General features: G+C 46.7%; 1 protein-coding gene across 3 annotated transcripts; it reads right to left on the bottom strand.

Annotated features, from left to right (window-relative positions):
• Positions 1-15,181: 15,181 nt before the first annotated feature.
• Positions 15,182-65,974, bottom strand: WT1 (WT1 transcription factor). 3 transcript variants are annotated; one of them, XM_044929310.1, is made up of 10 exons: positions 59,998-60,108; positions 59,679-59,801; positions 59,159-59,261; positions 49,188-49,265; positions 48,099-48,149; positions 28,859-28,955; positions 26,398-26,548; positions 19,931-20,020; positions 19,227-19,319; positions 15,182-16,581 (listed from the first exon to the last, which is right to left on the bottom strand). In XM_044929310.1, exons 2-10 carry the CDS (start codon positions 59,698-59,700, stop codon positions 16,460-16,462), a joined length of 807 nt encoding a protein of 268 aa, XP_044785245.1. In that variant the 5' UTR covers positions 59,701-59,801; positions 59,998-60,108; the 3' UTR covers positions 15,182-16,459. The 3 variants fall into 3 exon arrangements, with proteins under 3 accessions (XP_044785245.1, XP_025122061.1, XP_044785246.1); XM_025266276.2 differs by lacking the exons at positions 48,099-48,149; positions 59,998-60,108 and adding an exon at positions 65,384-65,974; XM_044929311.2 differs by lacking the exons at positions 48,099-48,149; positions 49,188-49,265; positions 59,159-59,261; positions 59,679-59,801; positions 59,998-60,108 and adding an exon at positions 29,163-30,495.
• Positions 65,975-71,401: the final 5,427 nt, after the last annotated feature.

The following is a 71,401-nucleotide window of genomic DNA, read 5'->3' as shown; positions in this document are numbered from 1 at the left end:
AGCCATCTCATGCTCTGTCGTCCCCTTCTCCTCCTGCCCCCAATGCCTCCCAGCATCAGGGTCTTTTCCAATGAGTCAACTCTTCGCATGAAGTAGCCAAAGTATTGGAGTTTCAGCTTCAGCATCAGTCCTTCCAATGAACACCCAGGACTGAGCTCCTTTAGGATGGACTGGTTGGATCTCCTTGCAGTCCAGGGAGTCTCAAGAGTCTTCTCCAACACCACAGTTCAAAAGCATCAATTCTTCGGTGCTCAGCTTTCTTTATAGTCCAACTCTCACATCCATACATGACCACTGGAAAAACCATAGCCTTGACTAGACAGACCTTTGTTGGCAAAGTAATGGCTCTGCTTTTTAATATGCTGTCTAGGTTGGTCATAACTTTCCTTCCAAGGAATAAGCGTCTTTGAATTTCATGGCTGCAATCACCATCTGCAGTGATTTTGGAGCTCCCAAAAATAAAGTCTGACACTCTCCATAGGCAGCAACACTTCTGGTTTGTATCTATGAGTTTATTTTTCCTTATCTTTAACTTCATATGAAAGGAATCATACAGTACATTCACTTTTGTTTCTGGCTTCTTTCACTCAAAATTTTTTGAAATTCATCCATTTTGTTGCAATGATCATTCATTCATTCTTTTATTATTACCACATAGCATTCTATTGTATGAATGTGTCATAAATAATTTATTTGTGCCTTCTCCTACTGATAAATATTTAAGCTGTTTCCAGGTTTTTACTGTTGTGAATAGAGATGATATAAACATTCTTGTACAACTTTTATTATGGATGTATGCTTCCATTTCTTTTGAATAGACACTAAGGAGTGGAATTGTTGTGTCATAGGGTAGATGTATATTTGACTTTATAAAGAATGGACAAAGAGTTTTCCAAATAACTTTACTGTTTTACATTTTTATTAGCAGTATATGAGAATTCCCATGTTCCACATCATCTCCATTAATTGGTGTTATTTTATTCTAGTAAATGTGAAATGGTATTTCATTTGTCTTACTAATTTGCATGTGTATGTATGTGGGTGTGTGTGGATGTATGAAGAAATTCTTCCTATGAAATTTTTAAGAGTTTGACCAAGGAAAATAACAATTTTTCAAGGTGGTTGTATTTACTAGATAAGTATTAGTAAGTAATAAGCTTTTTTTTTCTGTTAAACAAGAAACTATTAATAGTTTCCAGCATCCCAGGCAGCGCTAGTGGTGAAAGTCCATGTAGTCAAAGCTACAGTTTTTCCGGTGGTCATGTACGGATGTGAGAGTGGGCTATGAAGAAGGCTGGGTGCCAAAGAATTGATGCTTTTGAACTGTGGTGCTGCAGAAGACTCTTGAGAGTCCCTTGGATGGCAAGGAGATCAAAGCAGTCAATCCTAAAGGAAATCAACCCTGAATACTCATTGGAAGGACTGATGCTGAAGCTGAAGCTCCAATACTTTGGCCACCTGATTCAAAGAGCCGACTCATTGGAAAAAACCCCGATGCTGGGAAAGACTGAAGGCATGAGGAGGAGGGGACGAGAGAGGACGAGATGGTTGGACGGCATCACTGACTCAATGGACATGAATTTGAGTAAACTCTGGGAGACGGTAATGGACAGGGAAGTCTGCAGTGCTGCAGTCCATGGGGTCACAAAGAGTCAGACACAGCTTAGAGACTGAACAAGACGATTTAGCAACTGAACCACAACAATTAATTTCTACAAATTACATCTTCCATTCCCAGAATAAGACTTATATAACCATGGTGGACAGTTCTTTAAATAGGTGTTGCTTTATTCTAATTGATACATTTGTTACACAGGTTTTGCATCTTTTCCCAAGTGTAATGAGTTTAAATTATTTGGTGTTGAGGGCAGCATGGTAAAGGTGGTGCTGCATCCTTGTCAGATTTAAGGAGAAAACCGAATTCCATTCATACAATAATCTCAGTTACCAGATCATCCCCCCGCCTCCGCCACTGCTGATATTTATGTTATAAAGAGACGATTTATGGTGCATTGAATTGAATAAACATTGACTTGGGAAGAAAACAGAACTGCTCCAAATATCAATCAGCTCCTCACCAGCCTTCCAACCTGGCAAATTACTCCATCTCTCTAAGCTTCAGCATCTCCCACAGGACAGAACAAATAATGCTAGAAGATGGACACCTGGTGGATCTTGATGGTCAGACTGAGGAACTGAGACTAAAATCTCGGTGAAATGAGACAAGCAATGGTGGAATTACATTAGGCACAAGACCTCCTGCCACACAGCATCATTGGACATTCATCTTTGCGCACTGTATTCAGTTTCCCACAACTGGGTGGCTTAAAACAACAGAAATTTATCCTCCCACAGTTCTGGAGGACGGAAGTCTGAAATAAAAGTGTCAGCACGACTGGGCTCTTCTTGAGGGCCCAGAGGGGATATTTGTTCATGTACGCCTCTTAGTTTCTGGAGGTTGCCAGCAACCCTGATGTCCCTTGACTTGTGATCACCCCAGTCTCTGACTCCATCTTCACGTGACATTCTTCCTTGTGTCTCTGTCTCTCTTCTCCTCTTCTTACTTGCTAGTTTTCACCATACAAAGCCTGTAGCTTATGGGAGTGCTTTCATCTAGAGCGTTTATAGGATATTGAGGCTGTCCTTCTGTGCTGGTTTCTCATTAAACAGTGGAGTTTATTACTAAATAAATTAAAGACCCATATACATTTTGGAAAATGTGGATGAATACCCTCTAGCAGCAATCAAAAGAACAGATTCCATTTACTGCCAGTTACCAGGCATTGTGACAAAGACCTTCCATGATCTCTTTCATTTAATCTCTCAAACAACTCTTTGATGTCTTGTTCCAGTTAATCAGTTTATTGCCTCTCAACTCCAAATTCACCCTTCAGTACCTGCTTTGCAATGATAGATGGGATTCTTGAAGTATTTCTTCTTCACACGGAGCACCTTGTTAAGCTTTGTCAACAGAGGGCAACGGAGAGACACTACTGGGGAAAAGTTTTTCTTGTGCTTGTTTTGCTTTTGCTTGCTCCTGCTGCTCTGCTCATGCATGTGTGGAGATGTCCACCAGTGTTCCATCCCACCCAGGGTGCCTAGTCCCTCAGCAGCCTGGAGCCCCACCCGGAGCCCAGTGACCACTTCCCTCTGGTCTTCCTCATACAGACACTCCAGGCCCCTCCCAGGCTCCCTAATCCGCTTACACCTGCCCACAAGCCTCTGCTTGCCTGGACCCTGGACAATCATTTCCCGAGGCCTCCTGATACCAACACTCTGATTCCAGGCCAAGTGTCACCTGCCAGGAAGTGGACTCCCATCACCTTATTCTCTTTGCCCACCCACCTTGGCTCACCTGTACCTGGGCTGTTTCCTACTGCCTGGCCACTGTGGACCAGCTCTGGACCAAACAACCTTGCAGACTTGTTTGCCGCCCAGTGGGCTCCAGCCACACCTCTCCCACCAGGTCTGCACATCAGCCTCAGGAAGGCCTCCCATCCCATGTTTGTCCTTCCTTGAGCAGTTTCCCTCAGCCTTGGATTACCCTTTAGGATTCTCTTCATATCTTTGAATGCACCAATATCTGAGTTGAATACTTTTTGAGAGCAAGCCACCCCCGTCCAAATCATTGTGTGGTTTCTGTCTCCTGATTGGACCTAGATGGATACAAGTACTATTATTATTTCCTTTTGGAAGATAAGAGAGTGAGAGTGAGAAAGGCTGCATGGCTTGCTCAGGATCATATGAGGAGTATGGCAGAGTTGGATACAAACCCAGGACCGTGGGCTCTAAAACCTTTGACTTTCACCATTTGCTCCACTAACTAGGAGTCAACATAAAAACACCACATGAGACACAGAGCAATGGGCTCACCTCCCGTCACCCACTCCTTTCCCATGCTTATGGATCCTGGTGTTTCAGTTTAAAACAAGGGTATAAAAATGTAAAAACGAGGCCAGCTCCTAGAGGAAGATTTTCAATAGTCATCTTGAGCTAATGGCCAAAGTAAACACACAGGAAAAGAAAAAAGAAAAAATTCTACTTAAAAATCACTTTTACACTCTCTACATATGGTCAATATTCTGCTCCAAATACAATTGTTTTGAGGCTGATATTTTACTTTTGCCAATTTCCCCAGCTTTGTCTTATCTGCTAAAATGCCTCATTTTGCTAAAGAGAGCTGAAATCCCAATTTGGGGTCTTGCTTGTATTTGTATTAATATTTGGCTCAAGGCAGCCAGATTTCTGGATGATGTATGTCCCTTTAGCTCGCAGGGATCTGATCCCCACTGGGGCTGTGCTTAAAGGCAGCATGGAACAGCTTCCATATTCCTGGAAACGAAGCTCCAGCCTCCTCTTACAGCTTCTCCCTTGGGGAACACAGCAAATGTGAGTCCTAATTAGCCTCAAAATAACAAAATCCCAATATTAATTATCTTCCTTGAGGGTTGTTCTGGTCTTCCAGCTTTGTAGGAAAAACAAAGTCTTGTGCAAGGATTAACCATTTCCTGCAGACGATTAGATGATTAGATGTAGGGAACTCTGGACTGAGTTAGGCTACCTGGATTTGAGTCCTGTCTTTGCCACTCATTATGTGGCCCTTTGTTTTTCTGGAAACAAGAAGATTGGATTCTAAGTTCTTTCCAGTTCTATGGTCCTTTGACTCAGAATCCTTTCAGCCTTATTTCATCAGAGCAATTTAAATCAGAGCAGCTTCCATTGTCAAGGGCTCTCAATGTACTGGGAAAATTGCTAAGCACCTTAAATGCATTATCTCTTAGGATTCTCACTGCAAACCCGTTGCTATTTAATGTCACAGCACATGGAGCACAGTCATCATAAGCCACAGCTACAGTCTTCTCTCCAGGTGGGTCACTGACTGTTCCCCTAACCTGATGAATGGGATCCAGCAGAAGAATTGTAGGTAGATGCATCATTTTTTTTTTTTAAGTTATCATCACCTTTATCACTATACGAGGCTAAGGCAGCGGGTAGGAGTAGTCAGGGCAACTAGCTGATTACCAGCAAAGCCAGGCACTTTGTATACAAAGTCTAGCTTAATTCTTACTGAAACTCTTAAGTGAGCTTGTTCCTCTATTCCCATTATACAGATGAAGAAAATGAGGTTCAGAGAAGTCCAAAAAACTCATATACACTTACCACCACCAGTCAGCAGCAAAGCTGTGGTCTGAATATGTTCCATTTCACTCCTATCACTGCACTGGGACAACTATTTGTGGTCAGAGGTTTCAGGGCCTGAGCAACTATATACACTGTTATCAAGGCCAAGGCTATGTATGACAGCTGGCAAGGAAATGACTGGTAGACTCAGTGAAAGGTAGAAAAAAATTTTTCTTTAAAAATCACTCCTTTCTTGCCATTGGCTATGCTGGGATCTCCAGGGCCAGAGACCCAGTCCCTGTCCTGCAGCATCTCTTTCTGGGCGAGTGCTGTCCCACCCATGAGACAGGAACCAAGTGCATGGTTCTGATCACCGTGGGGACTGACTCTAGGTTCTAAAGCAAAGAAGGCTTTAGAATAGGCACCTGGGGACTTCCCTGGAGGTCCAGTGGCTAAGACTCTGAGCTCCCAATGCAGAGGGCCTGGGGTTCAATCTCTGGCCAGGGATCTAGATCCCACATGCCACAAACTAAAGAGATCCCACATGCTGCAACTAAAGAGCCCACGTGCAGCAACAAGGACTCAGCACAGCCAGATAAATAAAAATGAATAAAAAAAAAAAAAAAAAAAAAGAACAGGCATGGGGGAGGAAGTACAAGAATATGGGCAGGGACATGGCCCTGGCAAACCAAGCCATCTTCAAAACAGAAAGAATCAGAGATTGTTGTTCTGTTTCTCTTTGACCTCATTCTTAAGGAGCAGCTGTTGAAGAAGCACACAGTGAGGGCTTCTGGGAGAAGGGAGGAGTTGACTCTGGGTACAGACATGGGCTTCCCCCGTGGCTCAGCAGTAAAGAATCTGCCTGCAATGCAGGAAACACAAGAGATGTGTGTTCAGTCCCTGGGTCAGAAAGATCCCCTGGAGGAGGAAACGGCAACCCATTCCAGTATTCTTAGCCTGGGAAATTCCATGGACAGAGGAGCCTGGCAGGCTGCAATCCATGGGTTCACAAAGAGTCAGACACGACGCAACATGTATATCCTATTTATTTATTTCCTTTCGGCATGTAGGATCTTAGTTCCAAGACCAGAGATCAAACCCATGCCCACTGCATTAGAAGCTCAGTCTTAACGACTAGACCACCAGGGAAGTCCTCCTGGTCCTTTTAATTCTTGTAGATCCTTCTGCCTGGAAAGTTCTTCCCCTTCTTGCATCCTTCAAGTCCAGGCTGAAAACTCTTCTGGCAGCTCAGCCTTCCCTAGCCTCTTCAGGCAAAATTCATTCTTGATCTTTCCCCCACACCTGTATTATCTGCTTTAGTTTCTGCTTCTCTTACTAGACTGTGAGGCCCTGGGGAGAAGATCATGCTTGCTTCATCTCTGAACTAGGGGTCAGACACATAAAAGGCTCACAATATGTGACTACTAAATGAATGACGTAATTAATTTATCTCTGACCTTAAGTCAGGCAGTGAATGACATCACTCCTTAACCTAGTTTAAATGTCCCTGTTTCCAGAAGGCCCATAAAAGTGGTTCTAATGGTAATGGCTGGACAACGGTGGCCAGCAGGGTATGTCTTTTCTCTAGCTGTGGACAGGAAGTGCCCACTGTAGGGCAAGAGCATCTCTGGTCAGCCTTGGCTCCAAAGGGATGTTTGGGAGACCCAACCACTACAATTGGTCTTAAACTTTTTGGCAATCACACAAAGGTAGAGGACAGAGTGGATCTGAAGGCCAGAACCTGACTGTTCTCTTAAGCTCCCCTCAAACCTATGAGCCTTCCATAAGGATGGACCGTGTCCTCTAAGATGTCGCCTCAGGACTGACAAGAGAACCATAGCATCAGAGGAAGGGCTAGACTGACTCTCTCAAACTGGGTATTTCCAACCTGCAAGGGAGAGGGAGGGAATGAAAGGCAGTGGGAGGAGTGAGAAAGAAAGGATAAAGAATAAGAATGACTGCAGAGAGCAGTAATACTCTCTACATAAACAGGTGATAAAAGCTGATAACAGCAATGACAAAATTAAGAAAATAAAAACACTGCTCTGAAGATTTATAGGCCAGCTAACACAGAGCTAAATCGGCAATAACTCGGGCTGATAAAAAGCACAGGGCATCAACCACATAAACACTCGGTCACTTCAATGCTTCCGTGTATATTACGATGACACTGGTTTGTTGACACCACCCCATCCCCATGACCTCAGGCGGCAGGAGCGGTGCCTGACTCACAGAGGGGGACGTTCTGCAGGGCTGATGCTGACGAGGAGCTTTTTCAGAAAGACAAGTTATCCTTGACTGGATGCAGATGGCCCAGTGAAAAATGAAATCTGCCAGCGGAGGCTGCCTTTATCAGCTGGAGAGGTTCAGCAGGGACAAGACTTCCCTATCCCCAGCCCGCCCGAATGAGCCTCCGGTTTCAGCACCATATCACTGACTGTCCTAATGAATTCTTCTGACGGGCTGGAGCCCGCACGTATCTGCTTCAAGGAGTGCGTGCTGGCAGGCTGGGGCATGGTACCAAACTCGCCTGGAGTCTGCATTCCACCTTCAGAGTCGGCAAGGAATGCTTGTGGCAGGAAAGGGGCTGTCAGATCCACCAGGACTGAATGCCCTGCCCACACTGACCATCCTCTGGCTCTCCTGGGCTCCCCTCCCTGACCAGCAGGCAATGGGTGCCCAGGAAAGGACAAGAGGTTCTCCAGGGAACACCAAGGCAAACACCCATGGGAGTCCACCGTGTCAAAGACAAAATTACAAGCACAAGCTGCTGTTTATTAACTAACTTCCTATTACATGCCAAGCCCCGCCTGTGCCAGGCACTGCATCAGGTTGACCCCCATACGACTGTCCCCGAGGTTGGTGTTACCTTCCCACCTTAGAGATGAGCAAATTCAGAGTTCAGTCCAGCTGTCCAGTCACGGGGCTTCCCAGGCGGCACTAGCGATCAAGAACCCGCCCCCCAATTCAGGAGATGAAAGAGATGTGGGTTCGATCCCTGGGTGGGGAAGATCTCCTGGAGGAGGGCATGGCAACCCACTCTAGTACTCTTGCCTGGAGAATCCCATGGTCAGAGGAGCCTGCGGGGCTATAGTCCATGGGGTCATGACTGAAGAGACAGCATGCACATCCAGGGTCATGGGGCTGGGAAATGCCAGCGCTGGGGCATGATACTGGTGTGACCTCCGTCCATACAGCCTGTTATCCTAGGAGGACTGGTGTGGAAGAAAACAGGCAAAGTGAAATAAGTATCTGGAGGCTCTACAGTAGATAGATAGACTTTTCCATTTTCATCCCAGTTTAGTAGTACCATGGAGATGACTGTAGTAAAATATTGATAAATTCTGAATCTATCATTGTGGTTTTTTAAAACCCACACACTATAAATTCATCTCAGAACCCAGAACCAGGAATTTTTCATCGCGGCTGCTTTTGACTATTGGAGCCATTGTTCCTCTCGTTCAGTAACCAACCAAGGTGTTTCCAAAGACCCAAACAGACCCCAAAACTGAGCCCCACAGCTCTCCAGACTCCTTGGTCCTGTCCCTCTTGCTGACACGTCCCACATTTTGTGCCTGAGCCAAGGCTTCTGAAAACTTTTTTCCTCTCCTCTTATTTGGGAAGCTGAAGCCAGCAGGAGGCATTCTGATGGGTTCAGGAAGGACCTTTATACGAAAGAGGCCTCAGGACACCAGGGCGTGGACCTGACATCTGATGAAGGTGGGTCCCAGCCAGTCCCACTGATAGCCGCTATCTCTCCAGGGCGACCTGTGTCCCAGCCCCTTCGGTCTCCCGGAGGGTCACACAGACAACTGTGGGATAAGTGAGGTTTGGCAGTGACTGACACCCTGCCCCTCCCGGCTTTGCCCAGTGCTGCCCACATCTCCCCTCTGCAGTGTGATGGGCCATGGCTTGCTGGCAGGATGACCTGGGGCCAGTGCGGGGGAAAACTGGGGACAGGCTCTGCCTCAGTCCTTCTTGAAAGGCCTTGCTCTGATCATTGCACAGCTAGAGACCTGGCTACCCTGCCTGAGCATGCCAGCTGAGCATCCCCTTCAGGCTTCTGGAACACTCTGGAGGAGAACAGTGTTGTTATCTGAGCAGAAGCTGAGATTCATGAGTCTTGGATCTCGCGGTTTGAGCTACACAGCCTGTAATCTCATTGCTGGGAAGCTCCTGGAGGACAAGCCGACCCCAAGGCCTCTTTCAACAATCCTCATCCTCTGCTCTGGACCTTTCTAGACCCCTCCTGTCAGAGAAGAACGGAGGGACTGGCCAGAGGCTGGATCAGCAAACAGAACCATCGTGTCTTGCCACTAGCAGTTAGAATTTACTAGACACAGGTGGAGTACGCATCTTGCATGGTTCATAGCACCTCAGCTGCTTCTCCTGGGGCCCAGGAGTCCCCGTCTAAAAACAGCGGCAGCTTATCTCCACACGACAGCATCTGGAATCTTCCTCACACAAACTTTATGGTGTCCACCCAGAGATTTCAGACATCTTTATCAGGTGGAGCCTACGAAAGGAGGTCAACTGAGCCTCACTCAGCCTGCTGCTGCCAGGAGGGCAGGTGTGGCTCGGTGGACTTCTTCCCCCATGAGACCTCCACAAACCCTTCCAAGCAGAGCGTGCCCCTCCTCCCCTGCCAGGGGCCAGCTCTGCTGCAGTGGCGGCTGGAAGGAAGGCTATGCCGGCATTGAGTGATAAAGCCCGCTGACATGGATCATTGTATTTGGAGACCTCAGAGAAATTAGGACAAGAGACAGCTGTGAGTCTGTCTCCCTGGAACTTGCTCCTTTGGATGCTAAGGGCCCAAAGACGTCTTCGAAACATGAAGGCTGCCTGCTGAGACTAAGGGGCAAACCTGTCCACGGGACCCACGGGACGCTCCCAAGATTTCTCCCCACCCCCACCACCACCAGACACCAGCAGCTTCCTCCCCCGCCCCCTCCCTCTGACGTAGAGCTGCTTGGGAAAGCAGGATGCTGCTTTTTAAAAGTACTCATTGACCTTGAACTCTTAAATGTGTTTCTCAATTTTCCCCTTTTATCACTGTCCGCCTAACATTATGCTATGTCATTTAAGTTCCGGTATTTAATATAAAATATTGAATAAAAACATACTTCACAAACAGGCTCTATCACTGGATATGGGAGGAACAATTTACCAATCACAAGTACCCTTCCTCCGGGCACTGGGCAAACATTCCTAGGATCTGAATAAGCCGGTGGGCAAGAAGATATCACTGCTGTGTTCTCTCAGCATTTCTGTCCTCTGGTTCGTGGGTCCCTCTGGGACAAGGGGGAGAAGTATTGTAAAATGAAGGCGTTAAGATTGCGGGCTCCGAGTCAGAGTTGGCTTTGAATCTCTGCCGTACAAGAGCTGTGAGACCCTGTGTGAGGTGTTTCATAGAGCCTCGGTTTCTTTATCTGGAAACTGGGCACATTCTCAGTAAGAGAATGCATGTACAATGGCACTGGTCTGTACATACAGATCTAGTAAATGGCCCCATTATCATCACCGAGCATCTCCCATTTGGAAAGGCCCTGGGTGCTTGTTAACAGTTGGGATGGGTTCACATGGGTGTCGGGCCCTGTCGGACAGAAGCCCCCTCTTCCTGTCAGATTTCCCTAACATCCACACTCCATCCCTCGTCTTTCTTCCCAGAGTTGTCCCCCTCTTTCCATGCCTCCTTCGTCTTTCTCCTGGACTCCAAATGCCTCCTCAGAGTCCCTACCATGTCAACCAATTGCCCAGTGTCAACATCAATCCTCCCAGGATGCCAAGAGGAAGAGATGCCATTCATTTCAACCAACCCATCCTCTACATTGATCTCAGCCCCACCCTCATGGACCATCTCTCAATCCTTCTGTACTCCATAAAAATGCTTTGTGAGCTCCTAAAATTACATTTGCTCATTTCCCTGCCTTAGCTTTTACATCTGACATCCTTCTGTCTGAGGCTCCCACTCACAGCAGGCTGTTTTTCAATCTGTGCTTAAAGGTGCAGACTTCTCAGAGTCCTCAGGAGTTTGTCCTCGTCTCCTCACCAGTCTCTGAAACAAAACTTTGCTCAGTAGCACCTGACTGAGTATGGCTGTGTGGTCTGCTGGGTTTCTGACCCTCTGAGAGGTGACCCTTCTTGTGCTGCCTGGATCTCTTTTCTTCTTAAGATGAGTCTGAGAATTCACAGAATCAGGATTTTGCTTGAAAAAATGGAGAAGAACCTAGAACCCTCCACTGAGGCAGCTACTTTCTCAGTGTAAAAAATCAGACCATGTGGTCATCATTGTGATCACTTACTAAGTTCTGCACAGATTTCAATCATTTGAAATACAATTAAATAATCACTAGAAGCAAACCCCACTCCAGTACTCCAGTGTTCTTGCCTGGAGAATCCCAGGGACGGGAGAGCCTGGTGGGCTGCCGTCTATGGGGTCGTACAGAGTTGGACACGACTGAAGTGACTTAGCATAGCAGAAGCAAAGACCTGAATAAAAAAGGCCAAGCCTTTCACATTCTCTTGGGGATTCATTTGTTCACTGTGGTTCTTACACATTTACCTGTGAGCAATTCCTGAGCCACTCTGCTGGCTGCAAGGCTCTGAAGAAAAATGTGTCTAGTTGGGAACCACTCTTCTACTCATACTCACACACACACACACACACCTGTTCCTGACATGCCTGACCTGGTTAGTCCAAAGTCAGTGGTATAAACAACCCACAGGGGGCACAGGGCTCTGGAAGACATTGCCTTCTCCCTTTTCCCTTTGGTATGTGAAGAGCTAAACACTGGCCCCTAGTAGGGACGAGACATGGGGGATTCCTGCCTGGCTCGTGGGAAATAAATCCTCTCCAAAAAACTGGAAGGTTTTGGTCTATGGACACTGGCAAGAATGGCATCAGGCCTGCGGTGGAAATGTGAGCCCAGTGGGGAGTGAGGACTGGATATGCGGGTGGACCATGCACCGTGCTTCTCCTTACCTGGACTTAGGTTGGGGGAGAGGGTGTCTCCCCTGCCTGAGGAACGTCACTGACAGAGGATGGGCAGGCTGTGTTTGAAAACAAACCTCTGCAGAGATGGGCTCGCCTGCACGCAGCACTTCTGACCACATTCAACACCAGTGCCCTGCCCTCAGCTCCAGGGCCCATTACAGCAGAGCCCCAGGCCATCTTCATGGTCACTGTCTACAGGCTAAGAAGGTTCAGGGTATTCCTAGGACTGTCAGGTGCAAAACTCAGCAGAAAGTATTTATGGAGCCCAGCCTTTAGGTTTTTGCAAAAAGTGTAGTCCATCTGAGCCACCAGAAATATAAGAATTCCATGGTCAGAGGAGCCTGGCCGGCTGCAGTCCATGGGGTTGTGAAGAGTCAGACATGACTGAGCAGCTAACACGAAGTGTGGTCCACAGCCCAGCAGGGTGGGCATCGCCTGGGAACGTGTCAGGAATGTGGTCTCAGGCCCCGCCCCAGAACTTCCGAATGGGAGACTGTACTTGAACAAATTCCATTCCATAGGGAATGTCGATGGAGAAGGCAATGGCACCCCACTCCAGTACTCTTGTCTGGAAAATCCCATGGATGGAGGAGCCTGGAAGGCTGCAGTCCATGGGGTTGCTGAGGGTCGGACACGACTGAGCGACTTCACTTTCACTTTTCACTTTCATGCATTGGAGAAGGAAATGGCAACCCACTCCAGTGTTCTTGCCTGGAGAATCCCAGGGACAGGGGAGCCTGGTGGGCTGCCGTCTATGGGGTCGCACAGAGTGGGATACGACTGAAGTGACTTAGCAGCAGCATGGTTAGTAAAAGCTGAGAAGTCCTTGAGGAAGTAACACAGGAAGGGAGATGATCCACTCCTCTAGGAGCTCACACATGGTTGCTGCTGCTGCTGCTGCTAAGTCGCTTCAGTCGTGTCCGACTCTGTGCGACCCCATAGACGGCAGCCCACCAGGCTCTCCCGTCCCTGGGATTCTCCAGCCAAGAACACTGGAGTGGGTTGCCATTTCCTTCTCCAATGCAGGAAAGTGAAAAGTGAAAGTGAAGTTGCTCAGTCGTGTCCGACTCTTAGCGATCCCACGGACTGCAGCCCACCAGGCTCCTCCATCCATGGGATTTTCCAGGCCAGAGTACTGGAGTGGGGTGCCATTGCCTTCTCTGCACACATGGTTAGGAAGGTATAACTTGCAGATATAAAACCATGGAGCAGAGTGCATGTCTACATCGTCAAACACGTTTTGGAAGGAAAACTAGATATGGAATACCAAGACCAGCCTCAGCCACTATGGTCACTGAGCCTTAGCTTCCCCATCTGTAAAGTGGGAAAAATACTTACCCTGTCAACCTTACTGACAGACGGTCCTAGATGCGAAAGCACAACACCCATATTAAGATGCTATTGAATGTTATGTACTCCAAGTGCTACAGAGGGTCCAGGATGAGAGAGTCTGGGAAGAACCATTGAAGGACTGGAGGTGGCCTTTTAAAGATACTGGACCAGACACTTTACTAAAGTGAGATGGGAAAATGTACATTTTGACACCTGCACCTATATATAGCCTCTAGCCTGAACTATAGAGAGCTCCCTGTGACCAACATTCTTCCTGACAATCTGCTCATGGTCAACACCACAGGTCTCAGAACACATACTCAATGCCACCGGGTACATTACCAAACACAAAACCAACAGATGTGGTCTCTGTGGGGAGGTTGACAAGAGCGCTGTTGCTGCAAACCTTAACTCTGGTTTGTGGTACATGGAAATGGATTTGTTTGTCGTTTGGTGGACTTGACCTGTGAAGGCATCTGGATACCCCAAAAGGACGCTGGAGGTGGTGGTAGTGTTTGGGGTGGGGAGGTGGGAGAGAGGAGTGGAAAGGAAATTAGCATGAGTTCTTGGGTAATCATTTTCCTAGATGATGTTTATGAAGCCTTTGTTATGAGGTTGAAGTTTTAATGCTTTTCCCCCTATTTAATCCTCACTACGACTATCTGTCAGACACAGATGAGGAAAACAAGGACTGACAATCTGAACCCAGGTTGGTCTGCTTTCCAAAGCCCATGACCTTAACTGCAGGCTAACCTGCTGAAGTGGTGTGAGAATCTCTGGGCTTCCTCGAGCAGCTGAAACAATGTGGCCGCTTTTGTTGTGAAACCTGGCTCGTTCTGACTCGCTGACGTTTGCCATGCTTGTCCTGAGCTTCTCCAGAGAAATGCTGTCTTCTGGCAGGAAAAGATAAAAACTGCTGATACAAATGAGTCACCACATTTGCTATAATTAACAGTGATGCAAGAGCCAGATGCAAACCAAGTGGGGCCTCAGGACCTGACTTTCAGGCGGCCCCAAACTCTGAACTGCACTTCAACAGAGAAAAATCCCTGCGGTGAGCTGCTGTCTGTTCAAGATACATTTTAAATGAAGAAATGAAGCCTGGAATGCTTGCAAGTTCCCAGATAATGGAGTGGAGAGGAGCGGCACCAAATTAATCTCCTTATTTACAACTGAAAAACTATCCACCAGAACCAGGAAGAGAGTTTATAGTTCACAGATAATGTAGATCTTTGCTTTCACACTCGGCTGCCCTGGAAAGCCTGAGCTGTCTCCAACCTGCTGAGCTACTTCATAGCAACTACAATTGCAAGTTCAGTTGTACTAGGTGTTCAGTTTATACCCTCCTAATTGCAGTGTGTACCTGTGAACTTTAAAAAAAAAAAAAAAAAAAGAACAGTTATTTGCATCTCTCTAGGCTTTTTTTGCTGACATGGAATAAGAAGTGATGTAATGATAGCCTGATGAAAATGACTCTGAATACACAAGTCCCCCCATCCAGCCATGAGCCCTTGTGATCACAATTACTTTATGATGAGAGGAGCGGGCAGTGCTCTCTGGCTGCTTCTAGGGTCAATAATTGCCTCCTGAGTTTCAACAGAGAGAAACAAAGAATGGTCAGGACCTTATTAGACTTAAGTGGTCACTGATGTCAGTGTCGGCACCTTACCTGTGGAAAAGAGGCTCAACTCTCCCCAAGATGTGAACACAATACAGCTGATAGAATCTTACCACTTTCCTTTTGAATAGACTTTAATTGAGAGCAAAGTGAAAAATGCAGGTTACATTTTTAGTGTTATCATCAATATGTTGGAAGATCAACACCAAAACAGTGATACATCTAACATTTATACATATCCTAACTTTAGCTGTCAAAGAGCAAATCATTATCAGATATATATATTTACACAATAATTTCAAGCAACAGTAAATAATAAACTCCCTCCCTTAAAAAATAAAAACAAAACACACACACATACACCCAACCACCTTTAAACAATGGATTTCCTCACACCATTAAGTCTCATTTTTTTTTTCACATATACTTGGAGACCCAAAGTTATTTAAGTTACTTAAGAACAGTCTTATCAGTGGAAATTCTGGACCAGCCCTTATGTTCTTTTAGAGTCATTTTAATTTTTACAACTTGAAGCCACATAACCAGCATGGTCTGTATACTCTAAGGACACCCCAAATGATAAAAATGAATTCCACTTCCTTTGTGTGAGGAGATATGTACATCTTTGAAGATGTATATGATTACAACTCAAAAGTCAAACAGAAACACAAAAACAAAATCTCAGATCCTCAAGCACGATTTCTTAAGAGCATTGTGCTAACGTTAACAATGAATCAACTGAATGCTAAGATTCTTTTAGATATCTCTGCAGAGGTACTGGTTAGTTCTGATTCTTTTTTTTTTTTTTTTCAGCTGCTTGAAATGCTTGAGTTTTAAAAGTTGCCTGGTCCAGGTTAGCAGCCTGCCTAACCTCCGGAATGTCGGACAGGACTCACCCCCAGTGCCTTGCTCTCTGATTTATTTCTCGCTGTTGCTGTTAGTAAATGGAAACCATGACAAAGTTTACATTAGCAGACACATCCACATGCCCAGGCCCATAAATATTCTATGATGGAAAATGGTACAATGACTCCATTCCTCGTGAAAATGAGCGTAAAGTGAGAAGGGGCGGGGGAACATCACCAACAGTGGCTCTGCTTATGGTGGAAAATCCAGACCAAATGGTGACGGGCTTTTAACTAACCGGACACTGAGAGCCACTTCTCCAGGGCCTTAGGAGTCAACTCAAAGTTGGCTAAGCAGAGACCAACTCCTTTGGGCAAACCTGGTAGAATCCAGTAGTACAGGCATCTTGTCTCAGACGCTGGATGAAGAAAGATCAACCGCCGTTTCCTTCTCCGACAGGCGAGTGAGGAGGAATCTGAAAGTCAGCTTTGAGAGGAGCGCGCGCTCGGTCCTGCCTGGGACGCGGAACGGCGGCCGGTGGGGACCCCTCAGAGCGCCAGCTGCAGCTTGCTCATGTTTCTCTGGTGCATGTTGTGATGGCGGACCAATTCGTCTGACCGGGCAAACTTTTTCTGACAACTGGGCCACCGACAGCTGAAGGGCTTCTCACCTGTTGACACAATGGCCAGTCAGAGACACTTGCCGTGGAGAGATGGAGCTGCAAGTTCAACTACCAGAGGCCTGAGTTAAATCATCACAAGGCACCCACTCCAGATTCCCTCTAGCTCTTTCCCTAAGCTCACACATCTAGTTCATCTCACGAGGCGGCCTTGACATGGCAGCACCTCTGGGGCCTCAAGGATTAAAATGCTGTGGCAATTACAAAACGTCACTGCGTCAGAAGACTTGGGAAATGGGAGAGACGGAGCGAATCTAGGTAATGGGAATGTCTGGGCACTTCATATTTAATCAAGGGGGGAAAACACTTGGTAAAACACAACCCCTGTCATTAGACGGTTTTGTGAATTGTCCGAACGCTTCCCGTTTGCTGTTTAGGGAGGGCACTGAGCTTAACTGGAAGGCAAGGGCCTTAGGATCATCACGCAGGATACTGTTAATGGACCGCCATCCAGTAGCACAGCTGCATCTATAGCTTTAACATCTCTGTCTGTATACATATTCTGGACGGGCTGGGCACGTTAAATAAATCACTGACCTCAGTACACATGGTATTTGCTTCTTTTACCTTAAAGGGTTATTTAGAGAGTAATACCCATTATATAGAAGATTTGAGGTGAGGCATGATTTCGAGATTTTTTCAAAGCTTGCCAAAAAATCGAGGCTTCTCCATCTAAGGAGGCCTCAGAAGTTTCTTCCAAGTCTCATTTTGGATGGGAAAGATAATTAGCATTTCTGAATGCTTATCTATGTACTAAGCTCTGTGCTGGGTTATCATATATATACAATTATATATATTAATTATATATAATATATATAATTTCATGTACTCTTTCCAACAACCTGTAAGGGAAGCATTATTATCCGCATTCTACAGATGAGGCTGGAACCTCAGGTGAGTGCAGACACAGGCAGGACTTCTTAAACCTGGGTCTGTCTGATTCCAAATCCAGGTCTGTCTGTAGGACACACTTCCTGGGCCTCGGCACAATGGAAATACGCTGTGGCTTTATCCTAAGTAAAAACATCACAGGAGCCAATTCCTCCACCTGGGGAGGTTCTCAGGATATAGCTAGTCCTTCTCTGAGAAATACTGGAAGGGATAAACACTGAGAAATATCCCAGGGGAGGCACTGTCCCCGGGTCAGAACTGGAGGCTAATCAACTATAGCTCCCAGTTAGATATTAAACAGTCTGCTGGTGACATAGGTCATTTTGTACATCGACAGATATGCATGAGGTGGGGTGCAGGGTACCTCTTCCCCACCAAATTGTGAGCTCAGGACTAAGGCAAAGAAGTGACATTAAAGGTACTCAAGTCAGGGAATGAGCTGTCCATCCCACTGACTCTGGGCCACAGGTACTCTGACTGCCTACAAGTACAGCCTGCTGGGGCTGAGAATCCAGGACTGCACGGGGGATCACGGCTCACACTTCCCTCGCCTCCCATTCCCACTGTCCCTCGGCCCTTCCTGATCTGGCTCCTGTCCCCTGCTCCCACGGCCAACCGTGCTGTCAAAGGTCACCTCCTAATGGACAAATCCTAACCTCTTCTTCTGTCGGTCATCATCCTCCTCAAACTCTGGAGGGAACTCAATTCTGCTGACCAGGGGTTCTCCTCCTGATTCTCTCTCCTCCCTGGGCCACAAGGTGAACACAGACTCTTTCCCCAGTAAAGAAGCAGTGGGCAGGTGGGCTGGGAAGAGGCAGATCTGGGGTTGCTACTTACTAGCTTTGGGACTTTAAACAAAGTTATTTCATCATTCTGTGCCTCAGCCTCCTCATCTGTAAAATGGGGATGAAATGTTACCTATCCTACTTTTCTTCTGAGGATGTTGTGAAGATAAAGTGAGATAAACTAAGCATTGGTCCTCCCTCTAAAGCTAGAAAATACACAACAAAGATAGTGCTATTTTCATTCTGAATCACACCAGCCTTGTGGAGAAGCAAAAACTTTCAGCAGCTGTGAATAAATGTCTTTTCTCTCTCTATTCCTTTTGTTTGTTTAATTTTTACTTTTTGGCCATGCAGCATGTGGGATCTTAGTTCCCTGACCAGGGACTGAACCTGTGCTCCTTGCATTGAAAATGCTGAGTCTTAACCACTGGGCCAGAGGGAAGGAGGGGAAGTCCCTCCCTTATGAAGGAAATAACACCCACACACCAATATAAGTCTGGCAGAAACCATGCCTGCTCCTGGGGCATTAACTTTTAGCAGAGCAAAGATTCAGGTCTCTGAAAACAGTGTTATAAAATGCAAACTTTCAGGAGTACAAGTGATTGGCTTGCTAGAATTTCTGCTATTTTCCTCCAAGGCTGATTATCCTATCAAACTGAGCGATAAAGATGTGATGCAACAAACTGGGAACAGCAGGGACTTAGCTTATCTCTTCACTTCATTCTGGACACTCCTGAAAGCAGTTCTTTTCACATCTCTTCTGCTCCATACCTCCCACCCCCATTCCTTCTTAAACAATGTTATTATTTAAAGACATCCATGCACTGTTCTCTCTCCTGAATCTCAAGCTGTTTAGAACTTTTACACTCATCTTTTCCAATCTCTCGCATCACAAGCAACCCCATTCAACAGTAGTTTAAAAAAATAAAGAAAAATAAATGTGAAGAAAAGTTTACGCACTTGTTTTACCTGTATGAGTCCTGGTGTGGGTCTTCAGGTGGTCGGAACGGGAGAACTTTCGCTGACAAGTTTTACACTGGAATGGTTTCACACCTAAACGGACAGAGAAGGTCTAGCCGCGGCCCTAACCATGTGGGGGCATAGCAAGGTCCACAAGGCCCGCTTCCCGGTGGCCTGAGGAGTTGGGCATTTCCAGCCATACCTGCAGTGTCTGGCTCGCCCTCAGATTTCCCCAACACCCCAGGCCCAGCAGGAGCCACCTAATGCCGCACAGTAATCCTTGAAGACCTGTTGTCTTGGGAACAACTATTGCTTAACCACAAGTGTCCAGCTTCTCAGAGAAGTTTCAGCTGTGTCTGAGACTGAAAAAGTGAATCACACACTACAGATGGGACTTTGCTCTCCACCCACCCGTGTTCTTTACTAACACTCAGTGTATCATCAGCAAATTGCTAGTAGGAATATCATGATTCTGTGGTTTTCAGGGGAAATGTGGGACGTTTCCTTTTCTTTTCTTTTCTTTCTTCTTCTTTTTTTTTTTTTTTAAGAGAAGGTAAATCCCCAGCAATTAGGAGGGAAAATTATTGGAGAAACTTAAAAAATGGCTGACCCTCTCACACCCATATTGAACAATAAAAAGAATCACAAAATCAACAATGACCCAAGGGAACACACTGCCAGCAACGAGAAGGGAGCCTACAAACCTGTGTGTCTCCTTTGGTGTCTTTTGAGCTGGTCTGAACGAGAAAACCTTCGTTCACAGTCCTTGAAGTCACACTGGTATGGTTTCTCACCTTGGGGAAGATATGCATTCCATTGGAAAATGATATTGGAAATAAAGATCTCATTAGAGGCAACTTCTCTTATTGGGACTGAAAGGATCCCGAAATGCTGAAAGGCACTTGGGTGGAAGGTTTCAGGGATACGCTGTCAACCTTAGGGGGCTTCCCAGGTTGCTCTAGAAGTAAGGAACTGGCCTGCCAATGCAGGAGATGGTAAGAGACGCAGGTTCAACCCTGGGTCAGGAAAACGCTCTGGAGAAGGGCATGGCAACCCACTCCAATATCTTGCCTGGGGAATTCCCAAGGACAGAGGAGCTTGGCGGGCTATCATCCTTAGGGTCACAGAGTCAGACATGACTGAAGTGATTTAGCATGCATGCATGCCAAACCACAGGGTTAGGAGGAAGTCCCACCTACATACATATATTCATGGGCAGGAGGCACGGAATCAGGGGCTGGGTGAATAAGGCTGAGTTCGAAGAGAAGGGAACTCGGGTTCTGGAGTTTGACATGGTGGGGAATATCCAGCTCTTTCAATCTGCTGGGTGAGGTGTTGTTTCCTCACTGTGAAACGGGGCTAATAACCTGACAGCTTCCAAGGACTTGTAAATAGATTACAACGGACCATCCACAGAAGGGCTTAGCCTAGAGCCTAGCACAGAGGCAGTGCTCAAAAAATACTGGCAGCTAATATTTAAACAAATAATAAACCAAAGCTGTCTTAAGTCTAAGACTTGAGTTTGTGGCAGAATTCTGGGATGGATGTCCCCTGGAGCTGGCCCCGTGGAGTAAGCACTTTATGTTTTATGGCCTAAAGCTCTGGTATTCTCTGCTACTGACTTCCCAACCCTGAGTTAGGTATAAACAACTCCAGGGTTGTAAGATGCTCAAATTAAACCAGGAGCCAGAGCCTTAGAGTTCTGGGTATCCCTTTACTCGAGACAAGACAGGAATGGGATTACACAACCTCCTGCCTCACAGTGGAGAAGCCCTGCCCCTGTCTTCGCAGGAAAAAGTTCAGCCAAATCCCAGGAACTGCGCCCCCTGAGTGCACTGAGCAACCCTGGACCGTCCCACCTTCTTATGAGAATTCTGAGTCACCAGCATTCTGGGATGGAGAGCAAGCCATCCTGGGATCAGCCGGTTCTTTCTGTTGTTGGGCAGTTCCTGGGTACCTTTCCAGCCTCAAGACCTCCTCTGCTTCCCTGATCCATCTATACTCCTGCTCTATAGAGCTCACCATTCCTGAACCCTGCCTTATACTTCGCTCACACTAAACATCCTCCATCCCTATCCCCAGATTCCTAACCCATCATAAACTCTATGGCACATCCCTCTCAAATGCTGTTTCCTCTGTGATGCCTTCTTGGAAGCTTCCTGTTCACATAGAAGGCCTTTCCTTCCCTCATTACAGAATGGCTGACATGGGGCCTTGTCAGATCCACCGTCTGCCACAGACTGGAAAATCCTGAGAGCAGGAAACTTTCCTCAAGTTTCTATTGATATCCAGCCTAGTGCCTTAACTTCAGCTCTTCAAGCTGGAAAAAGCAACACTTCTATCCAGTCTCATGTCTTTTTTCTGCCTTTCTGCTTCTGCTCATCCTTTACTTTCTCTGCCCGACCCTGCCTACCCTTTATTGGTTAATCCAAGCCCTTCCTTCTCCAAGAAACAAACGATGCTCACTCAAAACAATACCCTCTGAATGAATCTTCTCACAGCCTCCAGATTCACTCAGTCATCACACATTCTCTCCTCCCTTTTCACTTTTGTATGTCTTGCCTCCAAAACAGACCATCGACTCTTTGAGCAAGGGGCTTGTGACTTGGAGTTAAAAGGCATGAGTTTGAGTCTTCCCTATATCCTACCCACCAGATAATTGTTTTGTTTGTGATAATAAAATGAAATAATGAATGTAGAGAATTTGGCCCATGGAAAGTATTTAATAAAAGGTTCTTAATATAATAGTAGAGAAGACTCTATACATGGACATCACCAGATGGTCAACACCAAAATCAGATTGATTATATTCTTTGCAGCCAAAGATGGAGAAGCTCTATACAGTCAGCAAAAACAAGGCCAGGAGCTGACTGTGGCTCAGATCATGAACTCCTTATTGCCAAATTCAGACTTAAATTGAAGAAAGTAGGGAAAACCACTAGACCATTCAGGTATGACCTAAATCAAATCCCTTATAATTATACAGTCAAAAGTGAGAAATAGATTTAAGGGCCTAGATCTGATAGATAGAGTGCCTGATGAACTATGGAATGAGGTTCGTGACATTGTACAGGAGACAGGGATCAAGACCATCCCCATGGAAAAGAAATGCAAAAAAGCAAAATGGCTGTCTGGGGAGGCCTTACAAATAGCTGTGAAAAGAAGAGAAGCAAAAAGCAAAGGAGAAAAGGAAAGATATAAGCATCTGAATGCAGAGTTCCAAAGAATAGCAAGAAGAGATAAGAAAGGCTTCTTCAGCAATCAATGCAAAGAAATAGAGGAAAACAACAGAATGGGAAAGACTAGAGATCTCTTCAAGAAAATTAGAGATACCAAGGGAACATTTCATGCAAAGATGGGCTCGATAAAGGACAGAAATGGTATGGACCTAACAGAAGCAGAAGATATTAAGAAGAGATGGCAAGAATACACAGAAGAACTGTACAAAAAAGATCTTCACGACCCAGATAATCACGAGGGTGTGATCACTGACCTAGAGCCAGACATCCTGGAATGTGAAGTCAAGTGGGCGTTAGAAAGCATCACTACGAATAAAGCTAGTGGAGGTGATGGAATTCCAGTTGAGCTATTTCAAATCCTGAAAGATGATGCTGTGAAAGTGTTGCACTCAATATGCCAGCAAATTTGGAAAACTCAGCAGTGGCCGCAGGACTGGAAAAGGTCAGTTTTCATTCCAATCCCAAAGAAAGGCAATGCCAAAGAATGCTCAAACTACCGCACAATTGCACTCATCTCACACGCTACTAAAGTAATGCTCAAAATTCTCCAAGCCAGGCTTCAGCAATATGTGAACCGTGAACTTCCTGATGTTCAAGCTGGTTTTAGAAAAGGCAGAGGAACCAGAGATCAAATTGCCAACATCCTCTGGATCATGGAAAAAGCAAGAGAGCTCCAGGAAAACATCTATTTCTGCTTTATTGACTATGCCAAAGCCTTTGACTGTGTGGATCACAATAAACTGTGGAAAATTCTTCAAGAGATGGGAATACCAGACCATCTGATCTGCCGCTTGAGAAATTTGTATGCAGGTCAGGAAGCAACAGTTAGAACTGGACATGGAACAACAGACTGATTCCAAATAGAAAAAGGAGTACGTCAAGGCTGTATATTGTCACCCTGCTTATTTAACTTATATGCAGAGTACATCATGAGAAATTCTGGACTGGAAGAAACACAAGCTGGAATCAAGATTGCCGGGAGAAATATCAATAACCTCAGATATGCAGATGACACCACCCTTATGGCAGAAAGTGAAGAGGAACTAAAAAGCCTCTTGATGAAAGTGAAAGTGGAGAGTGAAAAAGTTGGCTTAAAGCTCAACATTCAGAAAACGAAGATCATGGCATCTGGTCCCATCACTTCATGGGAAATAGATGGGGAAATAGTGGAAACAGTGTCAGACTTTATTTTTTTGGGCTCCAAAATCACTGCAGATGGTGACTGCAGCCATGAAATTAAAAGACGCTTACTCCTTGGAAGAAAAGTTATGACCAACCTAGATAGCATATTCAAAAGCAGAGACATTACTTTGCCAACAAAGTTCCATCTAGTCAAGGCTATGGTTTTTCCTGTGGTCATGTATGGATGTGAGAGTTGGACTGTGAAGAAGGCTGAGCACCGAAGAATTGATGCTTTTGCACTGTGGTGTTGGAGAAGACTCTTGAGAGTCCCTTGGACTGCAAGGAGATCCAAGCAGTCCATTCTGAAGGAGATGAGCCCTGGGATCTCTTTGGAAGGAATGATGCTAAAGCTGAAACTCCAGTACTTTGGCCACCTCATGCGAAGAGTTGACTCATTGGAAAAGACTCTGATGCTGGGAGGGATTGGGGGCAGGAGGAGAAGGGGACGACAGAGGATGAGATGGCTGGATGGCATCACTGACTCGATGGACGCGAGTCTGGGTGAACTCCGGGAGTTGGTGATGGACAGGGAGGCCTGGGGTGCTGAGATTCATGGGGTCGCAAAGAGTCGGACACAACTGAGTGACTGAACTGAACTATTATTGGGAATAGATACAAAAAGATGGCACTCTTTCAAGAAGGGGACTTCAGTGATGTTAAATACCCTTCCCTCCTTGTCTTCTGCAAGGAAGAGTTTCTTAAAGGCTCCGGCAGGTCTGAAGGTGATGGCTATCTTTCTTACTGCCTTCCCTTCCCACAGACATCTAACCCTTACTGTTATCTAAGTGCCTCTTTTCCATTATAATTTCTACAACCATATTGCCTTCAGTGTATTCTCTTGTATTTGTCTAGGCAGAATTTTACTTTATCATTTTCCTTATAATCAGATACGTTGCAAATGATCTCATTTGGGGAAATACATAACAACACAACATGCGACTTCTCATCTTCAGCTTAAAGCAGGTGGTCTGCTGCTGCTGCTGCTAAGTCGCTTCACTTGTGTCTGACTCGGTGCAACCCCATAGACAGCAGCCCACCAGGCTCCGCTGTCCCTGGGATTTTCCAGGCAAGAACACTGGAGTGGGTTGCCATTTCCTTCTCCAATGCATGAAAGTGAAAGTGAAGTCGCTCAGTCGTGTCCGACTCCTAGGGACCCCATGGACTGCAGCCTACCAGGCTCCTCCGTCCATGGGATTTTCCAGGCAAGAGTACTGGAGTGGGGTGCCACTGCCTTCTCCGATAATCAGATACTTTTCAAATGATCTCATTTGGGGAAATACATAACAACACAACATGCAACTTCTCATTTCAGCTTAAAGCAGGCGGTCTGCTGAGTATAAACTCAGGTCTATGCCAGAACTGTAGCCTTCAGACACAATGGCTTAGCAAAGACCAATGGTCTAAAGAGATCTGAACCCAGCTCATTTTCTTATTCAGCTTCCCCAAAGAAAAGTCCGCAGTAACAATAAAACAATGAAAGTGAAAGTCATTCAGTTGTGTCTGACTCTTTGTGACCCCATGGACTATACAGTCTACAGAATTCTCCAGGCCAGAATACTGGAGTGCGTAGCCAGTATTCTTCTCCAGGGGATCTTCCCAAGCCAGGGATTGAACCCAGGTCTCCCACATTGCAGGCAGATTCTTTACCAGCTGAGCCACAAGGGAAGCCCAAGAATACTGGAGTGGGTAGCCTATACCTTCTCCACCAGATCTTCCCAAGCCAGGAGTCAAACCAGGGTATCCTGCATTGCAAGCGGATTCTTTACCAACTGAGCTATGAGGGAAGCAATAATAAACAATAATGGTACTTAAAACAAAGAAGCTACATTAAATCGTGGGAAAAAATGGTACCAGCTCCCCAGTAGGAAAGCCTGCGCTTTGCCCTGATTTCCTGTAGGAAAACTCAGTCACATTCCCATCTAGTGCCCACAAGGCCAACCAAGAACAGACATTTGTGAAACCGATGTTCACATTCCCTGTGGCCAACAACCAAACGTGGCCAGTTCTCTCCCAGAGGCAGACCCTGTAACCTGTGGGAAAATCCAGTTTTCTTTAAAACATCATCAAAAATCATCTTTTTCGGGGGGGTTGAAAACAAAAATTAAACCTAGAAGCCATTTTCCCACTCCTACCTGGTTGGTTATTAGTAACCCAAGCAGTTAAGTTCTTCTTTGGACCATCTCATCCTAAGTCTCCAGAATGATCTTGCACATCAAGTTCCTAGAATCTTCTAACTACCAAGCCCCAAGGCTAGCTCCTCTCCCGTAAGAGATGCTAATACTATTATAAAAGTCATAAGAGCATTTATTCAGACTTACTGACACAGAGAACTGTAAGAGATGGTTCATATCTCTAATTCCTTTAATTCAGTTTGATTTTAGAAGTTAATCTAGTCTCAACAATTGTATAAGGGAGGCTATCATCTCCATTTTCCATGTAAGGCAGATGAAGTTTGAAGAGTGGTTAGTAATTTGCTCAAGGTCACACCACCTGGTGGTGAAACCCGACTTCAAGCCAGGTCTCTTTAATTCCGTGAAATTCTCTCTCTACCTACTCTGCTCTTCCCTTTTTTAATAAAGGATAGAACTTCAGGATACATAATGGCCTGGCAGCCTTTTTCCATCCCCTGAAAGTAGTGTCTACTTTGCATTCCAGAAATCACCTGTGTCCTGGCAGTGACAGCAGGAAGCACGGGCTCCTAAGCCGCCCCTGAGCCACCAGAACCAAGACTGGACGGTGAATGCACTTACCAGTGTGCTTCCGGCTGTGCATCTGCAAGTGGGACAGCTTAAAATATCTCTTATTGCAGCCTGGGTAAGCACACATGAAGGGGCGCTTCTCACTGGTCTCAGATGCCGACCGGACAAGAGTCGGGGCCACTCCAGGCACACGCCGCACATCCTGCAAGCAGAGCGTAAGATGAACAGAGGCTTTAAGCCCCATGTGAACATTCACATTGGTCCCAGGGAAAGTGAGCTTTGAAGTATTCCCAAAGGAGGGATAGTGGATGTGATGCCTGAAACCACTCCCCCCAACACCTGAGGTGCCCAAAGCAGACATCGCTAGTGGATGACAGAGCGGCACATTCAACAGTGCATTGCCCTAAGATCATCACTGCTGATCAACCAGAACCGGGACCTGAGATGAAGTCAGTCTTAGGGCTGCTGATCCAGAGCATCTGGAAAAGAAATGCTGCACACTGGGAGAGCTCCCAATCTTTCCTGTCTCTCAGCTTTTCATCTTGAAGCAGAGAGGTCTGGAAGTCAAAGCCGCAGGTTCTATTCTATTCCCTCCCACTCAGACAGCAGGCCACATGACCTCAGGCCCTATCTACAATGGGTTGGGAAGTCCTTATTAGAGAAAAATGAGCCCCCAGCTGAGCAACCTTCTACGTGTGAGTCAATGACAAGGAAGAATACATCCTGGGAGGTGAGGGTTCTGTCTGTGAAGGGAGCTGAAACCACAGGAAGCCCACAGCGTTGCCAGCACGACCCTTTACTAGAGACACCAGGAAGCACTGTGTGTGTGCCCTCTGCCCACTCTATGTCCATCACAGGGCATTCTGTGGATCACCTTTATCCTGTAGGAGTGTGTGTGCATGGTTTGGTCCTCTATGAGAAGAAGCTAGAGGGAAACTGAGGCAAATGCCCCTTAGGCTCCAAGGACCAGTGAGTCAGAAACAAAAGCAACACGAGTGCCTGAGGGACCACTGAACCCTCCTCGTCCTCACACAGATGTGCAGGTCAAGGCCCGAGAGCACGTCCACAGTTTGTCTTAAGACCCGGGACCACTTCTAAGCTTACCCACTCCTGCCCTGGGCACTTCCCACACCACCCACAAGCATACGTTCAAGTTCCTATTTCACCTCTTGCTGTGCAATCTTTTTTGAAGTAAACATACAGTAGTGCCATACGGCTGGAGAAGGCAATGGCACCCCACTCCAGTACTCCTGCCTGGAAAATCCCATGGACGGAGGAACCTGGTGGGCTACAGTCCATGGGGTTGCTAAGAGCTGGACATGACTGAGCAACTTCCCTTTCACTTTTCACTTTTATTCATTGGAGAAGGAAATGGCAACCCCCTCCAGTGTTCTTGCCTAGAGAACCCCAGGGACGGGGGAGCCTGGTGGGCTGCCGTCTATGGGGTCGCACAGAGTCGGACACGACTGAAGCGACTTAGCAGCAGCACCATACGGCTCTACTACTGCTGGGCCACAGTGTCTTAAGGCCAAAGATGGAATAAGTTTAAATGAGGAACCAGCTGTGTCTGATTGGTCCGCTCTGGAAGAAAATTAACACAGACCACGACAGTAAGTCTGATAAACTGGGCTTGGTGAAAAGGAAGGGAAAAGGAGTTTCGTACAGGTCCTTTAATTCACCCCAGAGGCAGCGCACAGGGCAACAGGGAGTAAAACGGAGTTGTGAGTGTCAGCCAGTCCTGGTGGAGAAGCCTGACATTACTTGTCTGACTTCCATCAGATGTCCATGTTTCTGTCACCCTCACTTTTATTCTCACCACTGGAAGGCTTGGGGATGAGGGAACATGCTGTTCTATCCCCATGATGCCTCTGGAAACATTCTTCAGAACATCTCAGAGCACTTGCTCCACACATCACGTGGGAACTTGGCCCACACACAACTTATTTCTAATGTGCTGACTCCTCTGGAGAAAGTATCTCAGCCGTTACTCATGTTGTTGCAACCACAGAGTCACACGCCAAAGGCACAAACACAAACCCTTGGTAACTGTGCGTGGTTCTGAACGCCCAAAAGAGGCTCCGGGAGATGGCCTTCCGTCCAATTTCCATTTTACTTTCCTTTCCTCACTCTCCCTTAGCAAAGACGGAGTCTACCTTTGGGCACTTGACCATGCAGAACAAGTCTTAGACGTCCACAGTCCAGGTCACTAATTCAAGCTCATTTAGCCCCAACATAAGATGTGCATAGCCTACCCTAGAGAAGGCGAATTCAACAGTGAAGGAGGAAAGAAGGGAATTCTGCAGAAAGCACCCTGGTCTGAGTGAGGCGGCTGCATCCACACCGGCCTCTGGAAAGGAGAAGACCCCCCAGCCTGCCCCAGTGGAAGAGGGGGGATCCCTGCTGACACAGGAGCCTATGGTTAGGAACAGACTTGCCAGGGCCAAACGGCCAGCAGCGAGGACGTGAGAGGCTGTTGGGAAGGAAAGAGGCAGCCGGGGCCCCGTGTACTCACCTGAATGCCCCTGAAGACGCCGTGGGTGTGTATCCGGTACTGGGCGCCACAGAGGATGGGCGTGGCGTGGTTGTCACTCTCGTACCCCGTGCCATGGCTGCAAACACAGAGAAGGGAGAACAGGACTGAGGCTGCTTTACAGGCATCAGGGCAACGCGCCTCTGCAGTGAGACGAATGTCCTTTCAGAGCTCTCGGGACAACTCGGTTGGCTTCTGCCTCCCTCCACTGGGGCTGCCCTGGAAGCAGCGCTTTGTGAAAGGCAGAGCTGCTCAATCCTCGGGTGACCCCCACGCAGTCCCTTACCCTCGCACTCTCCAGGGCACACCATCTGGATCCATGCCTCTCTCAGACAAGCCAGGGAAAAGTCACAGTGGCAGGAGTTCATTCCCAGCAAGTTGTTTACCATCAAGACAGCAGGGCTGACAGCTGTGAATATCTCAGGAATGAGCAGATGCCTCAAATTTCACATTGAATGCAAGGGATTTTTTGTCGGCACCTCATGACTCAGTTTTTACCAGATAGCACCAAGAAAGCGATGACGCTTACAAGAAGAGATGTCGCATCCTTAGAAGCGGGGATTACACATCTGGGGCTCTGTTCCACTTCAACTGCAGATCAGGTTTCCAGATCAACTTAACTCTTTGCAGCCAAGCCAGATCCTAGGTGGACACTTCCTCCAGCATTAGACTGACCAGTCCTGGAGCCAGAGCTCAGTTAACCTTGGACTACTAGTGAGAGCTGAGGAATGGAGAAGGTTGGAAAGAACACCTTGCAAGGGGTGGATGCTCTGCTCTAAAAAATTCTCTCCTTTGTGTAAAAGCTGATCTCTGTTCTTCAGTTGTTTTACTTTCAAATGAGGCCAAGTGGACTTCCCCAGGAATCCAGTGCTTAAGATGAAGGAGGAGTGGGTTTGATCCCTGGTTGGGGATCTAAGCTCCCGCATGGCCGCAGGGTGCGGTCAAAGATTACAAAAACTACAACCACCACCACCAAATGAGGCAGGGTGAGAATTACAACCCACAGGGCAGCAGATTATAATCGCAGCTAGACCCACCATGGGGAGCTTTTATGAAATGCCTCTGTAAAATGGTCAAGCTGCTTTGAACCACGTCTGACAGTTCCTCAAAAGCTTAGATGTAAAGTTACCATGTGACCCAGAAATTCCGCATCCAGGTGTATTCCCAGGAGAAATGAAAATATATTTCCCCACAGAAATTTGTAGCCATTAGCAGCATTACTCGTAATAGCCAAAAATGAGAATCAGCCCAAACACCTGTCATCTGATGGTGGATAAACAAAGTATGGCATATTCCTAAAATGGAATATTATTTGAGGATAAAAGGAATGAAATACGTGATGAAGTACATGACAAACCTTGAAAACATTATGCTAAGAGAAAGAAGTCAGTCACAGAGGACCGCCTGCTGTGTGGTTCTCTTTACAAGAAATGTCCAGAAGAGGCAAATTAGAGATAGAAAGTAAATAGGTGGTCGACTGCCGAGGACTGAGGGTTCTGAAGGGAAATGGAGGGTGACTGGTAACGTGAAACTGAAAGTCACTCAGTGGTGTCTAACTCTTATAGTCCACAGAATTCTCCAGGCCACAACACTGGAGTAGGTAACCTTTCCCTTCTCCAGGGGATCTTCCCAAAGGCAGGGATCGAACCCAGGTCTCTCGCATTGCAGGCCGATTCTTTACCAACTAAGCTATCAGGGAAGCCCGTGATTGTTAAAAATGTCCTCCAATTGTGGTACTGCTCATACAAGTCTGTGAATATACTAAAACCCCTGAATTGTACACTGGGTGAATGGTACACTATGGAAATACATAAAGCGCTTAAAAATTAAGGTGGGGGAAAGGATAAACTGGGAGACGGACTGACATACACACATTACCAAATATAACATAGATAATAAGACCTACTAGGAGCTCTATATTCTGTAATGGCCTAATAGGAAAAGAATCTAAAAGAGTAGATACATGTGTATGTGTAACTGATACACTATGCTATACAGCAGAAAGTAACATAACATTGTAAATCAACCATACGCTTAATAAAAATTAAAGTGTGCCAAAAAAAATAAAATCGCAAGTATTTATTTTTTTAAAAAATTACCTCTAGGGACTGGGGTCCATGCATTTTTTTAAGCCTCTGGGTGAAGGTTAACTGTCAGGACTGAGAACTCCCACCCTCTGCCTCTGTTACTCTAGAGATTCCCAGGGGCCCAATATAGGAGGCAGGTAGCCCACTCCATCCAAGGCTGGCTCAACTCTCACTCACCCAGGGGACAGAATTTCTGGAAGGGAAAAGTGTCAGGACGACACACACGTCCACACACCCTGCGGCCACAGCAGCTGTGGCATTTCACCTCTGGTTCTGGCTCCAGGCTTTCTAGAAAGAACTGCCTGTCTCCTTCCTACAAAGTGATGAGAGCAGTTGGGGGCAGTGGGTGGCTAACCTCCTACACCTCATCTCCACATCCTTCAGGTGCTTTTGACATATCTGGGGGGAAAATGTCCCAAAGAGCCGACCCAGGGTCAGACACACAAAACTGGGAGGAAATGCCAAATTCAGGTAATGTCTGCCTTTTGGAACTTTAGAACGTGTTTGCCAAAAGAAAAAGGTCCCGTCTGGCCTCCTTACAACTGCATTCTATCGACAGTGGGGAAGGGAGAGCTGATGAGAATGGTAATACGGCAGCAGAAAGAAGACAGAACAAGAATGGTGCTACCAGAACATTCTGCCTCCTAGGCTGCCTTTGCTTGGTTCAGCTTTCTGCACGGAGCCCAAATGTGACATACATGTTTTCTAGGGCTCAGGGACCCAACAATAGAAGTCTGAATTATTTTCAAGTTCCAGTATCAAAGGGGAAGGTCTTCTCTGGTGGCTCAGTGGTGAAGAACCCACCTGCCAATGCAGAAGACGTGGGTTTGATCCCTGGGTTGGGAAGATCCCCCTGGAGGAGGAAATGGCAACCCACTCTAGTGTTCTTGCCTGGGAAATCCCATGGACAGAGGAGCCTGGCAGGCTACAGTCCGAGGGGTCGCAAAAGAGTTGGATACGACTGAGCAGCTAAACAACAATAACAAATCAAATGGGAAGAACCTGGAATCTCTGGTCTCAGCAGCTCATCTCTGGATGTCACCTGGATTCCTGGAGGTGAGAAATACGGGAAACCAACTTTTCTCAGCCTATTTGTCCCAGGAAATGAAATGTTGCCCCACTCAAATGGGATGCCATGATCCTCACAACCAGATGCAACCAACAAACAAAAGCAGCAAGACCGTACCCACCAAATGTGCCACTAGATTCTTCTAGCAGGTCCGTGAACGAGAAAAACAGCCGGGTCCGTTCTCATTGGCTCCATAAAACAAACACACCAGTGCAGTTCCACCTGGTGGAAACTATGCCACCTCACACTCTTTCCAGCATGGTCCACCCAGAACACTGAGTTCAACCCGTGGACATTCAGCTTAGCAATGACTCTCTCCAGGTAAGAAAAGCAAAGCCAGTTGAGGGGCTTGAACCATAGATTAATAGAGGCAGAAAAGTCATCTATCCTGACTTCCTCCAGCTCATCTTTACCAGCAGGACAATATGACTGGTGACTAGTTTTCAAGGCAGCCCACTCCACTTGTGTTCTTCCTGACCCAGGGACGGAACCTGGGTATCATGCGTTGCAGGCCGATTCTTTACTATCTGAGCCACCAGGGAAGTCTAACTGTTGGGAAAGGCCTTTCTAAACTGGGCAGAAATCTGCCTCTTCATTTGTGTCTCCTAGAGAACCAGAGTATCACTATTTTACAGCCATCTGTGTGTGTCTCCTCCACTGTACCATAAACACAGCCTTGAAAACAGAGAGCAAGCTGCTCCTTTCTGCACCTCTCAACTTTAACTCAAGTAAGGTGCACAGTCTAAAACAGTTCCTTAAGATGGACCGAATCTAACTCCTCTTCCACATGACAATCCTTCAGGCATCTGAAGACAGCTCTCCAGACTATAGACCTGGGGCTCTCTCAACTATAACAACACGAACTGGCATCTAATTTCCATGCCATCCAGAACATCCTCTTCATCATCCCCTTCATTTTGTTAAGTCCCTCTCAAAGAGTAGACTTAGGGTGGACCCTAGTGCCGGAGAACTGCATTTATATAAGGGACTGAGAAGGGAGGATCACAGAAGTCTTGAGAATCACCGAAGTGACAAACACCTAACACTGGAGAGCAATGCCTCACCCAAAGAAATTTCATTCCAAAATTGTTTAAGTCAATATGCTAGTCAATATGATGCATTATGCCAACCAGCTGCCAAGGCTCAATCCCTGGGTAGAGGGTCTGGGGCTTCCCCTCTCTACCCGGACAAAGCATTGCTGCTAACACACGTAAGAGCACATCCTCTCTTAGCACTCAGGTCACGGTGATCTTCTTAGTCAAATGAAATCTCCAACTCCCACCCTAGCATGTATCACAGTTAAGCCAGGTATTCCAACCTTGAACCTGAAGGCATGATTTTTGTCTTTTATTGCAATTCAGGACCACACATTTATCCTTCAAATTCCATTCTATTTCCTTTAGAGAGTCATCCTCAACTGTTGAAATCTTTTTGCTTTGGCTTCCAAAGCATTTGCTTTCCATCCCATTACACGTTATTTCAATATTCTAAAAGTACCTTTTCAGTGTTTTCATAAGAAGAAAGGCTCTTCCTTTTGCTGCATATATTTACAGTATGTAAAACTGGTCTCTGATATTCAGGAAGTGAAAAGATTCTAAAAGGCCTCTCCATGAGATGACCTGAGGGAAGCTATCATAAAGAATCTAGTCATTTAGATGGGGTTAAGTCCAAGAGCGCAAAAGTCATCAGCAGGAATCAATCTGAGAAAGGGCTCAGGAAGACAGCAGCTGCAGCTGCATCAATAGCCATTGTTAAGAACCAGCTGCTAATTTAGATAGTCAACTGAAACCAAGCTTTATCCCCAAAGAGATCAGCCAGTACAAGTTATAGTAAGTATGTTGTGGATGAACCAAACAGGAATGAGAGTAGGACTCCTGGAGGTCTGAAACCATTAAGCCTTTCAAGAAGGGCAAGGAGTTACCAGCCTAGAGAAGAGATTTCTGGGGCCAAAGATGCTCCTTTCAAGAAAGGAATCACAGAGCCCCAGAGGTGGGGTAAAAACTTGTCATGACCCAGAAACAAGGGTATTATTATTCATGGAGCCAATCGGTATCAGAAGGCAGGTTCTAGAGACAGCATGAATTGCACCAGTCCCACATCTCCCTTGGGGTCGAAATGCACACACAGTGATTCCTTGCAAACCAAATAATGAGAGGAAGGTAAAGGAGCCCTGGCACTACATACAGCATGGCACGTGACCCAAGCCTGAGAGAGGCTGGACTTTCTTAGGAAAAAAAAAAAAATGGTGCATAAAATGTTTTCATGCTTTGTTGCCTCGCGAAATACTCTTTGATAGATAAAATACTGGACTCGGCTGAATGGCAGAGAAAAAGGATTTGATGACTCTTTGGCAAAGATGAGCAGGGGAAGCACAGGGATGGACAGTGAGGTGTCACGAGAGCAGCCATGGGGCCAGCAGGTGAGAAGAGTCGGTGGGTCTGGTGCAGGCAGGGGACCATACAGGAGAGGAAGCTGAGGGTAATGCAACTGCCGCTTTTTTCCCACCCTGGAGCACTACACGAGAAACCACTCACCAGGCTGATAAATGTACTTAACACAGCTCCTTAGGTTTTGTTGTTCAACTAGGCACAAATCACTCACTTAAGTACTTAGCTTATAACTATCCACAAAGACATCAAAAAACAACTATCGTGTCTTTTTGCAATAAAGATCAACTACATTAGTGACCTTCCACGGAGACTAGTAATTGTAGAAACAGACTTGAGCATTGCCTTGTGCATGATTAACACATCTTTGTTCCTAAACCCTTGTTTTTTTCCCTATGTGCTTTCCAAAATCCAGCTTAATAGCTTTACCAACAACTCATGCTAATCTCACTGCTCTATGGTTTCCAGCATCTACTGGGGGGTTTTTTCTTCCTATTTAAAAACTAAGATATTTGCCTCACTTAAGCAAAAACTAAGGCAAAGTCTCAACTCTTCAGTCACCTCTCTCCATGAATTTCCATGATTATCAGCCAAGGGTCAATGATTTCGCTAAACTGTTCAGAATATGGATTTGGTTTTTTTCCCTTAAAGCAAAGCCACAAACTCAGGTACCTACAGGGGCCAAGCAAGTGAGAAAAATAAATGACGAAGGTCCTGGAAAGAAAGATGGCATCAAACTGACAGGGCCAGCCAGCCCAACCACCCTACCCCTGCCCAAAGGAGGCAGCAAGGAACCCGATCTACCAGCCAAGTACTATTGATAACATAACCCCAATGTTGCCAGATATTTCCATTCTCCAGAAAAGTCAGAAATCACAGGTTTTATGTGAGATCACTTGAGTTTTAAATTCTGGGAAATAACTGAAATTGTAAAGAATCACTGTCAGGTCAAACAAAATCTATCTCTGGCCTAAGGGCAATCAATTTGTAACCTCTGCTTTAAAGGTTGAGCAGTGAAGTTTAAACTGCAAGCTGGAAAACTCCCTCTGGATTCTGTTGCCTCCTCCTACCTGGCAACAGAATGGAGCTGGCGATGTGTCTGATTCTTTAAGTACTGAGTCATTAGACTCTTCCAAACCCTTGAAAGTTTGAAAGGATGCATACTTGAACAGCAGGAATGGTCAGTGCTGCCAGACCAAAATCCAGAAGTTATCATCTATAGGGGTCAGCAGTTTACCTCTAAACATCACTGGCCCATTTCAAAGCAGGCTTAAGCACTGACTTACAGACAGAAAACTGCAGTTGCCGGGCAGTAAGTTGAAGTATGGGGCTTCCCTGGTGGCTCAGACAATAAAGAATCTGCCTGCAATGCAGAAGACCCAGGTTCGATCCCTGAGTCAGGAAGATTCCCTGGAGAAAGGAATGGCAACCCACTCCAATATTCTTGCCTGGAGAATTCCACGGACAGAGGAGCCTGGCGGGCTACAGTCCTTAGGGTCGCAGATTTGGAACAACAGAGTTGACTAACACACATACACCCACATACACACAAGTTGAAGTGTATCTGTTTTCCACAGATGCTGTAACAAATTACCACAAATTTGGTGGCTTGAGAGGACACAAATTTGCTCTTACAATTCTGGAGACCAGAAGTCTAAAATAAGCTTCACTGAACTAAAGTTTATGTGTTGGCAGGGTTATTTTCTTCTGGAGACTTCAGGGAGAATCGCTTCCCTTGTCTTTTTGAGCTTCCAGAACTCACCCGCATTCCTTGGCCCCTCCTTCACATCTCTACATCACTCTGACCTCCTGCCGCCTTCACCACATCCCCAGTCACTCTTCTGTAGTCCAATCTCCCTCTGCCTCCCGTTTATGAGGACACTTATTACAGTGAGGGCCCACTCAGGTATTCAGGACAGTCTCCCCATCTCAAGATCCCTAACTTAGTCACGTAGGCAAAGTCCCTTTTTGCTACAGGAAGCAACATTCACAGCCTCCAAGGATGAAGACTTGGATATCCTTGGGAGTCATTATTCAGGCTACCATACCAAAGGAACTGGATTTGTTGGTTTCTTTCAGATATATTTGACAGAGCTAAATTAACCTAGATTCTTTAGATTAACCCAAAAGATCAGTCTCAAAGAACATGGGTTTTGCATCTGAATGCCTGTGTTCCAGCCCACGTCTATCATTTATTTACTCTGTGGTCATGGGTGAATCATCTAAACTCTGACTCAGATTCCTCCTCTGTAAAATGAAGCAATAACTAATTTTATACACTTGCTTGAAAACCAAAGAGCTAAGCTATATGAGGAGCAAAAGTAAAAAATCACTCAGTAACTTCATCCTAACAAAATGTTCAGGTCTACAGTTATATGCATGAGGTTACTAACAACCCCAGAACTTATTTCTCATATGCTTCTTTTAAGCCTGGTAATTGAGATCTGGACTTCCCTGGTGGCTCAGATAGTAAAGTGTCTACTTACAATGCGGAAGACCCGGGTTCAATCCCTGGGTCGGGAAGATCATCTGTGTGTGTGCTTAGTCACTCAGTCGTGTCCGACTCTTTGTGGCCCCATGGACTATAGCCCACCAGGCTCCTCTGTCCATGGGGATTCTCCAGGCAAGAATATTGGAGTGGGTTGTCATGCTCTCCTCCAGGGGATCTTCCCAATCCTGGGATTGAACCCAGGTCTTCCACATTGTAGGCAGATTCTTTACCATCTGAGCCACCAGGGAAGCCTGATTGAGATCTATAAAACATACTTTTTATCCTTAGCACAATGCTAGTAGTCACTAAGGGCATCACTTGAGGCAAATGACTTAGCCTTTCTGGCCTCAGCTTCGTGCACAATGAGAAAAACAGTACTCCCCATCAGACTGTTACAAATGAGATTAGGTAAGTAAAGGACTGCTTGCTGCATGGTATGCCCTCAACAAATGGCATTTAACAGTGCGATCCCCATTTTAAAGCAAAGAATACTGAGGTTTAAGGAAAGATCGAATTATGTGCCTAAAGTCAGATAGATGGCAAGCAGCAGACAAGGCGTCTGCATCCAGGTCAGTGTAGCTCGTCTTCCTTCAAAGCCAGCTGGACAATTCTGGTGGTGCAAGCCCAACCTGGGTTCACTTCTATCATCATGATACCTGAATAATCCCTAGCTCCTTTCTCCTGGAGTATGAATGAAATTATCCATGTCTAAAGGTTTGAAAAATGCAGTGGGAGTGGGCTAGGAGAATGGGGGCTGTGAGGGGCGAGTTGAAATATGTACTCTTAGCACACCTGAGCTTCTGCTTGGAGGCACAATATTTATTTGGTATAAGAAAGGGCAAAGTACGCTGAAGGAAACAGTCTGCTTGTGTGCAATAGAGCAGTTGATGGTGAACAAAATTTTTACAAGAAAATTTCCTTCTACCTAACTGGGAAAATAAACTAAGCAGAAGAAATTACCAGCAGAGCATACATCTCATGACTCCACTTTTGGCTGTGACACGGACTGTACCTTTTCCTAAACAGCTTTAAAATGCATTAAAATGTATCCTAAGAAAGTTTGCTTTTCCTAGACAGCTTTAAAATACATAATCATGTGACCTTAGAAAGTTTGTAAAAACAGGAACATGTCCCTCATATAACACAAGTTATGAGCCCTCTTCCTGCTAAAAACTTGTACACTGAGGTTCGACCCAGAAAAAACTTAATGGTTTAAGAGCAGCTTCTTTAGAAATGATTAATTTTGATATTTCACAGGCACAAGAAGATTAATAAAAAGGAATTGAGGTTTTACAGATGAGGAAAACCAGAGCTGCCCTGAAATCCCTTATCAACAGAAGAAGTTTTAAAAAAAAGAGAGAGCCTTTTGAGGGCAACTAGCATTTGATATGCATATTCAAAAAGGGGAAACCTCCACCTGTGATTTCTCTCTCCCACCTCTAATCTTTGGCCAGGTGAATAACCCCCCATTCTTCACCTCCTTCTTCTTGTCTCTGCAGAATTAATCAGATTTAAAGGGAAACACCTGGGAAAACCTCATACTCGGGTGTATCTAGAAAATGAAATTTACTCATCAACCCTTCTCGCTCCATCTTTGCTACTTAGGCTTATATATGAGATGCTGAGATACCTGATTTTTGTGTGTGTGTGTGTGTTGAAAATACACTGTGCAAAAAGAAAATATACTTTGTTGCAAGCCTTGAGAACCATCACACCTGTCTAGTGTGCCAGTTTTGAGGGAAAAGAGCAATGGAATCACCTTTTAAAAGTTCACTTCCTGAAAGTTTAAACATAAGAGATGAAACTGAACATACCACCATTCCTCAATTATTCTTGCCAAAAAAAGAGGAACCCAAATCTAATCAAGCCTCCAGATCTAACTACTTATTTATAGGAAAAACAGGGCATGGACATCCCAAGTTAAAAGACTTTAAGAGGAAGCAATCTGCCAAACCTGATTGTGAAATATTCTACTGACCAATTGACCTGCTATCTTCAACAAATCAGAGTATGAGAAAAGAGAGGAGGTGGGGGCGGGGAGGGCAGTTACAGCATAAAAGAGACAAGCTGCTGCTGCTGCTGCTGCTAAGTCACTTCAGTCGTGTCTGACTCTGTGCGACCCCATAGATGGCAGCCCACCAGGCTCCCCCGTCCCTGGGATTCTCCAGGCAAGAACACTGGAGTGGATTGCCATTTCCTTCTCCAATGCATGAGAGTGAAAAGTGAAAGTGAAGTTGCTCAGTCGTGCCCGACTCTTAGCGACCCCATGGACTGCAGCCCACCAGGCTCCTGCGCCCATGGGATTTTCCAGGCAAGAGTACTGGAGTGGGGTGCCATTGCCTTCTCCAAAAGAGACAAGAGAGAACAATTATTAACAAAAAAAAAAAACAACAAAACAATAACCCTATGCACAAATGCTCACCATACACATGGACCAGCCAGAGGCAGTCGGACTTGAACTGATGAGTCCTAGAGGCTTAGGGTCAAGAAGTCCCCTGGGAAGCCTCCGTGGTCACACCAGAATGCTTGGGTTTAAAGCTTTACTGAGTGAAAATATAATTTCCCTACAGCTAGAACAAGCATACTGAAAACAAAGACTGAAAGATGCAGTTTCTTTAACTAATCCAGTATAGAAAGCAGAATATAAAAATGAAACAATCAAGTTAAACTTGACTGAGTTTTAAAAAAAATAAGTAACTGATAATTTACAAGTATCAGATTTCCTCAGTAGTCTGCAAAAAACAATCAGCCATATTTTTACTTGAAAAATTTATTTTCTTGCTGCCTTCAGGTGTTTCATTTCAGTTCAGACCTCAAGAAAAAGACCTATTATTTTTTATGTGTAATTAAAATATTTGTATATCATTTTCCATTAAAAATTATACTATACTAATAATTCTTACTATTATGCTTTTTAATGAACATTTTTTCATGAGCATTAGAAAGAAGGCTCCCCATTCCGACTCCATCCTTATTTTCTATCCAGGTCTTGTACATCCCTGCAGCATCCAGCTCCACATCGTATCTGGAGGGGAAGAGGACTCACTCCGCTTTCACTAACTCTGACTTTTCAAATCCCTCGAGTGTCCTTTCATCTTTTTGCCCACCTTCCTCTGGAAAAATAGACCTCTTCTCCATTCAGGGAGCCACCCTTCTCGAATCCACCCTCAGGTTCCAGGAGTGAGTACATGCCTAGGACTTGGCCAATCAGATCACCGTATTCTCTAGCTACACGACCCAATCCTGGCCAATCAGAGCCTTCCCTGGGTCCTTTGGTGGAGAAGGACCAAAAGGGAGGCAGTCTTATGAAACTGTAGGTGCCAAAAACAGCTATTTTTGTCACAACAAAGAGAGCCTGTCTGAGAAGAGAGCCAACACAAAGGAGAGCAGAGGCAAAGGACAATAAAAGTGTTCTAAAGACACTGTCTCAGCTCCCGAATCCATACGCGGGGATTTAAAACACAGTAAGCCGCTAAATTTAAATTCCCTCTTTGACCTAGGCCAGTTACAACTGAAGTTGTGCCACTTGCTATAGAAAAAGCCCTGCTAATACATAATATAAGTTATCTAAAAGTAATCGGATTTATTTTTCAACAAACATACCAAAACACGATACCTATAAGTGAGTACTGAGAAAGGTCCTTCAAAGTATTACCTTCTGGAGAATGACCACTTGTTCCAACCATGTTAGCTATTACTACTGAAACTTGTTTGGATTCCTGTTTCAAGAGCTTCATTACAGTCACAGTTCATGTTTTCATTTTCATTCAGTCTAGTCGCTGGCCACTATTTAATAGGGAATATAGGCTGAGTGGTTAATAGCCTGATAACAACGTTTGTATAAATCAGCCATTATGAACCATCAAGCTTTCCTCACCATTTAAAATGGTATACAAACCTCCTCCAACTGCCTTTTCTCTCTTACTTTACACTCAGAACAGAGCTAAAAGCAATTTAAAATCTAGTTTCCCACAGCAGTTTGGGGAGAATACAGCTCCCTTTCAAAAGAAATACCACTCTACTTACTGAGTGCTACTGCTGGGAAGAATATTTTTAGGCATGCTTCCTACTTCAACACATACAAACATAGGAACTCATGTTCTCACAGACGACCTCACCAGACCGTACAAGAAAGAGCTGGATCTCCCCTTACATGTGTCTGGTATTGACGTGCTAGTTCATCAGAGTCCCAATTTCATCTAACTCACTGGGTTCTATATTCTCAATGCTTTGTCTCTATGGCCAGAGACTGCTCCTAGCTTCGCCCTAAGAACAGGCATCCCAAATTCACATGATAGACAAATTCTATGTGGGGAAAATTAGCAGGATCTTTTTCAGCCTGAGTTCTCAAAGGCTCCCACCCAGCTTGCTCATACACTCTTAAATCCTTAAATCTGAACATTTTTATTCAAGTACTCTCAATTACCTAAAAAAAAAATCCTCTCTAAAACCCCAGAATCAAGCTCAGGGGTCTTAAGACTAAGCCCTTTCCTGCTTCTCCAGTAGAAATGGAGATTGGTACATGTGAAGGCCAGTGCACATAATTATCTCTTTCAAAGGCACCACATTACAGCTGACATTAGGGCTTCCCTGGTAGCTCAGATGGTAAAGAATCCGCCTGCAATGCAGGAGACCCTGGTCTGATTCCTGGATGAGTAAAATTCACCTGGAGAAGGGATAGGCTACCCACTCCATTATTCTTGAGCTTCCCTGGTGGCTCAGCTGGTAAAGAATCCACCTGCAATGTGGGAGACTTGGCTTTGATCCCTGAGTTGGGAAGATCCCCTGGAGAAGGGAAAGGCTACCCACTCTAGTATTCTGGCCTGGAGAATTCCATGGACTGTATAGTCCATGGGGTCACAAAGAGCTGGACACGACTGAGCAACTTTCACTTTTTCAGCTGACATTAGTAACATAAAGTATTTCAAGGTGAAGAAACAGAAGAAAAACCTTGTAATACGTTAAAAGGAATCACACTCGTTCTCAAACAAATGTTTGAAGCCAGAAGCATTAAGATCATGAATCTTTTCAAGATAAAAACATCTTGAAAAGGAGGAAATTCAAAATAGGGACATCTGACATACATAGAATGAGACAAGAATTGATAAAGGTAATAAGGATGGATTATTCAAAGCAGTTTGGGGATAGGACTAGTTAGAAATAAATTTAGAAATAAATTAAGGTGGAATCCAGTTGTCAAGTAAGTTTAGAATAAATTAAATGTTAAGAAGTCAATCAAAAAAATATACCAAAAGATAGAAAGTAAATTTAAAAAAAAACAAACTTGGAATTGGAAAAATCTTCCTAGGCATAATACAAAAGCCAAAAGTTGAAACTATGAAACATGAGCTGATCATTTTTACTATGACAATAAAAATTTTAACAGAAAAACATTAATAATGTTAAAATGTAATACAAAACAGAGGAAACATTTGCCGTATATATGACAAGCAAAGGGTTAATATCCTTAGAAACAAAGAGCTCTTGGTAACCAATATTACACTAGATGAACTATCTCAGCTCCTAGGTGCCCATGAAGCCTCTTCTCTTTCAAGGACCCTGTTCTAGCAATTCTATCCCCTCCCATCATTAATTTCACTCTTCCTGATCATGTCTCAATAGCAAACAGGCAAGTGCTTCCATCTAAATATAAATGAAACAATTTTTAAAAACCCAATTTTTCCTGACCCTTTCTCCCTACTGAGCCAGAACCCCACTTCTTTGCTTCCTTTTGCTGCAAAACTCCAGGGAAGTGTGTTGTTTTAATACAATGTCTCCAGCACGTCTCCTCTTAGTGCTAGCGCACGCATGCTCAGTCTTGTTCACCTCTTTGCGACCCCATGGGCAGTAGTTCACCAGGCTCCTCTGTCCATGGAATTTCCCAGGCAAGATTACTGGAGAACGTTGCCATTTCCTTCTCCAGGGGATCTTCTCAACCCAGGGATCAAACTCACATCTCCAGCATTGCAGGGGATTCTTCACCTGCTGAGCCATCAGGGATCTCTTAAACTCATCTCTATCAGGCTTCTGCCCTTTCCCTCTAATCTTTTTAGAGGCAACTACAGTTAATAGTTCAGTAAATGTTTCCAGAATTTTTTTCTCTGCAGATACAAATATACCCCAATATGTTTAAAAACTAGTTATCTCTGTGTGGTGAGGTAACACACGACTTTTCTTTTTTCCTTTATAATGTTTTGGTACTGTCTGAATTTTTTCATTATATAATAAGCCTGTGTTACTTTTATAATAAAGGGGGGAAAAGCTGTTTTCATTTTGATAAAGTTACTATCTTAGCCTTAAGAACACTACATCTGTAGCTTTGCTTTTAAAGTGAAGAGTTAGAAATAAAACTAGAATAAATGAACGTGTTCACTTTCAATAGGAAAAAACCCTACTTAGGCAGCAGCCCCTCATTCCAGAGGTGTATTTATTTGGATGACATTTCATTAGTGCAGCTTCTATACTGATGTTTTTCTAGTTAGAGATTATAATGGGGGGTGCGGGTTGATGACAGGGAGAATAATAAATGGTAAAGCAGAGGGTCTCAAAAAGGCCCATGATGGAACCATAGACATGAGAGGTCCAAAAGACTCCTTGAGGTCATGAAAGAGATCCTCCATTCACCTTATATACCTTGTGCAACTCCAACACACACCTTTATCAACAGACTGGGACCCTCATTAACCCCTTCCTGCACCGAGTCCACCATGCTCCTCATTCCCAGCTGGACCCCCTTCATCACCACCTTCCTTTTGTATGATTCCCACTCAGTTTCTTTCTTCTCCTGACCTGAACAGATCTGTTATTTATCCTTCTGTTTACAAGATAAAACTCATTCCCTGCTTTAAAACAGAATAGTTAGAAACACAGTATGGAGGCGCTAAATCTATAAAGCCCAAAATACTCTTTAAAGCGAAGTATTTTTAAGAGGTTGAGAATATTTTCAAAAGCACTCTCATGAAGGTCAAAACACAGAACTCTGCAATGGACTACAGAACTAGCTTTGCTGAATCAGATCTAAGTCGAAGCCAATCATTTGTTATAAAAAAGAAAAGGACACAAATGGGAAAAGGTCTGAAGGGTATGCGACATGATATTAACAGTAGTTTCATCGGGGCTGCTGCAGGAAGTGTTAATCTCCTTTCCTATAAAATTGGATTTTCTGTTCTATAAATTTATACATGAATTGAATATATTCCCCAAGAGAAAAGGGGGAAAAGATGAAAAGCTAGAGGAGGGAAAGAAGCAGCAGGGAAGTGAAGTGAAGACAAAGAAACCACTGCACCAGTCACGCTGAAAGGAACAGGAGAGACGGGACTAAATCAGTCCTCATCTCTATCCTGCAAACCCAAGAGAGTCCCCTGCTTTGTTCTGGGAAGTCCGGCTAATGGACTCTAGCCAAGTCCAGCACAGTTGAAATGCATAAGTGTAACCATATAAAAGAAGAAATTAACAGCTTTATCCTGGGAGTGGAGGTGGAGGAGTGCCCTCAGGAATGCTGATATTCCCAGAGCTGCTTCTCTCCACCTTTGTGTTTGCATCACAAGCTCCAGGAGCCCCTGAAAAGCAAGCTATCCATTTTTGAGAAGTAAATCTCTTGGACGGATACCTTCTGTTCACGGGCTGGAGAGGGAAGGTGCTGGGCTGTGTGTTGGAACTTCCAGCCAGAGGAGACAGCTATCTCTTCTGGCACAGGTTCTCAGGGATGAGACCATGTCTAGTGGGGATTTTCTCCAGATTCGACAGCCTTGGCCCTACCCAAACACGCAGCTTTGTTTTCACCATACATCACTCATCCTGAGATCTTTCGTTTTTCCTTTCAAGCATCCACAGGTCAAATACTGTGTGTTCCCAACAGTCTGAACTTCTTGGACCGGCCAAGGGGACATTCATTTTGCTCAGCACTCCTTTCACATTTCTATTGTCTTCAATTTCCCACTCCCCCTACCCAAGTCCCCAGAGAATAACTTCTTCCTTGTTTTAACAACTTGGACCACGGTCAAGGTTGATGTGTTTCTCCATTTTGCAGGATATTTTCTTCAGAAGAGACAAAACAGAGGCTGACAGAGGAGCTGGGCTTGGGAGCAGCGTTAGGAAATCAGCAGGCATTAGGAACGCACAAAAAATGCTTCGAAAGAAATACAAAGCAGACAACATTGCAAGGTGCCACACACAGAATTGTTCAGAAAAGCGGACTAGCGCTGAGAAAGATTTCCCTGCAATTTTTTCTCCCAATGACCCACTTAGAAATTTTTTTCTCATTATTTGTAGGTAAGGAAAGCAGTCAGAGTGAGCAGAGTAGCTTCATAAGGTATCTTCTCTTTGACTTAAACAAAAACACAACATTCTCCCACTTGACGTCATGAAAGCAGCTCTGATCCTTATGGGCATGCGGAGATTAAAGTGAGTAAAGGGAGAAGGAGAGAGAGGAGTAAATCAGTGGCAAGATTCTTTCCTGCCCCTTTTGTGGGTGCTTAGTCGTTCAGTCGTGTCCGATTCTTTGCAACCTCATCAACTGTAGCCTGCCAGGCTCCTCTGTCCATAGGATTTTTCAGGCAAGAATACTGGAGTGGTTGCTATTTCCTCCTCCAGGGGAATATTCCCAACCCAGGGCTCCAACTCACATCTCCTGTGTCTCCCACACTGCAGGCAGATTTTTTACTGGCTGAGCGATCGGGGAAGCCCCTCCTCGCCCATGTTTCATGTTTTCTTCGTATCTTGCCCTCGCTATCCCTAAAACTCTATCCCCACCCAGTATAACACTGCTTCCCAACATCTGATGACAGATGTCTCTGTGGACTTGCTTAGGACACAAGGAAACAAGCTTATTCTTTTTAAAAAAAGTATGATTTTCAAAGAAAGAAGATGTGAACAAATATTTAGTGGGTATTAGTCTCAGGTACACAATCTTTTAATAAAAATGTGATAATGCTTCTTTTTTATGAGCGATTTAGAAATTACATCCTTTTTTTCCCCCAAAACATGACTCAGACATCCAGTTTCCCTGTTACACATCTACACTGTCACCATGACTTTTCACACCACTGATTTCAGATAGTGTCCAGACACTAGTTATGGATTAATGCAAAAATACAGTTAGTTCTCTTTGTCTTTCTTTGCAGAGTATCTTTTCCCAAATTTTCCATGAACAGCCTTTTCATATCCCGTGACAAAGGGAAACAAATTTGGTACAGAGAATAAAGACACCTACTCAGATGATGTACCCCCTGGGGAAAACCACTTTCTACTGGGATATTAATTTCAATTGTATCCAGTTCTCAGCTGTTCATGGGCTTGAAGGAAAGAGCTAAGGAGTTGCTATTTTCAGAGCTAAAAGAGAGGCAAATTGTGGGTCATGATACATTAGTGAGTTGTAAAATCACAACCAGCATTTTTTAAGATGATATGCAATGAAGTAGAAAACATCAATAAGTAAAGCATGTAGTATTGTTTTGTGAAAATGTGTGTGTGTGTGTGTTGTGTACATTCAGTGTCAGTGTAAAGGTACTTTAAACTGGGGTCACAGTCTAAAAAGTTTAAGAAACTCTAAGCTAGAGCCCAGATCCTGCAGTCAGACAGAAGTGGGTTCCAACTTGGCTCTGACCCTTACTCGCTAAGTGAACTTGGTTAGGTAGCGTAACCTCTCAAGCCCTCATCTGAAAGATGTGTGTGACTACAGGATTGTCGTGAAAACAAAAGAGAAGTACATAAAGCCCTTCACATCTGGCCCAATAAGGTTCACACCCATCTTTAGATAAATATTCAATTCCCACACAGAAGCAAACATTTAGCTGACTTACAGTACGTGCCAAAGAGATCAAAAACCCAATGTGAGAGAAGATAAACTAGACAATTGTAACTTTTTGTTCTCCAAAGAGTTACAGTACTCTTATAAGACTATCTGTTGGAGTCACTTGATTTCAAGAATCCTTTTCCAAAATGTAAACACCAGATCAATGAAAACTCTTCTCGTTTTTGTTTCTTATACAGGATTGAACAAAACAAATTTATTCTCACTTTGCACTTCATCCTTATAGCTTCTGACTCCCTAGCAAGTGACTAATACCATGTGCCTGAAGATTTCAAAAGATACCAAGATTTTCTCACCAATGGAAAGACGCAGATTAAAATATATGCCAAGATTCCTTATACATAATTCTTGTCATTAAGTAAACAAACCAAACCTATATTCCATCATGAAGAAATTTTAAAAACTGAAACATACTCCACACTTCATAATCATGTTCTATCTATTCTTGGCATGTAGTTTGGGGAGAGTTACTGAATTCTGAGAGGAGGAGAAGAAAAGTAAGGGATTCAGAAAGAAAGGCTGGGACCAGGAAAGATAACATAAGTTGCAAGTAGGTGGAAAGATACAATGCTGAAATTGTCATCAACCCTTGGATGGAAGTGAGGAGAGAAAAATTCCCAATCAACAGCAGGCTTTTATACTTCGGGTCTAGAGAAAGGAAGTGGAGATTTGGTTAAAATAGTTGAAAAATTGGGGTGTGGAAAGAAGGCTTTAATAGTTTTAGAAGATGAAAAACAACTTTGCTGATCACCAAAGGATGATCCAAAAAACAGCACAGAACCAACAAAAGAAAGAAGGGCCAGAAGAGGGAGGCTGGTTCTGGTGTTTAAGCAGAGAAAACAAAATCAAAAGAAATAGTTACAAAAATGTCCCAGGGTGCAGGCTGTAAGGCTCTGGAAAACACAGATGTTTAGGAATTCTAAAAAGTCTTTGCAGAAAAGTCTAACCATAGATTTGGGGTAAAAATTAAGTTCTCCCTGAGAGATTTAAAGGTAAATAGAGAAAAGGCAAGTTAAGTATGGCTGAAAGATGTGACCGATGTAACAAGAATATGTGTAATACCACAAATTAAATATTTTTTTTTGAAACATTTGCCAGGAAATGAGCAGGGTTCCTAAGGCATCATTTCTTAAGTTGTTTTCCAGGGGTATGCTGATGAGAAATGTCACCACCTCCATTTTTACCCACATACATATCTACAGTAAATAAGAGGCAGAGAGAGAGAGAGGGAAAAAAAAAAATGATCACTTCTTCCCATCCCTGTGCACCAGCGGCTGCCCTGATTTCCCGTCGTCAGTCCTAACTCCTACATCGCCCCAGCTGCCAGTCAACAAGGCCTACATGGTTTGCTTTGCCAGCATTGCATTGTCCACTCACTTGCTCTGCCCTTCTGTCCATTTCACTGAGCTGGAGCTCCCAGCAGCAACTCTAGAAAAGAAGAAGAGGTGGGAATGGGGACTGGAGCATGCATGGCTCTAGCAAGCCCAGATCCCACAATCCAATGAGAAGCCACTAAATACACAGAGACGAGGTGCCAGCTGTCTAGTCAAGAGTGCTGAACTGTGTCCTTGATCCCACTTGGGCTGATGGTGGGGGTGGGGAGTAGAAGGCCCCACAGGGAGACTGGAAAGAGCCTTTGCTTTGGAATCAGAAGTGGACTTGGAATCTCAGCTCTATCGCACACATGGTATGATGTGAGCTTGGGAAATTACTTAAATCTCTGAGCTTGACGAACTTCTTTGAAAAACAGGATAACAGTGCCCAGGAGGCATCATAATGCCATTGGGAAGATAGGATGAGGGGACCCAGATGAGTACCTGTTAGACCACAGGGGCTTCGTGACTGTCGTATCCGACGGCCTATCCACTCAGATTCAAAACTGAAAGTGACTTCTTTTACTGTTAAGTCCCACCTTGCTTTTTTCATTTCCAGGTGCAAAGCATTGCCCCTACCTATGTTTGACTGCTGTGTTCTCTGTATTCTGGTTGTGTATCAAATGTGATAAAAGCCTCCTGAGGCAACAAGGTGTGACCACATCTGACTTTGGATGGTCCAAATCACCTTCAGATACAAGTTTAGATCTTGGACTTTGTAAACTCAAAGCATTTCTCGGGAAGATGATGTAATGATTAACCTCAGTGGTATCACAAGCAAAACATAAATATTAAACAAGGTTGAATGGACACAACTTTGAGGAACTCTAAAACATTCAATAAGGAAAGGCCATATGGAGTTTTCCCAGTATTCTCAACCCACTCATTCTAAGCAAAAACATCCCCTAACTATATTCCTAAAAATTTAATACTGAACAAAACTGACCAACTGGGAGAAGGAGGCAAGCATCCTAATTCTGTAGAGAGCCACGCCTATTCTACAATTGTGCTGTCTTCCCATGGAATAAGGACCTTGAAAATGGTTCAAACAGGTGTAAGTTACTGTTGAAGGGAAACAGAGTAGAGAACTTACCCCTTCAATGTGGCTCCTAAGTTCATCTGATTCCAGGTCATGCATTCAAGTTGGGAGGTCATCTGGTATAAATTGTCACTGTCAGAAAAACGTCCAGAGTTAGAAATTCATAGTATACAACATATATATATGTGCAATTTTTTTTCCCAAAAAGCAATAGACTTTTAACTTTTCTTTACAGTGAAAGCCTCCACATTTTCCAGAATGGACAGAATACATGAGTCTAAAATGATTTTCATTTCATCCCACTGATCTCCATGTCATTCACTTCACACACAGCAAGAAAGGATGTGAGAACAATTTGGAAGCCTTTAAAAAACCCTAGTAGAGCAAACACTGAAGTTTCTAAAGAGGTATTAAACCTCTGAAGGGAAGAGGCTAAAGGGAGTGAAACTTTGAAAGGCAACACAGGCTGGATAGCTCAACATTAAAGTTAAAAGCCTGGAGCTGAAAGTAGAAAGACAGCAGATTAATTATTCGTGAAAAGGCCATTAACTTGTTTTAATCAAAAGGATAAGTATCATGTGGATTATGAGGGCCTGAAAAGTCAAAGAGTGATGGGTGATGGATGGTCTAATACTCAAGGATGTGACAAGCAGAAGGAAGAGGATGATAAACTCTAGATACAACTCAAGGAATCATTCTCTATCAATTTTATGGTCATGGTATAAGTCAAAGGGAGTTTTTTTTTCCAAAGGCCCCAACCCAGACCTTTATTATATAAGGGGAAACAATGGCTGATCATTTACATTAAGATCCCAAAGGAAAACTGTATCACCATATAAACCAACCAAAAATTATTCTCTTCTTTTTCCATACAACTTTTAAAACCATGTTTATTGCATATGTCTTAAAACACTTCTCTAAATGCATTATAGAAGAGCTGTCACATTTATTTCCTAAAATAACACTCTTCTCAAAAGTATCCGGCATGGTATATCTCAACATCTTTATTACATGCTTTTATTTTTACTAATTCATTAATTTCATATTTATCTCCTTCCTAGAAAACTAACATACCAACTGATCACCAGAAATCTCCTACATAGCCAAGTTCTATTAGGGATACATTTAGTCCTGAAGTAAAATGGTTAATTATGAAATTTGAGGCCCAAGAGATGAATGGTTTTGTCTGGGAACCTTTGGTCTAAACACATTACAGACCATTTCCATTCCACCTTCATTGGCAGAAGGGAAAGAAGGTAAGAAGCTTTCAGTATCTAATGTGTGTGATACCAGATCGCAAATTCTGGACAATCTCCACCTTGTCACCGCATTCCTTTGAGCTGCTTCATCCATCGGGCAGAGGCAACGCCAAAGTTTAATTAAGAGAAGGTTTTGTCAGGCCAGCCAAACAGGGAACCTGTGGAGGGGTGAGGGAAGTAACAGCATGTATCCCTTGGAATAAATGAACCCTGTGCTCTCTCTCAACATCGCTTGATAAATCACAGTAGAGTCCATCTGCCTCTCATAGAATGACTCTGAAAATTATTTGGAACTCCTTAGTGGCGGGCACAGAGAATAAGGAGGAAGTCAGATTCCAGGAGGGAATTTTACATATGAAATGTGAAGTGACTTCAAACTCCAAGTATGTGCAGTTTCATTAGTCAGTGCCTATCTGGACCCCATCATTCATTCCCGTGTCCAACTGGCTATTATGCTACTACAATATACTACATATCAATGAAAAAAAAAAAAGATTAGTTTCTCCAGCAGCTTCTCTGTTCGCAGCAGCGGCCGGTGCTGGTCTGTGCCACTACATTTCGCAATTCCACGAATTCTTGCTGTAAGGCCAGTGTAATTAATTCCTGAAGGACCCCAATTTTTATTAGAAGTGCCAGCCTGCTGCATTTAACACAGGAGAGTTTCTTGAACTTTCTTTGGGCTGACAGTTCATTAATAAGCGGCCTCCTCCACAATCTCTACTGGTTTTTGTTCTCCTGTGCCTTTTCATCAAGCAATCCATTTATTAATCTTGCCATTAATCTCAGCCAACAGGCATTGTATTCCCCAGGCAGCTCTCTGTTTTTGTCACTGATTTTTTCAAAATTGTTCACCAACTAAAATCACTCAGCCCCAGATGACAATTTTCCTAGGTCCTACTGGGATTGGGATCTTTCTGAAATTATTTCATCCTTGCATAAGACTAACAACACTGTAATTTTCAAGAGGTCTGAGAAGCAAGATGGGTGACAGGAGTTTAAACATATGGGTCAATGAGTCCCAAATATCTAACTTTATGATTCTGGAATTTTTTTCACAGACTTAAAAAATAAGTCCAACAGATTCCTAAAGAGAAAATAAGTTTTTAAGTACATTTTATTGGCCCCCAGAAAGCAAACCTTCTTAAATATAGAATCTATGCCTTATATATGTATCTTCCTAGTGGGGGCTTGAAAATCCTCTCTACTGCACTGCTTAATAGGTAGCCACTAGTGAGACATGGCTGTTTAGAACCTGAAATATGGAGAGTGCCACATGCTGAAATAAGAGTTGGGCTTTTGGGGTTAAATAGAATATTTTTTAAATTTTCTGTTTTTAAATGTGGCTACTGGTAAACTTCAAATTAAGTAGATGACTTGCATTATGTTTCTACTGAACAGGGTTCCTCTGTAAGTTTTAGGACCTTGAGCAAATCAGTTCAAGTCTCTGCGCCTCAGTTTTCTCATCTGTTAAATGGGAATTTTAATCTCAATCAGTCTAACTTTACAGGGATGTTGTGAAGCTCTGACAATAACTCTTTCAAGACTACACAGATAACATATTTCACTTTTTCTAATCCATCAGATTTTGTACAGTCCACTCACACATCACCAATATTCATCACAACTCTGTGAGGCAGGCATAATTATGACTGCCTTATGGTCGTCATTTATCAGAGGAGGACAGAGGCTCAGAGACTTGCCTAGTGCTGACCTGCCCGATGCCCCCACCTCCACCCTGCCCTGCCCCTTTAATGGCTTCTTGGCATTATTTGAGTTCTGAGCCTTGTTCTCTCACTGCTATTTAAACAACAGTAGAAACAATATAATAGTGCAGACAGGAGTCTGGAGGTGAAAGAGGATAGTGTGCCAAGGTCCCAGGAGGACCCCCACTGCTGGATTTCAGTAGTCCTGACAGTTCAGCCTGCAAATCCTCTTAAGAGGAGAGAAGGTGGAAAGGGCCCAAGGAGAAGGGCTTTCAGAAAATTCCCAAGCAAAAACCAAAAAAAACCCAAATAGATTTCCTGAGGCTGGCCATAGAATCAGAGCACAACTTTAACCACATCCTGCCTTCTGCTGGCTGGGGCTCCTCAGTGGCTCCGTCAGTCAGCTTGGTTGGCACCATCTTCCAACTGGAAGTCAATGACAGTAATGACAATAGCTGCTGCTGGGAGAGGACAAAATGTGAATCTGAGCTAAAAATACCAGGCCCAAGCTCTGATCTCTTCAGGCGATCGGTCAACACCCAGCTCTCATCATGAAAACCCACAGAAAGAGGCAGCACCAGTTAAGGAATATATGACCCCTGGCAAACAAAGCATCTAATTACTAAATAACCACTGGAGGTGTGGACCACCTCATTCCCAGAGGAGATCAGATAAGCAGGTGGTTTGGCTCACAGCGACCACAGTGGTCACGTAGGCATTTCAGCTCCCCATCTAACTCTGTCTGCTCGGAAAGGAACCCTGAAATTGCCGGCTGCCAAAATACATTCCAAAATATATGGTCATGGTGTCTTTTATATTTTCTTTCAAGTAGATCTTGAAATTAAAAAAAAAAAAAAGTTACTTGTTTCCTATGTGAGAAATGTTTGAAGTTGGAAGCAAGGGAGAGAGGAAAGAAACTTCTATAACTGGGATTAATGCAAGTTGGAGTAAAATAAAAGGAAGTCAGTCCTAGCAAAAAGGGGAACTTAAAAGGAAATCAGTAGTAGATCATATAGAGTTTGTTTTGGCCTGGACTGCAGGATTACTGAGTTCTCGACCTCTGCACAAAAAGAAAGGAAGAGAAAAGCTCTCTGCTATTATCTGGACCAGAACTCCCTCACTCTTCAAATGCATGTGTAATTCAAGTACATTTTCATCTTTAAGTGTGTTTAAGTATATTCAGAAGAATGAGGTAGAAACATTCTTTTTGCCACTGGAATAGGGCTGCTGAAGACTGATTATGACCGGAGTTGCCTCTGCCAGACGGCGGTTGTTGTTTAGTCACTGAGTCGTGTCTGACTCTTTGTGACCCCTCGGGCTGCAGCCCACCAGACTCCTCTGTCCATGGGATTTCCCAGGCAAGAGTACTGGAGTGGGTTGTCATTTACTTTTCCAGGGGATCTTCCTGATCCAGGGATCAAACTCACGTCTCCTGCACTGCAGGCAGGTTCTTTACCACTGAGCCACCAAGGAAGCCCCCTGCCAGATGGTTATCAGCTGGCAAACCAGCATCTTGGTGGAAGAAAAGTGTTTCCCGGGGTGAAAAAAAAAAAAATTCCCAATAAGAAAAAGGCACATGTAAGTGGCATCTGTGCTCAGAATTCATGTTCCCAGAGTTTTCTGTAATAGCTTTGCCCCAAACTTCTACCTGATAACCAAGGCCCATGCACAGAGGCTGCAGCCAAATTTCCATGCAGACCTTTTCCTGCGTTCTTCCCTCCGAGGCACCATGGAGGCGGCCTGTTCAATAATTTCTGCCCAGCAGGCCATGGTGAATAATCATTTTACAGTCAATCTCTTGGTATTGTCATTTCTCTCTAGCTCACCAGTGAACCAAAGAAAAACCCACCGGGGCTTTAACTTCTATTCATAAACACTTGATCAGCACAAAAGTTGCAGGAATATTTGAAACTAGGTTTTTCCCGCTCCCTGGAGACAAGTTCAAGTCAAACCTTTCTTTGATAACACTGCCCACCACCCTGGAAACCACTTCAGACTTTCTGCCTTCATGTCTACCTATATGGGAGACAAGTATTGTCTTAAGTGAAGCTTGTACAGCATATCAAGTATTTGTAGACGTACATGTAAAAAGAAACATTATTAATTATGATTTTATTTCTTCAGGTGAGTGCTCTTCTCTGATTTAATTCTACATTGAAGGCCAACCTAAATGGTAGATCATGTACTTCCCACTGACTGGATTCCCCAGAAGCTCTATAAGCCGCTAGAAGCTTCTCTCACATGAAAGACAATCTGTATGGTAATAGACTCCACTGTCAACTTCTCCACTGTCAACTTCATCACTAGTGAATCGTCACCATTCAATCAAAAGTATTCAAATCAGCAACTACCGCTTCTGCATTTGAAGTTTTACCTGACAAGTGGCCAAAGGAAATAAGCATTCTCGTTTACATTGGTAGCACAGTTACTAAAAATGTATACGCAAACCTAGTAAAAGAACAAAATGAAAAGGAAACGATAATGTCTAAAAAGATTAGTGTGTGTGGGAATATTTTTCAGGCCCAGAACTCCTTTTCAAAGTAGCTGTGAGAATCAACCCATGAAATGGGCATGGTCAAGGACTGCTGGCTTTAAGGGGCTCGGCAAGCAGCAGGAGAGAGGGGACTTGTGGAAGAGGATTCAAGGGAGGTGAGTAGGCAAAGCCCTGCTAGCTGCCTGTTGTAGGTCAACATCAGGAGAAAACTGTGCTTAGTGCAGTTGGACTTCACTACTCTTCCCCTCATAGGAGCATGGAGGTCCCAGCTTCCCTGAGACCTTGTTCTGGGCAAGCACAAATCAGAGTGGCCCTGGAAGCTGTTGCTCCCCCTAGGTCTGGATGGATGAAGAGAAAGGTCTCTGCCCTTTCAGCATGTTTCTTTAGGAGCCTTGACTGAACTTCAGTAGTTCTCACTACTGGTAAAGGCAAAGCTGGAGGAGTCGGGAGTTTGAAAGACGGAGGCTTTGTAAGTTAAAGACTTTTTGGAGTGAAAGCTCAAGTTAGCTCTTACAATACTGACTGATGAAAATACTGCCTCTGATCCACAGAACGATTTTGATTGAAAACTATGGGTAAAACCAAAGGATAATGGGGTTTTTTCCACAGATGTGAGGAATAAAGACCTTCCTCGAGCAAGACCTAGGGCAGACAGCACCTTTGGAAAGGAAAGCGCCCTTAAGCATCAGGACAGGCAGCCGGGTGTCAGGAGAGAGGATGGATGCAGAGCCTCACACTTGTTCTGTCCCATACTGTGTCTCACCAAGCAAATTCACCTCCAAGGGCCTCAGTTTACCCCCCTGCAAAATGGGGGTGATAACCTACTGAAACTCTCAAAAAGTTTCAGATTAAATGTAAGTCTTACATTTAATTACAGATTAAATGTAAGATTAAGTGCTTAGAATGGTTTTGGGAGGTAGTAAGCTTATATAAGCATTTGCTCTTATCAATTATTAGCAAAGGTGCTATACAAGGGGAATGTTTCAGGTGGAGGACAGCGAGTGACCTGGAAACCCTGTGGGCTTTAAAGACAAGAGAGACTGAGAATCAAATCCTAGTTCTGATTCTCACTGCTAGGTAACTTGGGCAAGTTACTTTGAGTCTCTGAATCTATCTCTTCTTTAGCAGGGTGGGGATGGGAGTATTGACCTCAAAGGTAATCAGAAGAATGAAATGAGTCAGTTGAGTGAAGCTGTAGCACAGTATGCCACAGCATAAAATGTGCAATAAAGCCTAGCGATTATGTAATCGGGGCTCTCATGATCTTTGGGCTCCAGAAGGGCTGAAATCTGGCTCCAGAATCCTTAGTGACCTTCAGAATAAGCTCTGCCCACCCTCAATATGAGGGGTGAGGGGGGCAGAGAAGGATGGAGAAAATGATCTCTTAACACTTTCCATAAGTAGACTGGGGTCATTTTTTATACACTACTCATCACATCTGTATACAGCTGTACATCCTCAGATCTGTTACCTGAAAGAGAGGAGTCGCTTTACAGTTCTCTCCAAATAGAGAATTTTGAGAATTTTCTCAAAGCAAATTCACCTTGTGTGGTGCTTATTTAATGTCAGTGTATATACCAAATACACTAACCCCAGACTAAACCCAAGACTGGGGAGACAGAAGCAGCTTTGGAAGGGCAGGGCAAAGAGTCCCGGCAGGCTGCCTTAGCAAGTGCAACAAGGCAAACAAAATACAAATTCAAAAAATACAAGCAAGCCTTTCCCAGGAGGTCCCAATTTTAGACAGAAAAGGGAACAGAGCCAGAGACCAGTAGAAGAACCACTGAATATCTAAGTGATTGAAGTTTAGTTGTATTTCCTATGTTTTTCAAAATCTGTGTTCACAAAAGCATTTAAATAACCTTTCAAACTTTTTTAGAAGTAAGAAAGAAGGAAATGACACAACAGCAGTAATGTGGATGCACATATTCTAAAACATCCCTACACCTGTATATTCATCATTACTGCAGGGGAAGTATCTGATTTTGAAAGGTGATTAGAAACGTTGTGAATTTAGGGTGGATGGAGCTTCAAAGACTCAGGCAGCACCAACTTCAAGGGCGCCTCAAAGACTCAGGCAGCACCAACTTCAAGGGAGCAGTTTTCCTACAGGGGTCACAAATTTTTTTTTCAGGAAATGTTAATACTTAGAAATTTTTCTATAACAAGAGAAAATGGTATTTTTATGACATTCATACAAAAGTGAGCAAAGAAGTTCCAATTATGTAGAAAGAAGAAAGGAATAGGCAAATAACTCTGAAAGATGAACCTGACAAAAGTGCTTTATACAGCAGCCAGTTAGAAGATGGATTAGAAAATGTGAAATTTTTATGTATAAAATGCAATCCAAGTGACTTTTCCTACTTTCATAGCAACCACAAATTCAGCCGAAAGTCAAAATCCACCACAGGGACTCAGTTTGGAGAACTGCTGTTAAGCCAGAGGTTGTGATCACTTTATCCCTGACTCCTTTCTAGGCTGTTCTGTCCCTTCTTAGAGACCCACAGGGTGGACTTAGGCTTGGAAGAGGGGGGAGTAAGAAACGTGTGTAGCTGTGTCACTTCTGAATCAGACTCCAAAGCCCCCCAGTCCCCAACCTCCAAGGAGGTATCCCAGCCCATTTAAACAGCACCCATTCCAGCATCAAGGTCTTCCTCTCTGCGTGGGGTGAGGCACCAACCAGGAGCCAAGGAGGAAGGACTGGGCCAAGGTCATCCCACCAGGAACCATTCCAAAGCCCGTCCCACCCCAAGGCTAGAATAAGAGCAATGCCAATCTGGAAACAGGCAGAAGCAGCTCCTTAAAAAAGATGACAATGATCCCATTATCTCAGTTTTGCTTGGGGAGGTGCTTTACAACAGAGATTTCAGATTCTGTACCTATTCCAGTGAGCTGAACCACCAAGGGCAAGTGCGGAGATGTCTGCCAGGAGCAGATCCCGGAGCCTGCTGTACCAAGAACAGAACTGGGTTCTACCAGCTAGGGAGGGAGACAGGAGGGTGAGAAGGTGTGATCATTCAATCTCTACCTGAGCAAGTGTTAGTAGCTCAGTCGTGTCCTGACTCTTTGCTACCCGATGAACTGTAACCCACAAGACTCCTCATTCTCCAGGCAAGAATAGTGGAGTGGGTTGCCATGCCCTTCTCCAGGAAATCTTTCTGAACCTGGGCAAACTGCATGCTTTTTTTTTTTTTCCCTGCCCTCTCTTAAAAAAAAAAATCTAGTGGAGGTCGGTCGTAAAAAAAGAAAAAAATAAATAACAAAACGTGATCTTGAATCCAAGATCAGATTAGATATGCCGGATTTCCCCAGTCAAAAGGAAAGGTTTCCGAAGTCTGTGTACTCTAGGCCTAGAGAAGTAGGTGGGCTGGACCCAGTCCTTCCCCAGAATGAGAGAATCAGACCAGTGTTCTAGTCTCGGTTTCCTAAATACTCCGGGGCGTCGGGGTTGGGATGAGCCGCTGCGAGCTCGGAAACGAAGACCCCTTCCCCTCCTCCACCTGTGGGACTGGAGGGCCCCCAGGCGCGGCCATTCCTTCCACCAATCTCCCAGGGCAGGCGCTTTTCCTTCCTTCATTACCTCACTACCTCCTTCCCTTGACGTCAGCCCCGGGTCTTCCAAAGGAGGGGAGGGAAGATGGAGATGAGTCTGGGGCAGTCGGTATCAGGATCCCCGCAGCACCGGGTCGGGGGTAGGGGTGGAAAATGAGGTAATGCGCGCCCAATCCCCGGCCTCAGAAGGCCGCGAGCGGCCACTTCCCTCCCGGCTCCGGCGGGTGTAGTTACTAGGCAACCCTATCGGCGACGCGGGATGCCGGCCAAGTTCACCCAAAGTTGAAGAATAAATTTGGGGGAAGAGAAGGTGGAGGGTGGAGCAAGCGCAGAGGAGGCACGAGGGGCAGGAAAAGAGCTTGGAGGGAGAAGAAGCTGGTTTTCCGCCTCCCGGGATCAGGAAGAAGGGCGGGCGCGGACTGGAGCTGTCTCCCCGGAGGCACCGCAGCCGCCCGCCTGCAATCCCGCACCCAGTCTGGGGCAGCGGGGCGCTGGGGAAGACGCCCCCAGGGCGCTGCTGCACCCGAGACTCTGGGGGACTGGGGTGGGGAGAAGCTGGTGGCCCGAGTGTACGCGCCTTCGAAACGGTCCCAGAGAAGGCTGGCGAGTGTGTCCAGCGCGCGAGGAGGGAGCTAGAAAAGGGAGACAAACTGGCTGACTGGGTGGGAGTGGACCCCGGGTTTAATCCTTGATCCCGAGGAGGCTGAAGTCCTCCTAGCAAAGAGCCCTTACCAAAAAATAAAAATAAAATCCTCAAAGTTCTGCTCTTCAGCTCCAAACGGTAACCGCCCTCATTGATATTCAAAGTAAGACCACCAGGACACCGGGAAACCTACGTCTTTCAGATGGGAACCAAGAGATGGGCTTTAATTTGCTTCAGGAAGCCCAGTGGGTTCGAGGCGCCCGTGGCCTCCAGGACTCGCAGGCGGGGCCGCCCGGCGGCGGATACCGCCCTCCAGCTCGAGCGCCCCCTCTGGGGTCGCGGGGACCCAGACCCGGTGCGAAGCGCCTTCCTACCTGCTGTAGGGCGTCCTCAGCAGCAGGGCCTGGCTGCCTGTGCAGCTGTCGGTGGGTGTGTGGCAGCCGTAGACTGGGGGCGGCACGGAGTACTGCTGCTCCCCTGCAGAGAGCCAGGAGAGCCGGGTGAGCGCGCGCTGAGGGCTGGGGGTGCGGGGCCGCGGGCGGGGGCTGTGCCCCCAGGCTGTGCAGGGCGCACGGGGGCCTGGATGCCGGGGCCGTGCCGAGAGACGGGTGTCCAGATCACAGCGAGCTAAGCTTCTCCCTTTACCTTCTTTTTTAAGCAGTCACCGCACAGAACACGGAAAAGACCCTCTGGACATTCGCAGTGTCGGCGGAGTGGAACTAACAGACTAGGGAGTGGGGGAAAACAATCTTTTCTTTTGAGATTAGGCTATTTCTAAAATTCTTCTAGCTGTCCTCTTCTCCCTTCCCCAATTTGCTGTGAGTTGGAAAGTCCTGGGGAGGCAGGGGTGGCATGGAAGAAGGGGAGAAGGCCCCCATCCCCACCCCGGCTTACCCAGCGAGCCCTGCTGGCCCATGGGGTCCTCGTGCTTGAAAGAGTGGTTGGGGAACTGCGCCGCGTGGTGCGAGGGCGTGTGACCGTAGCTGGGCGTCCCGTCGAAGGCCACCGTGCTGTATCCTGCGGACGAGGCCGAGAGAGAAACAGCGTCAGCGGGGAGTCAGGGACCCTGTGAACCAGAAAGCACCCAGCCCCGCATTCGGATCCCGAGTCAATCAGCCCCCAGGGAAGCCGGGCCCAGTGTGACCTCGGGACATGCTCCCCGCCCTTTCCAGAGTAAAATCCAGACCTCCCCAGAGTTTCCCAATTTATTTACGCCCTTGTCTTTCACGACGTCTGCGGCTTCTGCACCGAACCTCGCCAGTATGAAAACTTTCAGCCGCTCGGCGGAGAAAGTCGTTCTCCCCCCAAAACAAAACAGCGTGGTTCTCGCGCAGGGGCAGCGGCGGGCGACCAAAATGGATCTGCTCGGCTGACCCGGCGCTGACTCGGAGCCGTAAATCAGAGGCCCGCGCACCAACTTTCATTAATTACTCGGGGCCAGTTAAACGGCCTGGGCTTTAAATGGGGGAGAGTAATTACTGAGTAATGTTATCTGTCTGAGGCTGCACGACCCGACACCACTGACACCCAAAGCCCTCGGGAAAGCTGGTGAGGGGCAAAAAAAGAAGGGGCCTTTCAAGTTGGGCCCGCAGGCCTCGACCCTGCGCCTTCCTCGGACCCAGCTCGCGCCCTGAGGAGCGGACTGTGACCATCATTGCAGGGGCCGACTTCCTCGCGTCCCAGGCCGGGAAACCTGTTTGTTTCAGAGTGTGCCTGACAGTGTACCTCCCTTTCCCTACATGGTACGCACGGGGTCCAATGCCTCAGTTTCCCTGCCGAGAAACCGAAGGCAATGTCGCGGCATTCTTCCCCAGCTTTCCAAAGGTGGGGGGGGGGGGGGAGACACGTGTTGGTGGTTGAATAAAACGTAGTCTCCTTCTGTGATTACTGTCACCAAAGTACTTGAAACATTTAACATTACAGTTTGGCTTCTGCAAAACTGTAGCTGCCTCTGGGGGAAAAGCATCCTCCAGCTAAGATAAGGATCAGTTCTGAGTCCTGAACCCAATGGTGGGGTCCTTTGCTGTGCGCAGGCTCCGTAGTCTCTGAACTGAGGTCCTGGCCAAGTGAGGAATCATATTAGTCCAGAAGCTCACATCGGCTCCCTGCAGGGCCACTGGGCTGAACCCAGTCCCCCCACCCCGCCCTCATTGGACCCCGCCTCTTGCACTGAGCTGAGCCTCCAACCAGCCCCCTCCTCAATTCTTGGGAGTGGGGTGAGTCAAACAACCCCCATTCTCCAACTCTTGGCCCAGGCATAATCAGGGCTCTACAACAAACGTCCCTGAAGACTTAGATTGAACAGTGAAAGGTAATACCCATGTCTTTTAAACGCCCCCCCCACCACCCCGCAAAAAAAAAAAAAAAAAGCCAAAAACAATAACCAAGCTTCTACAGTCCACTTCGGGGAATGTGGTGTGTTAAAGAGTCGGAGGGAAGGTTGGAGCAGGTCTTATTAAACGAATTGTACAAGTCTCTCGCACCAGTTGGCGCCACAGGTTGATAACTTAAGAAGCCACCAGCTTTAGCAATTTGCATGACCCCAGAGGCCTCTATTTCTGGCCTGCTAAGTGGGCAAAGATAACCCCCGGCCCGCTAGCTGTCAGGAGTGGGTGAGCACGCTGGCGCTTCCAGGCACTTCCTTTTGGAAACGGAGGCCGCGCTGTTTGAGGCCTACCAATCAGCTGACAAGGGAAATTTGGCTCGGAGCGCCCAGTTTTACAGGGGGAAGGCCGAATTTTGAAAGAACTGTTTTTTAAATAAAGAGGAGAAACAGCGACAAAGAAGTTGTCTCTAGATGAACACTTCTCCATTCCTGAGCCGGTGGCCGGAGCACCGTGCTGTCCCCGGAGGCGGCCCCCGCCACCATCGGTACGCGGCGAGGGGCAAGGGGTTGCGGGAGGCCGCTCCTACATGGATCGCCTCGACTCCGCGCCCCGCGAGGCTCCCAAGGCCCCCCCTCTCCGGAGAGGGGGTGCACATCGGTAAAAGCGCCCTCACAGAGGGGAGAGGGCCCTTTAAATTAGCTTATCGGATGCGGGACTGATTAGAGCGCGTGGTCCCGGGGCCTTGCACTGAGACAAGCGCGGAGAGCGCGGAGGCGAGGGCTGGGGGCCAGGGGCCGGAGGAGGGACAGCTGCCGGCCAAAGGGGACAGCGTGTTCAAAGATTCCTTGTATTGTTACAGGCCTTAGAGGGAGAGGCTCGAGCGGCCAAGGTAGCGCCTTTCCCACGGTTCCTCTCGGCCCGGCAAAGCAGCGCAACCTTGACCGCGTGGAGCAGCGACACAGGCTTTGCGCTTCTCTCCCCCGCCCGCCGCAGCGGAGGAGTCCGGGAACAGCCTGGCTGGGCCAAGCCCCAGCGGGAGCTGACGGGTGGAGGGCACAGCAGGCTCAATCAGGAAGGTGGTCCCCAAGGGCTGAAAATGATGACTCCGCAGCTGTGGCAGCGGCAGCGTATGGGGAAGGCTATCTAGCAACGAAATACCCTCTCCAAAGCGACCCGAGGGGGGCGTCCTTGGCCCTAGGGCTGTGCTGGTGTCCCCGTGTGACACTAGGTGGCCCAGTGATAACCAGGTATCCTCCAGGGACAGGGTTCTGCGCGCCAGAGTGGCTGGGGAAATCGCTCAAGACTCTGAGGCAGTCTTCCTCTTCCCTTCCCAAACTTCGCACTTATTTGGGAGTGCAAGTCCTCACCCTCCTGACAAATTCCCCAACGGTCTCACACAGACTACAGTGGGTTCGGTGCCCGTCCAGCAGGGAAGAGGAAATCCATCTCAACAGGGGGGCCAAGATCCCCAGAAACGGAGGTTGAAATAACCTAGAATGGTCTGGGTTTGAGTCCAGGTTCTGCCAGAGAGAGATCTCCTGGACACCTTATCTCAGAGTCTAGATTTCCTCCAGTGTCAGGCTGTGAGCTTCTTGCAAAGGCTAAGACATTCTCTCTTAACATTCAGTCTCCAGTGCCTGGCACAGAATAAGTGCTCAATAAATGTTTCCTAAATGAGTATTTATAAAAAAGATTAAATACCGGGTATTATATTTAAGAAACTCAAAAAAACCCCAACTGAGGTATGATACCTTGGAGTGGGAGGATATGCAAGAGTGCCAGCAATTGTCTACTCCCCTGAGCCATTAAAGGTTGCCCTGCCTAGAGACTGGGATCCAGAATCTTGACTCCTCTCCCCTGGAACTGGCCTTGGCCAGCTGATGGGCTGTGGGGAAGGAACTCTTGCCCTTGCTTTCCCCAACTCAAGCCTCCCGCCAAGACTCTGCATTCCTGGGGGAGCTGCAGGAAGCCCAGAAATCAAGAGAATAAATCTGAAATCTCAGGGCCCAATCTGGTTGACAACACCAGGGCTGAGCCATGAGTGGCTTCTGACATCCCACCCCAACTCCCAGCTGCCAAGTGACTTACAGAGACTGGGCAAGCATGACCCTTTATGTTTTTACCACAGGAGAAAACCCAAGCCTAAAGACAGGAACCAGCTTACAGGCTGTGGCCTGGGTCTGTGGCCTCTCTACTGAGCAATTTCCCAGGATGTTGGGGCGGGGGGAGGCTCCTTTACCTATTAGTCGTGGTCCCCAGCTCCCAATACCCTTCTCTTTGACATCTCAGGCCTATCCTCTAGAGAGGAATTGAGATTTTTCCCCTTACGTGTAGTGCTGGCTGGCTAGGAAGCCCACAGTCTCAACCCTGAGACTTGAGTTGATGGAATTCTGGGCATCAGATGACCCTGTAGAAGTTTGGACACAAGGACCCAACCAAAGCCACAGAGTCCTGGTTCCAAAAACCCTACAGAACCTAGATGGACTCAAAATGATAATGGTATTTTGCACACGGGGTACTTAAATGGTTTCTAAGGTGTCTTCAAATAGCTCACTACCAGAGACTCACTCACCTCATACACCTGCCTGCCAGTCTTGCCCTTTTAGGTCCAACCACGTTTAAGCGGCTGCTGCCTTCTGTGTTTAGAATCCCGGTTGGGGGGCGGGGGCGGATTTATGTGACATAGAACTTCAAACCAGAGTCAGACATCAGGTTGGGCATCTTGGCTCTCTTACAAGATAGGGAAACTGAGATCTGGAGATTTACCAAAGGTTACACCAACGTGCTAATTAGAGGTGGTACGATCAGAGAACAAGAGACTGCAATCCTCACTGAGCTGTTCCAATACTCCATGAGTTCCAAACACTAGTTTTCCTTTACGAAAGACTTAGAGTGGAGGGACCTCATGGGTGGGTTTGAGGTTTTCCACAGGACATGGATCCCAGATTCCCCGAACGAAGAGAGGAGGGTGGTTTCGGTTTCGCCAGGGCTTCTGGCGGGCCAGGTGCTCTCGGCTGGGTGTGAATAGGGTCGCGCGAAAGAAGATACGCGTTTAGAACTTGCGCGGGAAGGCGCGAAGAACACCGCCCTTCTTCCGCGCTCCTTGGGCGCCCCAGCACCTCCTGCAAACAGAACGCACTCTTCTGCTCCCAACCCAAGCATTCCAGAAACACACTAGTCCTAGGCCCGAGCGAATTTTTGCTCTAGGAAAAGCATCCGTTCCTGCGTTTTTAAAGCATTTTCTAAAACATCGAATCAACCAGAATTGGTTTAGGTTGACAACAGCGCATATGTCTAATAAACAAAATAAAATGCAGAAGTTCGGCGTAATTGATTCTACTTTGGTCCCTGAGAAAAAGCCGGCGACGGCTCAAGATGAGAAACCTACGGCTGTGTCCCTTGCTGTATGAGGACTGAAAACGGAAAATAAACCTCTTTCTTTGTTTTAACTTTCAAGTCTTGCAAAAACCTTTCTCCAGCTACAACCCGGGTTCAACGACTAGGAGGCGCCTGAGGCGGGCTGGAAGGAAGCCGGCGCTCTGGCCTCATTTCATCGCCTGTGGTAGGACCCCGTCGCGCAGGGTTTGGAATCGGATAAACGGGGTTCTCCTCCAGCCCTGGAGCCCGCGTGGCAGCACCTGACCTGGCACCCAGGAGCTATCCACTTATACACTACTATACACTGGAGCCAAACGCAAACAGGGACATGGATCTAGGAAAGCCACTATTTTGTCCCCAGCTCATTCATTTACTCATCCTAGGGCTCCAAGGTACTTATGGTGCCTCCATTAGGGCCAGATGGGCTCCTGGCATTTTTGGCGGGCAGACGCAGCAAAGGCTGCTCACCACGCGCTGGTCCCACTCCGAATCCAGGGTCTTAAAACGCCAATGCTTGCCGACAGTTTGGTGGTGCCTTAGGCGACAAAACTTCTTCCCGAGGTAGAGCCAGGCATTGAACGGGTTCCCGCTTCCCATCCCCACGGGGATCTGAGAATTTCCTGGGGTCCAAGGGCCCCCAGATGACCTCCCGGCTCAAGCGAAGGGTCCGGTTCCCCGCCCTGGAGGATGTCGGGAACCCACGCCGTGGACTTCCTCCTCTCCCCGGGCCTCCTGTCTCCCCCAGCTGCGGCTTCCTCTACCCTCACAGTCCTTGGGGAGGCGATCGGGTAAGAGCTGTGGTCAGGGAAGGGGTAGGACAGGGGAGTGCCGGCGCGCGGTTACAGCCCAGCCGCCACCGCCCCGCGTGTAGGGGGCGCTCCCCAGCCCGCTTACCCTGGTTGCGAATAGCGGGCTGGCTCTCGAGGCAGCTGGGCAGGTAGGGTGCGTTGGGGAACATCCTGGCCTGGCCGGACGACGCCTGGCTGGGCGGAGGAGGACCGAAGGGCCCGTAGCGACAGGCTCCAGCCGTGCCGGTAAACTGACCAGAGAAGTGGACGGTGAAGGCGCTCAAGCACTGCTCCTCGTGCGGCTCCGCGCCTCCCCAGCTCGGCTCCTGTTTGATGAAGGAGTGAGGCGGCGGCGGCGGTGGGGGTGGCGGCGGAGCCGGCGGCGGCGCAGGGCCGCCCAAGGACCCGTAAGCCGAGGCGCCCGGGGGCGCAAAGTCCAGCACCGGTGCCCACTGCGCCGCGCCGCTCACGGGCAGGGCGCAACCGCCGCCGCCGCCCAGCGAGGGTACGGCCGGCAGCAGCGCGTTCAGGTCCCGCACGTCGGAGCCCATCTGCTGTGACTCAACCCCGGACGTTCCGCGGGCCCTCCGGCTTTGCAGACGCTCAGCGCTCGACTCCGCCTCGCCTAACTTGGCCCAGATGCCTTCCGGACCCCGGATCCCCGGCAGCTGGGGCTGCTGAAGGCACCCAGGCCCGGGCCGGAGCGTGTGCGAAGACGCCGGCTCCGGGGCACACGTGGACGCCGGCTCTTGCCGCAGGAGGAAGTCCAGGATCGCGGCGAGGAGGCGGCGGGGCCCCGGCTCCTGGGCTGCCGTCCGGGCTCTGGGTGGGTGGGTGAGTGAATGAGTGGGAGGGAGGGAGGGAAGGGGGGAGCGGATAGGCGGTCGAGTTGCGAGAGCCCCCGGGTGTGGGCGCTGCCTTGAACTCCTTACCCCAGCTGCCTGGCTGCCCCCAGCTTCCCAAAGCTCAAATAAGAGGGGCCGGCGGCGGGGGAGGAGGAGGAGTCAGGACTCGCGGCAGCTCCATTCACACCGCAGCCCTAGCGGATCCAGGCAGGGCGCGCGACTCCTTGGGGGCGTCCTCGCAGTGGGGGTGGGGGGCGGGCCAGAGGGAGCGTCCCTCTCAGAGACACCCTCCTCTCCTATCTGCCACGCGCTCTCCGCTGGCCTGTGGGACACAGGCCTCCCCCCCACCTCCCCTTCTCGGCCTTCGCGAGTGTGGGCGCCTCGGGGCACTGGCGAGCCGCTTCAGGTGAGCAGGGAATGTCCCCCCTGCATCCCTGTGTGGTGAGGGTGGGGATGGGGTTGTTAATCGGGGAGGGCGGGTTGGAGGGAGGGGCAGGGGGCTCCACGAGGGCGGAACTTCGGAGTAGCTGCAGAGAACTTTTCCTGGACTTCAAAAAGGAGAATTTCTTGCTTTGCGCCCCCGAGTCCGGCTCTTGCTTCTAGAGCCGTCAGACTGGACTGGTGGTCATAATCTCAGAGTCACTGGGGAGTGGGGTGGCTTTTTGTGGATTCCAGAGGCCAGACTCAGGCGTAGGTGGGTGACCTGGAGGTTGCATCAATTTAATAAACGGAGCGTAATTCCATTGACTGGTGACATGGTGAGGTTTGCGCCCAGAGAAGGGCGGTTTCCGCGTACCTGCAATCGGTGCCAGCGACACTTCATCTCCCTTTCGGGAAAACAGAATGGCGGCTAGTTTGGGAGGAAAGAAAACTCGTAGGGAAATGCCCAGTTTCCGGTTGGAGAATCCTGGCGCCGAGTGTGGAGGGTAGGGGGTGAGGAAGGTTTGGATACAAGTCCTCGGAGGTGAGATTGGCTCCCGGAGCGGCTCCTGCTGAGCTCTGCCTCCGCTCATTCCAGTCGGGAGTACCACTCTGGATGCGCGGTGACTGCCCAAGAGGCACAAGCCAGGTTAAGGGGACGGAGAACCTCAAGCGGCCCAAGGCAGGGTTCTTACCGTTGGGAGCTCCCAGAGCCTGGCGCAGCCAAATCAGGTTCCTGGCTCTACCTAGTCATTCTTTGGGAGTCCCGCGCCCCAGAACAGGTGTTTGAGGTTTTGTTTAGTTTTGTTGGTTTTTCTAAAATAGTCGGCTTCTATCGGAAAAGAGACCCTAGGCTAGAAGCGCCGGGAATCTGGATTGGAGTGCGCTTCAGGGGCGCGTGGAAACGCCCAGGAGGCAGCGGCGACGGCGCAACCTGGGACTGCCAGGAGCGCCGGGCGCGAAGCGGCCCGGTGCCGCTTGGCCTCTGACACGAGACTGTCCGCGGATGGGGCCCGAAGATTTTCAGCCAAGCCCATGTGAAGCAACAATCAAGGTGGTTGCAGTTTTATAAAGAACCTGGGCGTTTTTAAAGCCTTGATTTACTCACAAGGAGCTTTGGTTTTAATTAATTCGCACTAAGTAAAAGCCAGGAGTTCTGGGCGCGGACCCGCAGCGTGTGTGGCACCTACACGCTAAGTACAGGTCCTTCCTCTGGAGGTCGCTTGTCCTGGAGGCGCAGGAAACCTTGAGGGCAAAGGTCGGGAACAGGCACTACCCATTTGATGGCCGGACCACGTTTGCAGTGATGGACACCTTTCTGCGCGACTTTGGTGCCTGACTTTTCGAAGTTTGCGCTCAGAAGCTTTTTCTTTTTTTCTTTTTAAAGAAGTGAAAAGGCTCTCGAGGCCAGCTCCTTCTCGCTCACACTCGTTGTGGGCCGCCCACTCCTCTCCCGCACGCCGCATCTGTAAACCTGAGCGGGGCTCCAGCGCTGGGCAGAGGACATGGGCTTTATGTCTTTTTGATGGAGAAAGGCCTCTCGCGATAAGACTTCTCAGGCCAAGTTGCCCCCTAGGACGCCCCAAACCTCAGTCTCACACCCTTCGCTCTTACTTATACTTCGAAGTCGTTTTTTCTTCAGGAGGACTTGCTCAAGCGCTGTGAGGGAAAGCGAGCCATTTATGAAAAGCCAGGGATTTCCACTTCTAAACGGGAAAGCTTGAGATTATTTCTTTTTTATCATTCTTTGCAGTTTGTTGGGGGTATTTGGAGAAGGGTGGCTTGATTGTGACCTTTTGTGGTTTTGAATCCTAGAGAGAGCAAGGGCGCTTAACACTCTAAGGGGGGAAAAAAGTTTTTGCCTGGGGGTGAGGTGAAAAGAAGGGGAGGGGGGCTAGGAAATTTAGGGCTCTACTTGTTGCCTGAAAATTCTTGAGGGAGGGAAAAGCAGTGATGCGATCCCCATTTCGACTCTGGGGTACCCCCTCGCCCCGACCTTGTAGTCCGAAGCGATGGGAGGAATCCCCTGCAACCCACAGCGCAGAAAAATAAGTGCTGTGCATCCGAAGCCGCAGCCTTCCCCGAGATGAGGTCTTCGAAGGTCCCTCGGCCTCGCCCGCGTCCGTGCTCTGAGCCCAGGCGCCCCGGAGCCAACCCTGGGAAACCCGCAAACTATTGCGCTCAGCCGGTGCCTTACGCTCTCCACTTCTCCCTCCGCTAGACAAAGTCCTCAGCGGGCGCTCGGCGGTTCCCCAGGCGGACGCGCCCTCTGGGCTAGCCTCCGTGCCCTGAGCTGGGCAGGCAGTCTGGTGGGAAAGAAGGTCCAGCCTCTGCCCTCCCCAGCAGGCAGGGCGATCGGCGGCATCTCCGGCAGCTCGAGACCCGCCCAAGGTCCCAGGGATCTGAGGGCTGCGGAGACCTGGCCACTCCTTTCTCTCACTCACCTTCCCAACCCCAGATAGCGAGGAGACCTCTGGCAGAGGATGTGGTCTGAACCACCGATTGGCAGAGCTAGAAATTCAACTCCTGTTCTACAGAAAAGGAAACTGAGGCGCAGGCAGAGGGAGGAGAGGCAGCTGTGGCGTGCAGTGGCGTGCAGAGCAAGTAATTGGTGAACAGAGAAAGGGATCGCAGCTCCCCACCAGGTAACCAGCAGCTTGAGGATCATAGATGCGGTCTGTAGCCGCTGGGAGCCTCAGTTTCCTTAGTGGTCACATGGAACAATGAGTTATCAGTACCCCCCCTCAAGGGGTCTTCAGGAGTAGACAGAAAACTGTGTTGGCCTACGTCCTCGATGAACGTTACAGTTTCTTATTATTGTCCAAGGACATTGAACAAATTAGTGGCAAAACCGAGCTGGAACCCAGGTTCCTCTCAGAACTTAACCCACCACCCTCTGCCTCTTTAGAAGTAATGGAATGGGGAGTAAAGGAAAGGAGATGCTGGAAACCTACGTGGCTTTGGTGTCATTGGTAAAGTTCATCCTGGCCTGGAAGGGGTTTAATTATGCCAAGATTTTAAAATCGAGGCTGAGTGGGAGGGGGAGGGAGGTCTTCTAACTCCCACCCCTACCCCCACCCCCACTCTGACCCCGGCGCTGTCAACTGGATCTGACCAAGCGCCCAGCCTGGCCCTGTAGCCGCGGCCCCAGGGACCAGACCGTACTCCGGAGCCGCGCTCCGGGCGTCACCCCCGCGGCCGCCGACAACTGAATAAACACACCGAGTCGCTGCGATCTGTCAAGGGCTGGGGCCGCCTGCCCGCGCCCGGGGCCGCAAACAGCAAAAAGGAGTGGTGGGCTGCGCGGGAGGAACCAGCGCTAGATTTTAGCGCCTCGCGCAGAGGCCAGTGCCCGAGCTCCACGCGTCTGACCGCTGCTCCTCTCCTCCCCGCCGACTCCAGCTCTTAGCAGTCTGCCTACCCCGGGCCGCGGAAGGCGCTTAGGCTGGTTTCCATCCCCGCGCAGGCGGTGGAAATCCCAGCTTCATTTATCTAAATTGAAAAAAAGAAAAAAGAGAAGGGCTTTTGTTATTGTCTACCCTCCGGCTTCCTCCGTTCATTTGAAAATTAATTGGACTTTTTGGCCAATCCACCATCTCCGGTTCAGACTCAGTTGGTTTGGGGTCCCAGGACCGGTGCGCGCTACCCGGTACGCAGAGCAAAACTCCCCTTTCCTCCACCCCCGGCTCGCAGTGTCTAAAGCGGTCAGGGTTACCCGTCTGTTCTGATGCCACCGCGAGCGAGTCCCCAATGAAAGGATTCCGGAGTGCTGCCTCTATTATTATACCGTAAATCTTTTTAAATTCTGGAACTAATTATATAGAGGATATGTCTCAATTTGTTCTGCATTAATGCCACAGTGGGGATGGAGGCCGGGCCGTGGCCAGAGCAGATACGCAGGCCTATGAAATTGATGAGCTGAGAGTTGCTTCTAGTCCTGAGCGCACCATCTGGAATTCCAGTCTGAGGTTACAATTAGAACTCCTGACCCCAGATTCAACTTTGCAAACAACAGGAGAAAAAAAAAAAAAAAATGGGGAAAAGAAAAAAAACCAAGAGGGAAAGGAAAAAAAAAAAAAAACAAACCCGAACTTACTCTGCACCTGTAAAAAAAAATATCCTCACACAATCTTAAAATCTTCTCATCTTAGAAGAGTCTTTCCAAGAATTTCTTTTAACCTATAAAAGATAATGGAATATATTTTATAGATTGGATTTTATCTTATCCCCTTTCCCTCTCCAGGCTGCACTCGATTTAATAGTTGTCAGTTTTCCCTCAGTGTTGGATTTAATTATATAGGAACAAAACTTTCCTCAGTAAATTAGCTTGCTAAATATTCTGTCACTTTTGTGATTCTGCCTTTGAGAAATAGCTTAATTACGGAAATCTATCTGAATCTAGGATTCTTTTTTTACTTGCCCCACCTTAACTGTAATCAGAGATGTTATTTGTGTTGTAATTGTATTTGTGTTCTAAATCAGTTGTGCCAATTTCTTCCTTCTTTCTTTAGTAACACGCTGTTTTATTTTCCTCTCACTTTGACCCCCTGAAGAAAACGAAGGACCAGGCAGTGAGGGGGAATCTGTTAAATTTATTAGCATAAATACTTAGACAAAACGAGATATAAATCATCCAGATGAATTAAGCCATAAAATATCCCAATGAACTCAGTCCCTCGCCAGGGTCCTGGTGTATAAATGTTCGTATAAAACAAGGTATCAGTATTATCTTTCAAACTGAATACGTTGTAAAAATATCCAAATGTTAAGCAAGGAATATGGGGGCCATGGCAGGGCACGAAGGGAATATTCTTTAGAGAAGCCTGTTAGCACTGTGGTGCTCAAAATGTGTGACAGGA

The sequence above is a fragment of the Bubalus bubalis genome, chromosome 16 (assembly GCF_019923935.1).
Source record: "Bubalus bubalis isolate 160015118507 breed Murrah chromosome 16, NDDB_SH_1, whole genome shotgun sequence".
Taxonomy (NCBI): domain Eukaryota; kingdom Metazoa; phylum Chordata; class Mammalia; order Artiodactyla; family Bovidae; genus Bubalus; species Bubalus bubalis.
Note: the sequence above shows the minus strand (reverse complement) of the source record. Positions and strands in the feature narration are given on the sequence as shown.

Excerpts from the sequence above, each read along its gene's own strand:
- WT1 (XM_025266276.2), bottom strand. The coding sequence starts at position 65,828 with ATGGGCTCCGACGTGCGGGACCTGAACGCGCTGCTGCCGGCCGTACCC. Across the intron at positions 19,320-19,930 it reads ACACCAAAGGAGACACACAG|GTGTGAAACCATTCCAGTGT; the intron begins GTTTGTAGGCTC and ends CTGTCCGTTTAG. Across the intron at positions 16,582-19,226 it reads GACTCATACAGGTAAAACAA|GTGAGAAGCCCTTCAGCTGT; the intron begins GTGCGTAAACTT and ends TTGTGTCAACAG.